The sequence below is a fragment of the Acanthochromis polyacanthus genome, chromosome 15, assembly GCF_021347895.1.
Source record: "Acanthochromis polyacanthus isolate Apoly-LR-REF ecotype Palm Island chromosome 15, KAUST_Apoly_ChrSc, whole genome shotgun sequence".
NCBI lineage: Eukaryota > Metazoa > Chordata > Actinopteri > Pomacentridae > Acanthochromis > Acanthochromis polyacanthus.
This window is the reverse complement of record NC_067127.1, coordinates 35545565-35609335: the sequence shown is the minus strand read 5'-3', so window position 1 is coordinate 35609335 and position 63771 is coordinate 35545565. Positions and strand designations below refer to the sequence as shown.

The following is a 63771-nucleotide window of genomic DNA, read 5'->3' as shown; positions in this document are numbered from 1 at the left end:
ATTATAGCATCATTTTAGCATTGTATTATTTTATATGATGGGGACAAAAAAAATGAAGTTCCTAAAACATAAGTTCTTACATTTTAGCATGCAGACTTAATGTTGAGCACATAATACTAAATAGCCACTTTAACCTTTAAAAGATATTTAATGTTTATTTTTAATACCGTGTACATACACAAACAGAGAAAAAATATGTTCATTACAACCTCACTAAAAACAACAGACCTGATTGTGGAATTAGATGTTTGCTACAGAATAGAAAATAAAATAAACTAATAAAGTAAAATCACCGAAGAGAAGACACTACAGCACAGTGCAGTATGTCAAAAAAAACTGATCCAGAAAGTCTTCTTTAATTCTGAAACATTTCGGGTAGAATGAGGTTTAAGTTGTGTAAAGGTTTAGTTCAGGTCAGGAAACTGAAGGATTCATCACGTCACGACGAGGAAACGTATAAATATGTGTTACTGTAAAACTAAACCACCGGCTGCAACTCCTCACAGATCAGCTGTTACTGATCATGTGACTCCGTTACTGGAAGTCCTCAGATCAACGTCAGATCTGTTCTTCATCGTGTGCCGTTTACAGAGTTTCCTCAGAGATCAGTTGTTTTTCATCATGTGACTTCTACACCTGTTTACCTTCATTCATGCTGCATGTGGTTCATCTTTCAGTTTTTATATCTCAGACAGACGCGTGATCATCACTCTGTTTGGACGTCACTGTGAATCATAAACACCACACGAGTGACATTAAATGAGTTCTTTAATTATATTACTTATTATACTACTAAAATTAACTATTAAAAACTTTCTGCTAATAAATATTGATAAACTATTTTATCAATTAATCTTGTATTAATATTAATTAATAATGTATTTTGTTTTATTTATTAATATTTATTACCAATAATAATTTTGTTAATGAATATTAATAAAATTAGTAAAATATTTTATTCATTAATATTAATCAGATATTTTTTTAAATGAGTATGAATTAAATGTTAATTAATAAAATAAAACTTTTTATTAATTTATATTGTATTAATTAAAATTAAATGAAATAATATAGTCTAAAAAATTGAATTTTAATGGAATTTTGGATTTAAATTTTCCATTTTTTCTGTGTTTTTATATACAGGAAAATATCGATAGGATTACAAAAAAGAGAGAGAGTAGAAGATGCCATTAAAAATGTCAGATTTCCCTATTTTTTTAAGAAAATTGCATTTTTTGACACAAAAAGACTATTAAATTATGATGGCAAATTTATTGTAATTTTATAAATATTTCATTTTTATGTAACAGACAAAACTTACTGATTTATTCTAAATATGTTTCTAAAACTAAACAAAATTAATGACAATAAATTCCTTTTCATTTTACTTTTTCTGCATTTAAAAAAAAATCAGTGAAATTATGAAATAGACTAAATGTACATGCCTAATGTAAAATAATAAATATAGATTATATAACTATATTTTATTGGAAATTTATTTGATTTTACTTATGTTAATTTTCTCACTGAAACATTAAAAATCTTTTACAAAATGCACATGATGTCATGTTAAATTAAGGTTAGCAAACTAATTTTTAATTAAGGAAAATTAATATATAGATGTATTATTAAACGAGAGACATCTTACCACAGTAACAAAGTTAAATTAATTTGTTTTCATCAGTGTATAATATTCACAATTATATATTTTTTCATTATTTTATTTTTTTATGGCTTTGGTGCCTGATGTGTGTCTAAACTTCATTAAAGGTAAATTTTGCAAATGCAGTCATAAAAATGCACAATTTATTCTCTCAACATAAAGCCTTAATTCACATTAAACTTGGCTGTCATTTTTTTCAGTCAGTTGTCCCTGGAACACAAAATGTGTCATCACAGACCTTTTATTATGAAATTCATACTTTGACCAGTAGGGGTCAGTAAATCTACAAACTTCTCCACTTTCAGAACAAACAGTCTGTCTTCGTCTTCTCAATGTCACCTTTCATTGGATCTTTGAAACACGTGAATCTTTGTCACAAGAAACAAACCTGAAGTTTGTTTCTTTATTAGATTTATTCCAGAGGATGATACTGCCTCCTCCATGCTTGATGGTAGGTTTGGTGTTCTTGGGGTTAAAGGCCTCACCTTCAGTTTTTCTTCCATCTGAACACAGAACTTTCCTCCAGAAGGTCTTTTCTTTGTCCATGTGATCAGCAGCAGACTTGAGTGGAGCTTTAAAGTTCTGCTTCTAGAGGAAGAACTTCCTTCTTCATGGATCCTCTCGAACCCTGTGGACACTGACAGCTGTGTTCCAGCAGCTTCTCATTCATCCAGACCTGCTTTCTGATGGTTCTTGGTTGACTATTGACCATCCTGACCAATGGTCTCTCAGCAGCAGGTGATAGTTTGTGTTTTCTTCCTGATGGTGGCAGTAACACAACTGGACCATGAACTTTATTCTGACAAACAGATGATTTAGGATCTGAAGCTGCTTTGAAATGGCTCCACGTGACTTTCTGACTTGTATTTCACATCTTTGCTGTGCTCCTGAAGACTTTGCCGCTGTAGTGTTTGAGTCTAATGAGTGGATCTAATGGGTTCTATTTAAACTGGATCAGAGGAGTCAGCAGCTGTAGTCGACTGGAATCACTCAGGAGAAGTTAAGAAGCCTATTTCAGATCCATTTTAAACATTTAATTATGCTCTTCAAAAACAAGATTGCATTTTAAATGTGCCGTGAGCTTTTAAATTGTGATAAAAGACAAGAAAAAACATAAATTTACACTTTCAAGAAGCGAGAAGCATGAAATTTTTGACATTTTGCTTGAAAATTTGCTTGATTATCTAAATATTTGTTAATTTGCAGCAAAATTTGCAAGTATCTCAATAAGCAGTTTATGAGTTTTGGCATTTTTAAAAGAAAAAAATCTGAATAATCTGATTGCAGTTTTGTAAATGTGAATATTTGCCTTGCTGAGCTCCTCAGACTTTCCCACTGCAGTGTTTTAACCTAATGAGAGGATCTAATGGTTCTATTTAAACTGGATCAGAGTCAGCAGCTGTAGTCGACTGGATTCACTCAGGAGAAGTTAAGAGGCCATGAAACTAAGAAAATTACATTAACACAACTTTCTACATCAGTAAAACTGATCATTCAAGTTGCTGTTTGTATGTTTTTGACCCAGCAGAATTGGTCATATTTCCAGAAGACCTTAAGTTTAATGGTTTTTTTTGTGATAAAGATTCGTGCGTTTTAATTATTTCATCACAGTCACAACTTTTGTTCATGACTGTATCCGCCCATAAATATAGAATAAAGTTAAAGACTGCTTTCAAATGGATTTAAACTCTATCAGTCTGAATGAAACTAAGACGGAGATCTTTATGTTTGGTTGACTGGACCTTTAGAACTGTACATGACTGTTTATTTTTTATTATTTTATTGTCCTTTTGTTTCAGGCTTGTCTTCAGCTCATCGTGTTTCATGGCAGTCGAGCAGCTCTTTGCTTTATAAATAAATCTGACTTTGACTCCTGACTCCTCTGTTTTTTGTTTCTAAGAGCCCTGTAACAGTAAATTTCTCCTTTGTGAGATCAATAAAGTCTATCTTATCTTATCTTATCTTATCTTATCTTATCTTATCTTATCTTAATAAACCAGTTTTTATTTGTTGCTGCGGTTTCGAGAGTCGTCTGTCTTTTATTACGAGTGTGACTGCTACAAAACGTCTTTTTGTTGTGTGGCGTCCAGTTTCACCATGAGGTTTCACTAAATCTTCTTAAATCCATCTTCCTATACTTGTTTTATGTTACCAAGAAGTTCAGACAGCAGAGAAAACCAATCGACAAAGACTAAAAACTCTGCATATCAGCTGCCAATACAACCAGCAGCTGTTGGTTTTAATTAAAGTCTCCATAAAGTGAACATAATTTCCTGAGTTTACAGCCTGCAGCTGCTCGGAGGGTTCGTTTCCCGGCAGCGTCTCTGCTGTAACTGAGCTTTGAACCGAGCTGAACGTCCTTCTTAGAAAGTCTGCAGCAGGATTACATAACGAGGACGGAGCAGGTTCAAGTCCAGTCGAGACGTGGTGAAATCTGCTCCACTGCGTTGACGCAAGACAGAAAACATCCGTTTGCAGGTTGGAGTCCAGATTTAATCAGCCTGATCAGGATAAAGGCTCCTGGTTTGTCTGAACATGCTGAACGAACAGGAAGGTCAAGTTCAGACCTGACAGAGGACAGCGAAGGACAAACTGTCTCACCGTGGAGAAAATCCGACAGTTTAGGTCCTCAAATCTGTTTCAACAGAGATGCAGAGGATAAATTCAGGGTTTTAAAAGTGAAAATATAAGATTTACAGGGAGAAAAATGCTGATTTCTGTCAAATAAGGTACACTATAGGATAAACTATATACTCGCAGTATTTTATCATAATGTAAAATAGCTCTCATAAAATAGTAATTTTCTGTAATTAACATTTATTTTCTAGCCTGTATTTCATATCAGATTTTTTGGACTTTTCAATGTGAAATGGATGTGTATGTGCAAAAACAATGAAATTACCTCTGATATATGAAACTGTAGATATGATAAATTATACACATTTTGAAGTGTACAATAACAGTAGTTTGACAGATTCTTTTCACAGATAAAAACACACTTTAAAAAATATATATAATTATTCCAGATGGCTCTCATTTAAAAAACTTTTTCTGTTCGCTGTCACTAATTGTAGCTCATTTTAAATTTACAGAAATAAACCATTGAATCTATTAAATTAAAAAAAAAAAAGTGAAATCAGGATATATTTTTTAGTTTTTAATTTTATCATATAAATAAAAAAATAATATATGTAAATATAAAAAGCAAATGTATATTTTTATCAAAAAATATTTTTTAAAATTAACTGAAAAATATAAACATGTATATTTATATTTTAATTATTTATGTGTAAGTAATATTTTAAAAATACATTTTTAATTACAAATAAATACAAACATACATATTTACTTATTTATATATTAACTTTATAAACATAGATATAAAATGTAATATATATTCATTTAAAACATTTTAATGTTACGGCTATTTAGTTTCGGGTTTTAGGGTTTGTTTGTTTTTTTCACTAGACTTGCAAATTCTGCCCATTTCGGCAATGCAGATTTATTTTTTGATGCATTTCTAAAATAATAACCAAATAAATAAAAAGTAAAAAATACATAAATGGACATTTTGTTTTTGCCTTGCAAATTAATTTTCTCAATTTTGAGCCAGAAAACCTCATAAGAATTAATATTTACCATTAAATTACAGGGACCAACTTATATTTTAACATTTGTTACAAGAATAAACAAATATTTTAACGGCTGCAGAGATAACATCTGGCTCGAGTTAAAAAAGGAAGTATTTGTATTTTGAACATCTTGTGCAAAAGAAACCACCGAGTCATTTTTTTTTTTTTAACATTTCTGGACGTTTTCTTTTATTGATCCTTCAACCATCCTGTCCTCAGCCACACAAACAGCTACCACATTATATACAGCCCCACACACAGATTACAGTTAAATAAGTTAAACTCTTTCAGGCCTGTGAAACCAGGTAAATAACAGCGTTTTCTCTCCAGATGTTACCCTACATGATACAGTAGCTCCACTACAGTGTTCAGGTTTTGCGGCTGATTTCACACCGAGTCTCAGAATGGCGGATTTAAAAGGCATCGGCAGAGACTGAACCAACGACGCTCAGCCGTGAGGCGGCGGATAACAGCGTGTGACCGTTACCGGGATATTTAAAAACTTGTAACAAGTCTGATGACAGGCAGGAAGTAAAAACAGGAACTCAGAGGGGCTGCTTCAGGAGCTCGCAACGCTAAACTATGTCCAGGTTCAGTCTGGAAAATCTAACCAGCTTTAAAATCAGCACCAGTTAACCACCAAAAACCCAAAGATATTCCTCACAGGATCATCTCATGTAGCTGACAGCAGTTTTTTGTACTTTTCTGACGTTAAAAATGAGGTTGATCGCGATAGCTCTGCTAGCAGACAGTACCGGACGTGTGTCGTCATGGAGAACAGAACGACAGCGAATCATCACTCGCGTTTTTAAATAATGTGATTAGTATTTGCTAGTACAGATTCACAAAAAAAAAAAAAAAAAGAGAAATAAAGGTCATCAGTTTTATGTTTGGTCACTTGATCGAACTTCAGCATCATAATTTAACTTTCAGTGCAAATGACTAAACATAAAACCACAGATTTAAAATGTAGCGGCCGAAACAAGGACAACAAAATGACATTAAACATTCAGCTTTTAGTGACTTGTTCATGACGTCGCTGACTTTAGGTACGCCACCAGGTCCTGGCGCTCGCCCTTCTTCTTGATGCCGGCGAAGATCATTTTGGTTCCAGGAATGTACTTCTTGGGGTTCTCCAGGTATTCCATCAGGGTGTCCTCACCCCACACGATACCTGCAGAGAAGAAAGAAAGAAGGAAGGAAGAGGTGAGTTCAGCTGTTAAAGGAACCAGGAAGGATCTGAGCCACCACCATGTTTGATGTTTGGCTTTGTGTTCTTGAGGTTAAAAACACCAAAGACACTCCTAAAAAGGTCTAAAACCAGGACCAAAATCAAGCCTAAACCAGTCCAAAGAAAATCAGAAAACAGTATGAACTCAGTCATAAAAAGGTCAAAAATCAAGACCAAAACCAAATCTATACTCCAAGACTCACCGAAGACAGTCTAAAACCAGGACCAAAATCAAGCCTAAACCAGTCCAAAGAAAATCAGAAAACAGGATGAACTCAGTCATAAAAAGGTTAAAAATCAAGACCAAAACCAAATCTATACTCCAAGACTCACCGAAGACAGTCTAAAACCAGGACCAAAATCAAACCTAAACCAGTCCAAAAAAATGCTCAGACCCAGTCAGAATGCATCCTGAAACCAGAGTAAAGACATCCTAAACCAACTATAAACCAGAACCAAAACCAGGAGAACCAAGACTGGAACCAAACAGAAACCAGTCCCAAGAAAGTCCAGAACCAGTCCAACATGCAGTCTGAAACCAGACCAGAAGCTCTTCAAGAAAGCTCCAGACCATGATACTACCACCTCCATGCTTGGTGGAAGGTTTGGTGTTCTTGGGGTTGAAGGCCTCACCTTCCTCCAGAAGACCTTATTAAAGGAACCAGGAAGGCTCTGAACTTTTAACTGGAGGAACAAGAGGCCGGACATCACAGGTTTAAGATCCACTGAAGCAGCTTTAAGTCCTAGCAGCAGGTTTAAAGGCTTGTTTCATCTTTTTAAATCAGCCACAAACTGCAACTGGAGTCGTTGGATTTTCAACTTTTCTGTTTCTTGAACTACACATCTGTGACATACCGCTCTATTTAAAAATATAAACCAAATCTAAGCTCAAAATTAATTAATCACATTTTTATCATTATTTAAAAAGACGCCACCGTTTGCACTGACTAGAGTCCATAAAAGAGAAAAACTTTCTGAGCTCCTTGATGCAGACAAGAAGCCTTTTCAGCAGAACTGATCTGTTTTTACAGAAAACAGAGGAGAGAACAACGCAAACAAATAAAAACGTAAGCAGGAGTATAGAGCCGCCATTTTTTCCCCCAGTGTTGGCAGTCTTGGAACACGTTGATTCCAGGTTTTTGTAATATTATCAACAACGTTTTAAAAAAAATCTATAATTTCTGTCATTGTTCTTCTTCCTGGTTCTGGTTCTTCCTGTTCAGATTTCACAGAGCTGTTGGACTTTTGATTGCAGAGAAAAATGAACCACAGTGAGGAAAATTAAAGCAAAAATGTCCAGAAACTGACCTGTGAACTGAATTCTTTCAAATTGTGCTTTAATATCAGATAATCGATCGGCCCTGCAGCACACAATGATGGCTTCTCATAGAAATGCTTTAATCATGTGTGTTAAGCTATTTTAACTTTGCTTCTACTTCAGATGTTGACAGAAGTAGAACAGCACATTTTATTTCTACTGCCCCTTAAAAACTGTACAAAATGCTGTAAACATTCACAGTAAATTAGAGATGATGACCAATACTGAAATGTGGGGTAAACAGAATATATTTGGAGCTGTTAATTAATGATCAGATTTGAACTAAACATAAATAAATTGTAGCGTTTATCCTAAAAGCTAAACTAAATCAGTAAAGTCACAGACTCGTGTGTCATTCAGAGATATATACGCGACATACTGTAAGTAATCTTCTCTTACTAGTTTTATGCTGTCTGGATGTGTTGCACATTGAATTTTGATGCCACATGTCTGGCTTCATGTGCACCTCTGGTTTTAACTAGTTCAACAGAGCTGCAGAGATAAACTCAGGGTTATAAAAGCAAATAAATCACAAGATTTGCAGGTAAAAAAGCAGTATTTTGGAAAGATTTGGTTTGTAGATGAAAACACATTTATGTAAAGAAAAAAAAATATTCCAATCAGCACTCATTTAACAAACAAATTTCAATTGATTTTTTTAAAAAAAATAAAAACCTCAAGATGTATAAGTTTCCAGTGGCTTTTGGTCATTTTAATTGTCCTAATATGTCACATTTCTCATGCTTTAGTGGTTTATTTTGTTTTAAAACTCTTCTTTTTCTAATTTTATGCTGTCTGGATGTGTTGCACATATAATTTTGATGCTGTATGCCTCACATCACATGCAGCTCTGGTTGTTTAACATGTGTGTTATAAATAAATGTAATTAAAGCAGCAGCAGACAGACCTTTACTCTTGTTGGCGTCTGTGTAGGAGTAACCATCCGCCTGGCCGGTCTTCCGTCCAAACAAACCCCACAGGTTGGGTCCCACCTTGTGTTTGCCGCCCTCCTCCACCGTGTGGCACTGGGCACACTTCTGGACGAAAGCCTTCTTGCCTTTATTGACGTCTCCCATAATCAGCTGCACACAGAAACCAGACAGAATCACAGCTGTTAGATTACAGGCAGAATCAGTGGCTGTAAACTGAGCTGCTGTCCATCTTCTATTCATAGAAGCTCTGGCAGGAAGCTAAATCTGACCGACGCCATCTTGTGAAGGTCGTTTAAGGTGACTGCTGGTTTTATTTACCGACTTTAGACACGTTAAACCGGCAGCGCACACCGCCGTTAGCCCCGTTAGCTTAGCTCCCGTTAGCCGGTAGAGCTGCCAGGTTGGACGGGGTTGATTTAAGAGAATAAATCCGTGAAGGCAGCATTAACGTACTTATCTGAAGCAGTAGTAGTTAAACGTGACCTGTTCGTGTTATTTAATCACTAACGCACCTCCAGCCTGCTGCTTTCTCATCTTCTGAACAGTAAATAAAGTAGTTCCTTGTTTAGGGAGAAAAGGGGGAAACATTTAACAGCGACACCGATAATCCACCTGACCCAGTGTGACCTCCGCTAGCCGCATCTAAAACCTTCAACAGCGGTTAAATATGAGGCAGAAATTAAAGGAGAAACGATCTACAACGCTGTGACTGGTGGTATTTTATAATGAAGATGCTAACTGAAGCTAACGTCGCTCAAGACAGCAGCAGGTTGATCATCTAACGGAATTATCGCAGATACAACGGAAGTTAGCTTCTCATTGGTAGCTCAAGGACTCAACTGGCAGCACTGAAGGAAATATTCTGGATTTTTCCACATTTTTATACACAAACCATGTTACATGTTCTAAACACTTAATACTTTCTGAAAGCCACTATTACACGTGTAAAAGTACAAAAGTCACAATTTCACTGCTTGTTTTTCTGCATTTGGACCACATTAAAGCATGTCTTGATCTACCGTGTATAATCTGTTTTTTTTCTGCCATTTTAATATCCATCCATCCATCATCTATACACCGCTTAGTCCTCAAAAGGGTCGCGGGGCGGCATTTTAATACACAGAATAAAAGTTCCACAAATTAGAAACTGATTTAGAGACATTCTGTTCCACATAGAGCGTTTTTTTTTTTTTTTTTTTTTTAAAATCTGGACTTGATTATTTTAAAAAAAGCAGTGAAATCTTATTTTTGTACGTAGAGTAAAGGTTTCACATATTTAACAAGAATCTTTAGCCTCGCTGGCTTCATGTTGTCTGAATTTTACAATTTTAAGTGTAGGGTTTTCATCTGGACCTCGTTAATGTGGTCCAGTTATGAAATCAAGGATATTTATGCCAATGCATTTCTGCAATGAAACTTAGTTGGCACTTCCAAAGACATCTCCCTCCTTTTTACATTTTTACAATTAGAATAAAAGGTTTCAAAATTAATATGCTAAGTTTTTAGCATCTCTGACATAATCTAGTTTAGGTTTGATCAGCCTCTGCATAGAGTTTTTACATTTGGATCTTATCTAATGTGGTTTATGTGGAAAAAAATAGCAGTAAAATTCTCCATTTTCTGAAATTTTCACTAATATAAATCTGTGACTTGAAAGACTTTTGTCTGTAGGACAATAAAAATCCAGATTTTAATCATCTATGCATAACGGTGTGTGATGGTTAAACGTGGCCTACATGCAGAAATAGCTCTAAAATCATTTTTATTTTCACCTTTTTCACAAACAGAAATTGTGTCTTTAGCCTTTCTAGTATGATCCAGTAAAGATTTGACCACTTTGATGTCGTGATTTTTATCTAAACCTGCTCTAATGTCATCTACATACATAAAAAAAGCAGTGGGATTAAAATTTCTTGCTCTTTCAACAGTAAAATAAAGGCTTCATAAATACAAAAAATGTATTTAAAAAAACTCTACAGCCTCTTTCAGACAATACAATCCAGATTTAAATCCATCAATGCATGACGGTGTCACGTCTGGACCTTGTTAAATGTGGAAATCTGTCTCTTTTCGCCTTTTTCCACATACATTAATTGCATTTTTAGCCTCTTGTAGTATAATCCAGTCCAGGTTTGATTGGTATATATAGTGTGAAATCAAAGCTGCACCTGCTATAATGTGATCTACAGGCAAAAAAGTACGGAAATTAATTTATTTTGCGTTTTCACCAGTAGAATAAAGGATTCACAAATAAGAAACTGTCCTTTAAAGACTCAGAAGGTGTGATCCAGATTTGATCCATCTATGCATGATGGCTCTAAGTCATGACCTTGTGAAATATGTATCTCTCTCTTATTTTGCCTCTTTGCACATACATTAATTGCATTTTAGCCTCTTCTAGTATAATCAAGTCCAGGTTTATATGTCGTGGAATCAAAGCTGCACTTGCTATAATGTGATCTACTGCCAGAAAAAGCAGTAAAATTTCCTTTTTTTGCAGTTTCACAAAGAGAATAAAGGTTAAATCAATGTAAAAGCAGGTTATTTAAAGCGCTGACTGTTTACCTAAGATGTCTAATGCAGTTTTAATTCATTAAAAAGTATTAAATTAGCAGAAAAATCGCTTTAAGTTTCCCCTAACTGCTGACTCAGGAGCGTCCAATCAGAAGCTAACTTCCCGCGGCGGAGCTCTATCATGGCGGGCAGCCGGGAGACTCTCATCCTTCCCGGCAGCATCAAGGACACACACACACACCCCGGCCCCCTCTGACCTAAACAACCGCTATCATACCGGCAGCTACCGGGACACCTCGGGCCGTATTTACCGTTTATCACAGCACAGCTCACTGACTTGAAGCTCCTTTCAGCCACACCGGCCTGCTCAGTCTCCCCCGTCAAGGATGCTTCAATGTCGGTGCCAGAACACCGCTGTCCGCCCCCGGTGTACCGGCTGCACCCATTACCGAGACCCGGACACGTTAATAAGAGAAACACACATGTAAAATCGAATTCAAACTGATGTTAAAAAGCCGCTTTGCTCTTGAATAACCGGTCCTGTGACTTAACGCAAACGGAGCAGCAGAGCTATTCACCAACAGCTAACGTTAGCCGCTCAGCATCTCCGCTCCTCTTCAGCATCGCTCGGAACAATGAAACAGAGAGGCTCCGGTTCTGTCAGAGCCAGTGAAGAAGCAGGATAGAGGGAAGGAAAGGGTTTACCTGTCAGGTTAAAATCAGCCCGGTTAAAATCTCTCCGTTGCGGGTTGGAGCTGCTCCTGTCGGCCGACGAGCGTTAAGTAACGGTCGCAAAGAAGGTCACCGGACTATAGAGGCACCGGTGTTTGACGTCATCACGTACGGGCCGAGAGATTTCCTACGATGCTGACGTACGCTTTACATCGGGCTGAATCTCCATTCGACACCGAGTTGCCGCCTCATATGAGGTCTTTTCTTACATTTTAGTCAGAATTGATTACAGTTTTTCACAATAAAGCGCTCAAATATAAACTCAGGATTAAAAAGCCGTTCGAACTATTGCTCAGTGTTGCCATTTTGTTGTTATTTTAATATTAAAGGAGACGAGGATTTACTGGAGGAAGCCCACAGTGAGATTTGGTACCAGCCCCAGCCTCTTGCCGCATTCTCCAGCCTCCATTGTGGAGATTCAGACACCTGCTGGAGGAGCCTTATAAGGAGAGAAAACATCAGGATAACTGCTCCTTATTCTGATCACAGATGTTCTGAGGATTTTCAGACATTAACAAGGTTTTATCAAGTCCAGAAAACTTTATATATGAACCTGTTATCCAAATAATCTAAGAATATAATGAGTGTAAAGCGTGTGACACTGGGGGCAGACAAAGGTCATTCACTCATGTTGGGCCTTATATCACAGGAATGCAGGGGAGATACATCAAACTGTGACCCCTGGAATTAGTGTCATTTATGTAATTTATTTAACTAACATTCATATGTGAAGATGTGCCAAGAAAATTAATGTTTAATACACTGAAAAATTGTTTATTTTACAATATTAAATGATGCAAACATACAAAAAATGCTGAATAATACACATAAAACGTCCTTATGCTTTTAATCTGTAGGGTTTAGATTCTTGTAAGGTCACAGCTTTAGTTCTAAATTAGGCCGGTTAACCTCCAAAATTAATAATACTGCAGCTTCTTTATATTTATTACTGTCAGATACAATAAAATTATACTCTCTGCCATTTTTGTAGGTTTCTAATCTTTAAAATCTAAATTATTCTCACCTTTAGCATCAATATTTAAACTTTATACTTGATTCATAACACTAATCTCATTTACTGCTGTTTCTTGGCATGAAAACTGTTGATTTATATGAGCTATATAAATAACAGTGACTTTATTTGATTTATTTATTGGTATTTTGACAATTTAGATAGTCCTGGATCAACTATATAAAAAATAAAAGTGAATTAAAATAAATAGATCTCGGGCTTCAGACACCTAAAAGTCAGTATCTGTCAATTATTTTTCAAGATGAAATATATACAACCTCTAAATATCAGTATATTTTTAAATATAAAATAGTTTGCATATAAATATTTGTGCAGTTTCTAAGAAATGAATTCTAGATGGCGGTATAAATTAAAGCCTTCATTTTACATCTTAAATAGCTCCACCTGCTATTAACTTCTCAAAAAGCCCCGTAATTTAGTAATTAATGCAACAATAAATTAATTTTTTATACATCAGGCATCTGTGTAGAAAGCAGACATGAAATATCAACAAGTTTTAAGCGTAATAAATAGAATTTAATAAAGAAAAATCAGTGTGAGCTGCTGCTGATCTTGAAGGTGACCTCAGGTGACCTTCAGTGTACGACGACAAAATTAAACTTGTATGGTAGAAAACACAACAAATTACGCATTTATGTTCATGTTTATTATGTTTATTATATGTACAAGAGATTTACTGACAATAAAGAGAAGTAATATCTGTGTCACAACCTCATATGATCTGATCTGATCTGAAGGTTTGTCCTCAGACGGGTCGGGCAGCAGCTTTTTAAAAATAACACACACACACACACACACACACACACACACACACACACGTCTGGTTCTTATATCCCCGTGGGGACTTACCATTGACTCCCATTCATATCTAACCCCTAACCCTTACCCTAAAAGTGAATTAAAATAAATAGATCTAGGGTGGAATTATCAGTGGAATTATCTTCCACTAATAATTCATTTAACTGAGTAACCACTTTGAATGGTTTAATTAATTTACCCAGACCAAACCCAGACCAAAACAATGGCTAACCCTAAAGAAACTTTTTTGCACTTTTACGTTTTTCAGTAACAACAACATGGCCGAAAAAAACAGTTTCAACACGCACACACAAACACACACACACACACACACACACACACACACAGACACACAGACACACACACACACTTGTTGTCTATTAAATAACTTAACGCAAACTTCAATAGACTGAAGTCAAACTAATACTTAACGATTTAATTTATGGGTTTCTGTTTTTACAAAAACAGACGTTCTTAAATAGCTGAAGGTTCTCAGCAGGAACCAAAGATTGTGTTTTGTCTCCTCCTGTGATCCACGATGACAGATCAGCTCAGGTCAGGGTTAAAAAATATACAAGTCTACAAAGCTGCTGTACGTCTGCCTTATGTGAACTTTAATATGAATTATGTGACCATTCCTGTATCAACATTAGCTCCACCTGTTCTATTATCCTAAGAAACAACAATTTAATGAGTCTATATCTCACAACATCACATCTATTCTCACTTAAAGCCTTATCGTTTAGCAGCAGTACTACAACACATAGAAAAAAAATATACATTAAAAATCTGTCTAGACTCAAGACATGAACTATTAACAAGTTAGAAGAGAAATAAATAGAACTTACTAACAAAAAAGAAGGTCTGAGCTGTTTTAAAATATGACCTCAGTGCCCTTTGACTGTATAAAATTTATATGGTAATAAAAAAAGGAGTCAAAATTCAAAATTCACAAAATTCACACTTCCAAAAATGGGAGCAAAAATGACAGTGTTACGTTTATGTTTTTGTTGAGTGTAGTTCTTGCACAAAATTTGTTTTAACATCGCAAACGCTGTATGTCGGAATGATGGAACAAGACTTTCTTAATAAATTCATGGAAGACGGCCATAACCATAAAACGTTGTAGGTCGAGGACGTCGTAAACTGAGGACCTGGTGTAATGATACAGGAAGTTCCACCTTGTAAGCCGACAGGATTGGTTCTTTAGGTTTGTGACATAGAAAACCCTGCTAGTCTGAATCTGTGTTTCTGAGGCTGCAGCTTCACTGATTATTCCCTTCATCATGTGTCTTCCACCATTAAAAAACAATGCATTGTCATTGGATTTGATCTTTAAGTATTCTGTCAGTGATATAATCTTGTAGAACCATTAATTCTAGACATGTACTCAACCAATTAGTATTTATTTACTGTTGGTATGTGAAGATCTGAGTATAAGAATCAATCTGTGCCCCATTTTTCATTTATTTTAAGTGCTTTATCAGTGGCTTTCTATGGTTTTATTCTCTTTAAAAGATTTAATTTATTCTGTATTTATCAGAGAGAATCCTCAGAACTGATGCTGGCGTTGCTTGCATGAACTGCTGCTCTGTTGGTATCACTTCTCCTGATGTCAGTAAATATCAGGAGAAGTTCTAGAAAGGATGAACTTCCTGTTAAATGTTATGTGTTGTAGTTCGACATTAGTTTCTAACTTGTTTTCAACCTCCAATTACACAAAATCTAAAAAAAAAAGTCTTCAAATGAGGTTGTAGATGGGAATACATCAAATAAATGTGCTGCTGGCTAACAGAAAATACAATAATGAGGCAACTTAGAAAATTAGTAGTTTAAAATCAAACAAATATCTGATATGAGCTGCAGTTCTCTGGGATTTACAGTAAATTAGAGTTCTCAGCAGGTTTTTCTAAGCAGCCCATAGAACCCAACACATTGTTTTCTGTCTCGTGATGTTGTCCAACACAAGCTTAGCGATGCTGAGGTCAGAAGTCTGTTATAAAACTCTCATGCAGCATCATTTTGTAACATTCACGGGTTCAATTAAACCTCCCGAGCAGCAGATGTCAGTAAACACAACACGCTATCACTATCAGCTGCACTGATGCCTTCAGGACTATAGGAAATGTTAAGATTAACTCACCAGCTGCCTCATTGTTTCACCAAGCAACACATTTAAAGATTGAATCATACAAATGATTAGAAGATTCCCTTTACTGCACCTATATCTTCCACAAAATAAAGACACAAACAGCTGCTACACACTTCAAAATGTCAAAACTGTATTTACCTAAAATATTTTAATAAATACTATAAAATCTTAAGCATGTATTAAGATATTAGATGAAATAATTGAGGTCCAAGCTCACATATATCAAGATTTAAACCTGATAACTGCACTGTTTTCAATTGATTGACTAAAAATAATTAGGGTTAGTCCCTTGTACACATTACTATTACTGGGTTTACAATGAAATAGAATATACACTTACTTTTTTATTATAAAAATGCAAGAAAAAAAGATAAATGTGTGGACTTTTTTCAACCCTGCTATCTTAGACTACCTTCTTTCTTCACCCATTTAGTGTTAATAAAGACGTTTAATTATTATGATTAACATGGCTTTTTGTATTTGCATATCAGAGGATATTAAAACAAAACAAACAAACAAAAAAGACATTCCTCGACTCCCACGGCTTAACTGATGAACAACGGCCGTTATTTCCTGTTTTTGAAGTTCCGAGCAGCTCCTGAACGCAGCAGCAGCAGACGACAGTTCGGTACCAGAGCAGCAACATGGAGGAGTATCCGTCCAAACAAGCCACCGAGAACCTTGACGACCCGCCCAACAGCCGCCTGTTCGTGGTCACCAGCCGGTCCATCACCGAGGATGAGCTCCGGGAGAGTTTCAACGGATTCGGGGACATCCAGGGGGTCTGGGTGGTCAAAGATAAGCAGACGAAGGAGTCCAAAGGGATCTCGTACGTCAAGTTCGCAAAGTCGTCTCAGGCCTGCCTGGCCATGGAGGAGATGCACGGGAAGGTTCTGGTGGAGGGGACGAAGCCCATCAAGGTACCGGAAAACCGGCACAGAATCGGGTTAACGCACCGCAGTTTAGATTTTAGCTAGTTTTAGTTTAAACGGAGCCAGGAGACGGTCGGTTAGCTTCATAGTTAGCATTAGCATTATAGCTAACGTTAGCAGTACAACAAAGCGGAGCTAACGTTTCATACAAACTACAAAATCCACAAAAAGCTGATATATGGGAGAAATTATCGTCACACCTTTGTTATCTTGAAACGACAACAAGATGTTTATTTTATTTTTATCGTTCTACTTGCTCTGTTTCAGCCTACTCGGGTGTTTTTATCTGTCAAAAGAACCAGTTCAGCTAATTTAATCCAGTTTTCAACCTGTCAGCAGTGAATTCAGCTCCTTTATTGTGGCTAAAATGTTAGTAGTGAATCAAAATGACCACGAATATTGTATTTTAAAGCATATAAGCCATCAGATAACGACAAAACAGATTATTTCTGTATTTTAAAATGTCAGTAAAATTCAGTTATCAGTTTCATTCAGGCTGCTTCCTGCTTGAAAACAAGAAGAAATGTGAATTATCTTGATGAACAAGTGTTGCTGAATTCCATTTATCTCGTATTATATCACCAAGTCTCAGAAACAAGCTTCTTAAAACGCATTAAACAGACAGTGCTTTTCTGCATGAGTTAATATGACTCATGTAAGTTGTGATGTAATGGCATCATGCAGATAAAACGTAGAATTCATGTGATGTTAAACTAGAGCTGCAGTGATAAATCAATTCACCATTGATGACTGGAGCCCAGCTGCAGAACTTTACATGTTGGAGAGTCTGCGTAGTCTTTTAATTGAAGTTATATTTTAAAAACTTCATTACGCTGTGGTTTAATTCAGATTTTTTTCGTTTTCAGGTGTTTATTGCTCAGTCACGGTCGTCTACGAGGCACCGAGACGTCGAGGACGAAGAACTGACCCGAATCTTCGTCATGATCCCCAAAACCTTCTCAGAGGAGGACCTGAAAAACACATTCAAAGTAAATACGCCTGCTCTGTATCTTAGACTTTTCCATGCCTTCTCTCACTGTTTTGTTTTTTATTTCCTGTTTTTATGTAATAAAAACAAACCTAGAAATGCCATAAAATGTACAAACGGAAAAATGAGAATGAAATTTGCATTTAACTCAGAAATCATGTTGTCATCATGTATTCTTGTGGTTTATGCTGGTTTGCTCGAACTCCTGGACTTTTCGATTTCATTTTAGGCTCTAATTATTCTATATTGACCACAATATCGGTTTTCACTTTATTAAAGGTATTAAATTATGTATAATCCCCCAAAAACACATTTCAGCATTTTGCAGAATCACTTTGAGCACATTTAGATTAATTTTGGACATGTTTTGAATCATTTTGGACAATTTTTCAGGAAATTTTGGTCAGTGATGAGTGCATGAAGACTCTTGTGTTCACTCTTACAGCACATTTGGTGAACTTTGCCCTTGAGTCAGACATTTTAGAGCTTTCAAGTCAAGTTATAAATTTTTTTATTAGTTTCAGATGAGTTTTTGAGTCATTTTGGACAATTTTTTAGACCGTTTTCATCAATTTTGAGTGCTTGAAGACTTGTGCTCAATCTTGCAACCGAATGCAGAACTTTTTACTCGTGACTCAGACTTTTTTGAGATTTCAAGTAATTTAGGACAAATTTTAAGTCATTTTGAAGATATTTTTACAAGTTTTGGATGCGTTTTGAGTCATTCTGGACACACTTTAATCAGTTTTGGACATGTTTTGAGTAATTTTGGACAAATTTTCAAGTAGTGTTGAACAAGATTAAATGTGTGAAGACTGTTGTGTTCTCTCTTACAGCCAGCAGCAGAACATTTGGGGAGTTTTGCTCGTGGTTCAGACATTTTACAGCTTTGAAGTCACTTTAGACTAATTTTGAGTCACTTTGAGCACATTTTCAGAAATTTTGGACACATTTGGAGCCATTTTTGACTATTTTTGAGTCAGTTTGGGGAATCATTTTGGCCGTCTGAACTTTAAGGCTCTCTAGTTGTTCTTTTTTGACAGTTTTCACTTTAATGAAGGTATTGAATTAAGTATAAACCCCAAAAAACTTTCCACATTGATGGTAAACCTCTTAATCCCTGCCTGTGTTCTTGTCTTTTTTAGGAATATGGAGATATCGAGTATTGTGTGATCATCAAAAATAAGTTCACAGGAGAAAGTAAAGGACTGGGCTATGTGAGATACTACAAACCCTCCCAGGCTGCAAACGCCATAGAAAACTGTGACAAAAGTAAGTTTCAGACTCTTACTGGTTAAATTAAATTAAAATGGCGTTTGTTTTGTGATGATAATCATAATGTTTGTGTTTCTTTTTTTAGCCTACAGGGCGATTCTGGCTGAACCTCGAACCAAAGCTACAGTCACAGAAGATTACAGTGGAGGAGGAGGAGGAGGAAGAGGAGGAGGAGGAGGAGGAGGAGGAGATTATTCTGTCGGAGGAGACAACATGAACCAGTACTCCTTCCCCATGGGTGAGTCTTAGCCATGCATCCTAATTCAGATGCAAACTTCCATATTATGGCCAGTTTTAGTTAAATTTTCACCACAAAGACGGTTAATTCCTCCATGAATCTCCTGGTTTTAGTTCTAAAGAGGCTGTTGAGCTGCTAGCCAGGAAGAAGACTCTCTCTGTTTCTGTGAAAAGCAGTGTTACACCAGGACTTTCTATCCTCTAACTCTCTCTTTGAGGATCATTTTACATTAAATGTCTGTGAATTCTCAGCTTAGTTGTTTTAATCTCCTGTGTTTGGTGAGTTTGTCAGATGTCACTATTAGCTGTACAACATGCTAACACATTAGCATCAATAATAATCCACCAGGTGTTCAATTCCTCGGATGCTGCCAGTGCATGAAGACTCTTGTGTTCACTCTTACAGCCAACAGAAAAAAAACTGTAGAGTGACTTTGAGCACATTTTGGATGCGTTCCGAGTCATTTTAGACAATTTTTCAGGCCGTTTTCAACTCATTTGAACGCATGAAGACTGTTGTGTTCATTCTTGCAGCAAATTCTAACTTCTTTTGAACATATTTTTATGGTAGTGTCTACGGATACGGGTCCGTATCCGTAGCCTGGGGTCCGTACCTCTAGCAACAACCTATTTTTTTACATTATGGATGAATTTTTAGTCATTTTGGAGAAACTTTTGAGTCATTTTGATGAGTTTTAGACTGGTATCGAGTCTTTTTGGATAATTTTTCAGGCCATTTCCATCAAGTTTGAGTGCATGAAGACTTGTGTTCACTCTTGTAGCTGACAGAACATTTGATCAGTTTTGTTTGTGGTTCAGATATGTAAGAGTTTTCAGTCACTGTGGTCAAATTTTGAGTCGTTTTGAACAGTTTTTCTGCCCATTTTTGACAAGTTTTAGTGCATAAAGACTCTTGTGTTCACTCTTGCAGCTGACAGATTTTCTTGTGGTTTAGATGTTTGAGTTGAGCAGCTGTAGAAAGTAAATAAATCTGGAGGACTGTGAGGCAGCTGCTCATTCTGATAGAAATCTGTGTTCATATTCTCACTGCTTTTACTTTAGACCTCCAAGTTTTATGCACCAACAAAACACAATAAAATGTGTTTTTTTTTTTTTTTATTGTATGAGACCTGTAATTTAAGATAAAAGTGTTAGGCGCTACAAAAGGATTTTTTCTTTATGGGAAGTGACCATAAAACAGCTTTCTGGATAAATTCATTCAGGGTTTTCCTCTGTTGTTTTACTAACCTGATATTTTTCCTCTTTTTTCCAGGCGACCCCGGTAACTACCCGGTGATGGACTACCGCTCCGGTGACTTCACTCGATGCCTGATGATTTCCACCCGGGCGGCTCTGACTCAGGAGCAGATCTTCGCCCTGTTCGACCTGATTCCTGGGATGGAGTACTGCGAGCTGCAGAGAGACGCCTACGGCATGAGCAAAGGTTGGCATCAAACACAAACTCTAAAAGCTCTGAAACACTCTGCATTTCAATCAGATGTGTTTTTACCAAAGAATACTGTAAAATCCAGTTTGATGTTCCAGAAAAGGCTCCTGCAGGAACTACAAGTGTAGAATATTTTATCACAGATGTTTCATTTTAGATGGAAACAGCAGATGATGTGGTTTCTGACGCTGTAAAGCAGAGTTGCAGTTAATTTCTCTCTCTATTTTTTAATTTTACTTCCAGCAGATTTTGCAGGGTGTTTTATTTTGAAAACTGGCTAGCTCGTCTTCCCATCACTTCCATCTGTGTTCATTTCCTGCACTTGACTTTTGACTTTTCATGCCCGGCCATAAAATGAAGACGTCAGTTTAACCCCAAAATGAATCAAAACGTCTCTGGAGAGCTTTTTTGACTGACAGAAGAAAAAATAACCACATAATTAACAATAAAAAGCAGCTTCCTTCTTTTAGGACACTTTTTTCTATTAAAAACAAAAGATTATTTGTTTTGTCCATAGAAACTCGTGTGTGGTGTGAAAAAGTCTGGAGATGCTGATTTAATGAACAGGAAACTGTAGGAGGAAGCAGGATTTGGGTTTAAAGAGCTGCCATCAGGTTAAAGCCTTCAAACTAAAAGCTGTTACTGGGTGTTTTTCCCTTCATGTTGCATTTTTACTCACTGTGACTTAAAATAAAAACATCCTACATCTCTATGGAAGCAGCGAGAACTCAGAAACGGTAAAACACAGTTATAGCACCGTAAATGATAGAAAAACACGGAGTTTTGTCGATTATTTATTTTACAAAATGTAAAAAACCTCTGCAACATGTGAGGTTTAGTATCTCATCGATAGATTCATGAATCAAACATCTAACAGCAGTTTCTCCTCTTTGTTTGATGCCATTAGACCAAGTTTTTTAAAAAAAATAGTCTTTTTTTGTGTATTAAGTTCACATAAGTAAATCAGAATTTACAGTTGGCTTAAATCAAGTGCTTCCTCCGCTAACCAGAAGTAGGCAGAAAGGTACATTTCTTTGACTATTTATTTTACAAAAAAAAGGAATCAACTTGTACAACATTTTTTTAAGTGTCCACCGGTGTTACTAATACTAGAAAAATACTGAAACACTTCCTGCAGTTCAGCCGAAAACTTGCTCAGTTTTTGTCTCGTGACCGTCGGTCACAGCTGAGTCACTGATGGCTTCACAGTTGTGCCGAGAGTCACAGAATTTTTAGTTTTTTAAAGAATCTGGTTAGAAATAACTGCTAATTTTTAGAGAATTTCTCAATTAGACCCGCAGAACAACGTGATTTGATTTATGATGCATTCAAGGACTGTCGGAAAGCACAAAATCTGTCCATTCTTCTTGTTTTCAGTTTCTGGCTCTGAAAAATGTCATTTTAGTGATTTCTTTAGAGATTTGAGGATTAAACACACAAAACCTTTTTCTATAAAGGATTATTACTAAAAAAAAATCTTTCTTTTAATGCTCTGTGTAGTTTTGGAATTAATCATTTCTTTCCATCTGTTTTTTTGTCTGTCAGCGCTAGATTTTGATTTGATTGATTTAGAGCTGCTTATGCTCAATTAGGTAATAATAAATTAGCAGTTTCTAAATGTAATCTTTTAATTATTTTGTTGGTTTGACAAACAACCAAAGATCTTTGATTTGTGACGATGTGAAACAAATAAAAGAAACAAATTATGTTGTTTACTTGACAGGTGCCTGAATCATTTGACATTTATTGGTGTTATTAATGAGTTTAGGACATAAAGCTGCACTGATTTACTGTTAATATTAATGAACCTAAACTTTGCTGCGTGTTGCCTTCAGGTCACGCTCTCATTCGCTACAGTAATCTGGGATCAGCGGTTTACGCCAAGGAGAAGCTGAACGGCTTCGAGTATCCACCTGGAAACAGGCTGGCCGTAAATTTTGTGGACGACGGAGAAGATCGCAGCAGGTAACGGCCGACGAACGCTCTGTGGGGTCAGAGATTAATGGAGTCTCAGAGAGGAAGTGCCCTTTAAAGTTAATAATCCACTAATTAAAGCTGAGGGACCAAAATGCCAGCCGTCGTTAAACGTGACCTTGTCCTCACGTCCTCTCAGCGCCTTCTATTTGTTGTTAAATATTCATGGGTGGATGTCGGCGCCTGCAGGCTTAAAGAAACTAGTTTCTAGATAGTTTCTGTACAGTGAAGAACTTCTCACTCAAATCTGGTTTTTAGCTTCTGGGTCGTTCTAGAATTAGAGGACATTTGGGCTTCAGAACATTTGAAAAATAAACCAGTTTTCTGCTTCATATTGATCAATAATAGGTAACAAACTATCAAAGCTTCCACGTCAATGGTAGCATTTTTATTCCATGTTTTCTGTGTTGCTGCTAACCCTACTCTAATCCATGCTAATGTGATCTTTTTCTCAGCAGTAGAAGCTAGATATTTAGCTAGCTGTTACTGCTGACCAAGAGGACAAACTGACCAAAGAATGAGTCTGATCCTGATAATATGAGGTAGAGAGAGACATTCAATCAAGACTGACAATGGATGAAAAGATGGAAAATAGAAGAGAGGACACAGCTTTGATCTACACATTCTTTTAGAACACTAATTAATTAAACGACAAAAACAAGACATAAAACAACAAAAATAAGACAGAAAATGACAGAAGACACAAAAGACAAAAATGTCAGCAACAGAGTAGTTGTGGGACACGTTCCATGTGTAGTAATTATTATTTAAAACATTTTGTTGATAAAAAAAATGTTCCCACAATTACAAGAAACATCACTGAAGAAATAGAACCAAAAAAGGAGGTTTACATTTCATTTGAACAGTTTCATTAGAGACTCAGTTTGGTCATCAGGGGACAAGAGAGAAATGTCGTTTTAGGGGAAACTCCAGACTGATTTGGTGTTTAAAATATTTAAAACATTTTCAAACGTTCTTTTCTCCTAGTTTTATTTTAGATTTGGTCTCAGGATAAGAACATTTACACAACTACTGCATGTTTTAGTGTTTTGTACATGGAATGTTTGAAATTTGATGTGTGGGACGTACAATTTTTGTGGTTTTTTTATTTGTTGGTTTGTTCAACAGAGACAGTTTAAATGAATAAATTCTGCTGTAAATGCAGCCAAGAGGCTGTTTGTCCTCTGTCATCTTGAACAGATGTTAAAGAGTCGCACTAAAATCAGACGACTGGACTCACTTTAATATGTTGGTTGAATTAATTAATACACAACAGTAATAAAAACCATGAATCATTAAAAAGAACATCATTCAGAACTCCCCTTAAAACAGTCATAATATGAAACAGGACAAAAATAAATAAATAAATATAATAACGTTGACTCTGAACCATAAATCCAGCAGCGTTTATGAAAGAAATCTGAAAGAGCTGATGTTTTTTCACATTTCCAAAGGTCCTTGAACTCATCTTATAACGTGTAGATCTTGTGGAAAATGAACCAAATCTAAATATGTTGAAAATCCCGATATTCCATCAAAATAATCCAAATCTATCCAGAAATAAAGCAGACTCTGTACCATACTAAACTGTTTTGTTTATACAGTCTGGAAATGATCTAGATGCTAATAATGTATTTAGTTAAATAATACAAATAAAGTCAACATTTTCCACTCTTAGTAACACCTGAAGGCACTTTAAATATGTTAAATCCATGTTTTTAAAAGTAAAATACCAAAGAAATTCAACTTGTTTATAAATTTATGGGAGGAAAAATGTATAGAAAGTGTTTGTAGTCCAGAGAATTACTGGATTTATGGATTAAATATGAACATAAGTAGACACTAAGTAAACCTCACAAGGCACAGATGTAGACATAGAAGCATTCCTGGTGTAGAAAATGTGTAAACTTTTGTGGAACATAAAAACAAAACCACAGTAAGACATTCTGGAGAGGACCAGACAGTAAAAGGATGCATCTTATTTCTGATATACATGTTAAAAAGGGTCCTGCACAGTGGAGTAGTGGTTAGCGCTTTCGTCTTCAGCAAGAAGATCCCCGGTTCAAATCCCGGCCTGGGATCTTTCACATGGAGTTTGCATGTTCTCCCTGTGCATACGTGGGTTTTCTCCGGGTACTCCGGCTTCCTCCCACAGTCCAAAAACATGCTGAGGTTAATTGATTACTCTAAATTGTCCGTAGGTGTGAATGTGAGTGTGATTGTGTGTCTGTATATGTAGCCCTGTGACAGACTGGTGACCTGTCCAGGGTGTCCCCTGCCTTCACCTGAGTCAGCTGGGATAGACTCCAGCACCCCCCATGACCCTAGTGAGGATAAAGTGGTGTATAGAGGATGGATGGATGGATGGATTATGAAAATGACACTTAAAATAAATTCAGGGACACAAAATAAGACGGCAAATATTAAAGTCACTTTCTAACATGTTTTTTCTTTCACAAACAAATATCACATTTATTCACCACAACACTCCATGTGATACTCTAAAGTGTGTCTGACTCCTTTTCTTCACGTCTTTATTCGTTTGTGTTTCAGTCCTGTAGGTCGGATGGCGATGCAGTTTGTTGCAGCTCAGATGATGTCTTCAGTGTGGAACGGACCTTCAACCAGCCAAGTGATGAAACCTCCTGTGAGTTCCTGAAGCCGACGCCTCATTTCTAACGTCGTCGCATCGATCTGCTGCTCTTTGGTGCCGATTTCTGATGTTTCAGACAGAAAACCTGCAGCCAAAAATCTGTCAAATTTAAGCCACCGAACCCAGGAATGATGCTGACGAGGGTATCCAGTGTTTACCCGTGTGTTTTATATAAATGTTCTAAAATCCTCTGTGTTTGTGTCTCCAGAACTTCCCGGCCGTCTCTCAGATGTCTCGGATTCAGACCGACGTCAGTCTGCCGCCGCTGAAGAAGCTGGCTCCTCCCGACAGCAAGTCCAAGGAGCGTCTGTTCGTGGTGTTCAGTCCGTCGCCGCTGCCGCCCGACGTGCTGGAAGACGTGTTCTGGTAAACATCACTTTACTCTCTCATTACTCTGTCAGAAAGCGCTGACGAGTTAAACGCTCTGTCAGAATGACGCTCCATTAGCCAGGAGGTCAGAGGTTCCATCGATTCAGACGTAAAGATAAGTGCTGGAACGCTGCTATTAAAGTGAATAAACGTTATTTCTGCCTCCGTCTGTCTCTGCAGCCGCTTTGGGTCCCTCATCGAGGTCCATCTGGTTCCAGGAAGGAAAGTGGGATACATGAAGTACGCAGACAAACAGGTGATAAACTCCTGAATGATGAAAGAAGGTAGAATCACAGATAGGAGAGCTGATCGGAAAGTTTAGAGCAGGAGAGTCAAACTCAGCTCAGTTCAGGCTCCACATTCAGCCCAGTTTGATCTCCAGTGACCAGTAAAACCACAGAGTAAATAACCACAACCTCATGTTTCTTTTTACTGCTAAAATGTTCACATTTAAGGAATTATCTTTTTATAAAACATTATGAACAACCTGAAATTTATTCTGAAAAACCAATTCAGGTTCAGCAGCATTCAGCCTCAGTTTCATTTCCACATTACAACTTATAGATCAGTTTATCTACAAAGGAACACAACATTTAGTCATCTGGAGCCGAATGATGTAGGATTTTACTGTATGAGGCAAACAAAACGACAAAAAGGCGACAAGAACTTACATGAATGATACAGATGAGACAAAAAATGAGAAACATGGGACAAGCTAAAGTCAGACAGAAAAAGATTTTAAAAAAGAGACAAAATATTACAAAAATGAGACAAAACAAAAAAGAGATAAAAATTAGACAAAAAGTTACAAAGCGACAAAATAATGGACAACAGACAAAAACAAGAAAAAACTGCTAATAAAGCAAAAACACAAAATAACAAATGAGACAAAAAGGAAACACAAAATAACAAAAGCATGAGACAAATGTCAAAATAGGACAAAAAACAACAAAAACGGGACAAAATATTCCAAAAAATGAGACACAAAATGACAAAAAAATGAGACAAACGACACAAAACAGACGACAGTTACAAAAGTGGCGAAAAATGGACAAATGACAAAAACAAGACAAAAAAACAACAAATAAAGCAAAATACAAAACAAAGACAAAAACCACAAGTGAGAAAAAGAAGAAACAAAACAACAGAACATGTGACAAAACAACAAAACAAGACAAGATACTCCAAAAATGAGACACAAAATGACAAAAGAACAATCTAGTATTTTACTTTATGATCAAAAAAACTTGTCATGGTCTAGAAATGAGTTTAAATTTATAGTTGTACTAATTTACAATCTGCAGTTAATGTCTTCTCTGGAGTTTTTAAACTTGGAGGGCCGGATTGGACCCTCTGGAGGACCACTTTGGCCCACGGGCCTCATGTTGGACAGCCCTGGTTTAGAGCTGCACCTGATCCAAACTTGAAGTCGTGTCTTCGCTCTGCTCTCAGTGCTGCTGCAGCACTTTGAGTGAAGAGCTGAACTGTTGTTTGTTCTCCTGATGGTCGCTGCAGACCCTCTGGTCGCCATGACGATCCTCCACATGAAGTTTACATCTTCCAGCTGCTGGATCTGATGTTTCATTATCTAAGGAAGTTTGAGCTTCACCCGTTTATACCCACAAAAGCATTTAACACAGATGCTCAAACTCTCCTTGATCAGCTCTCGTACTCGTTTTTTGTGCTTTTTAGCTGCATTTCAAACTAAAATCCAGTCCTTCCCTCTTTTCTTCATGTTGTTGTGTTTCTCAGTGTGCAGATGAAGCCATGGCGACGCTCCACGGTCACGTTGTTAACGGAGTGAAGATGAAGGTGATGCTGGCCGATCCTCCTAGAGAGGAGTCGCACAAACGTCCTCGGACCTACTAGGACCGACCGGCGGTGAGTATCACGTGTAGCAGAGGACACCAGTACGGGACCAGTTAGTATTATTATTATTATTATTATTATTATTATTATTATTATGGTTATATGATGATTTATAGACACTGTAAACGTCTGTCTGAGGCCTGAGTCATGGTTGGTGCAACATAAGCACAGTAAAGAAACACATTTTCACCTCCTTTTTTATGAATGTACAGACATGTTTCTGTAGCCTCTGAACCCAGAAACCACCAGCAGATTTAAAAAAGGATTTTATCTATTATGAAAAGTCAAAATGTCAACATTTATCAGCAAAAAACTCAGCTTTTTAACGTTCCAGTGGTCCTAATCATCTGTGATGTGCTGTTGGAGGGAAAATGAACCAAATCTGAAAACTTTATTTTGTCGTTTTATCAAGAAGAGACTCCTCTAAGCTCATTCTGTAAAAACACAAAATTCTGTGCAGTAGTGAATCCTAATTCAGCCTTTTTTTTTTTTTTTGGCTGAACTGCAGGCAGTGCTTAAACAGAGCAGCAAGTACACAAATATAGGGCTGCAGCTAACGAAGCCTCGAGTAATCGTCAAAGCATTAAACGGCATGAAAAGCGGAAGTGAGCGCGCAATGCAACAGAAATCACCATCCGACCGGAGCGCGGAACACGGACGGACATTGGCGCTGCATCATGCATGTATTATGTATGCACAATGCAGCGCGGACATCCGCGATCTATCGTAAACACGGATGTCAGCGTTTACTATACAGCTGTATCTAAACGCGGACATCCGCGCTGCATCGTGCATACATAATACATGCACCGACCTTCTGCTTTTGATGCCGTTTAATGCTTTGACGATTACTGGAGGCTTCGTTAGCTGCAGCCCTACACGAATACACTCTACCATTCAAAAGTTTGGGGTCACCCAGACAATTCCATGTTGTCCATAAAACTCACACTTTTATTCATGTGCTAACATAATTGGACAAGGGTTTTCTAATCATCAATGAGCCTTTCAGCTAACCTGGCAATAGCCAGATTAATAATCGTGTAGTACTTGATAGTACTCCACAATATCAATCTGGGACCGCTCCATGTAAATCCGTTCGGAGGAAAGAGGCACGGATTGGACAATGCAACAGTATGTCCCGCCTCTGACAGGTTTGTTTTTAGCCAATCGCGGGATCTTCACAACGAGCGGAGCCAATTGGTAGATTAAACTCTTACCAAAACCCGTAGGTAAAAAAGCAAACATCTTTACCATCCAGAAATGCACAAAGCGCCTCTCGTTGTTCTTCCTTCAAAGAAGCGATAGGAGATTCAGCTAAAACTGACTTAATAGCTGCATCTACACGATCGTTGTCCTCCGTTGCCATGTTTGTTTTGATCTACTGGCGCTTGGTGTCGTCTTCACACCCGGATATCCCGCCCCACACACGAATACTGCTGCGTGATTGGCCCGAACCAACTTGGCTCTGTACGAACAGTGAATGCGGGAGCGGAGCAAGATGGTTTCTTGAGAGATTTGTGAACTCACAAATATCGCGAGAAATCAACTTGCTGGCAAGGTTACCTTTCAACAGCATTAGCTAACACAATGTAGCATTAGAACACAGGAGTGATGGTTGCTGGAAATGTTCCTCTGTACCCCTATGGAGATATTCCATTAAAAATCAGCCGTTTACAGCTAGAATAGTCATTTACCACATTAACAATGTCTAGACTGGATTTATCATTCATTTAATGTGATCTCTTCATTGAAAAATATAATGCTTTTCTTTCAGAAATAAAGACATTTCTAAGTGACCCCAAACTTTTGAGCAGTACTGTATATCGGGTATGTTGAGTTTTTTTGGTGTTGGGAAAAAGAAATTGAACAGATTAAATATACGGGGGTCCTCCAATTACATCAAAGTTCGTTCCTACAGATTGATGAGTCGATTTTTGCCGTAAGTTGGAACTCTGGCAAAAACATAAACAAAGCATGCATCACAATATTGATCAGTTCTTCGGGAAAGTCATGTTCCCGGCATTTTATTCTATCTAATTTCACTTCCATGGAGGCAGCTTTTCTTCTCCTCGAAGCATCAGAAGAGTCCATAATGAAGGTATAAAGTTAGTGAACGTAGCACAATCCAAGGTGGAGTACAACCGGAGAAAGGGGGAAAAACCCGTCTGTTTGCACCGTGTCACGACCTATTCATCCGCTCCGCTCGTCAGCTCGCTGCACGTAAACAGTTCCAATGTTACAATGAAATGCTGTAAGTCGAGGACGTTGTAAACTGAGGACCTCATGTGTTTGCTTTTTTAATGCAGCACAGAAGATGTTTGAGTTGTATCTATTTGGGGTTTAATATTGAAAATAAATGGTCACTCCACGTACTGTAGAGGTATTTGTCATTTGATTTTCGTAAACACTGCCTGCAGTTCATCCTAAACATCTCACTATTTTCCTCACATGACTGAATTAATCCTGGGTTTATAGCTGCACCAAGGAGCTCACACTTTTTTGGGTTTTACAGAATCTGATTAGTGCAAACTGTTACTTTTTGGTGACTTTTTAAATGAGACATGAAGAACAAAGTGAGTTTAAAGCATAAAGTTTAAGCTTGAAGTTGGTTTTTAAGGCAGAACTGGACGTCACAGATGAGCAGCTGTTTGTTTTTCCATCCTCCTGCTTTTCTGAGATAAAATGAGGGTTTTTGGGGTTCAGAGGTTTCCAGACTTCAGACTGACAGTTAAAGTTTCTGCTGCCAGTTTTCTCTCTTCCTGTCAATAACGCTGCAGCTTCTTGTTCCCCAGGCGACTGTTGTCATGACACAATGACACCTGACCTGACAGACCGACCGACATCAAGACCTCCACGACCTCTGACACGACCTTTGACACCTGTCTGACACCTGTCTGACCCGACTGCTGGTCAGTGACTATAGAACCACAGCTACCGGAGCCTAAATCAGCCTTCTGTGTTTATGTAATCTGCTCTCTGTCCTGCTTCTAAGTGCTTAGTTTCAACGCTGACTGTTCGAGGAAGACTTCATTTAAAGTTTGAGAGTCTCCAGAGTCACTTTGTGGTTCAGGTGGAGGGCAGCGTTTTATTTTCTGAACCTGTAGGCAGGAAGTTTCTTATTTCTTCTGTTCTCTGTAAACTCACGTAGAGCTCCGTTTTAAAAGGTGTTTACTGGACTGTGAAGCTCAATAAAATGAATGGTTCAACATCCAGCCTCTCGCCTCGTCTTTTACCGGTCTTTGTTTTAATAAAATCCAAGCTAGCGTTAAGGTTTTCTGTTAGCAGCTGATGTATTAAATCATGAGGACGTTTTCTAATGTTTAAAATCCTCCTTCCCGGTGAAAATCTGTTATTGTGTTTTATTGTGTCTTAAAATGTTGCAGGTGTGAAATAAAATCTGTGAGAATATGAAGACGTTTACTACAGCATTCCTCAACACTTTTACGTAGAAACTGAAGAACCAATAGGCATCCAGCTCTGTGTAGCTCCGCCCCCTCTCTGCTTCCAATCAGAATGAGCAGCTGCTTCTCAGTCCACCAGGTTTGTTTACTTTCTACAGCTGCCGGACTCTAAAATGTCTGAACCACAAACAAAACTCCCCAAATATTTTGCTGTTGGCTGTTAGTCTTCATACACTAATAGATAACAAAATGACTTGATAATTGTCCAAAAGGACTCAATACTAGTCCAAAATTGTTTAAAATATGTTCAAAATAGCAAAAAATGTGTCCACAGTGACTCAAAACTTCTCCAAAAATAATTGCAACCAGTCAAATGACTCAAAATTTGTCCAAACTAAAAAAAAAAGGCGTGTCTAAGTTGCCCAAAATGAGTTGGAGAATAGCCTAAAATGACTTTAAAACTGGCTGCTGATACTTCAGTGCACCAAAACTTGACAAAAATTACTTAAAAACGTGTCCAAAGATTGTCCAGATTGACTTGAAAACTCTAAAATATCTGAAACATGAACAAAACTCACCAAATGTTTTGCTGTTGGCTATGCGTGAACACAAGAGTCTTCAGGCACTCAAACCTGTCAAATTAGCTGAAAATACATTAAAAAATAATTAAAATGGGTTCAAAATGATTCAAATTTTGTCCAAAAGGACTTGAAATTTGTGCAAATTGACTTAAACCACAAACCAAATTCACCAAATGTTCTGCTGTAAGAGTGAACACAACAGTTTTTGAGCATTCAAACCTTTCCAAAATTATCAAAAAATTATCCTGAATGACTTAAAACTTACCGGTGTGTTTGAAATAACTCACAATTTGTAGGTAATGGCTCAAAAGTTGACTAAAACAATCAAAATATGTTGAAAATAACTTACAATTTGTCCAAAATGACTCAAAACTCATGAAAATATTTACATTTTGTTCAAAATTTGTCCAAAATATTAAGAGTGTCCAAAATTCCTTAAAAAATGCACAAGATGACCAAAATTACTGGAAAAATTGTCCATAACTAACCCAGACGACACGTTAACCAGCAGTGGCTTTGTTTACAGAGGCTAAATTAGCTATAATAATTTTTTTTAACATCTGACACACTCACCAAACACAGGAGATAAAACAACAACTGAGCTGAGAATTCAGAGATATTTAATGTAAAATGGTCCTCAGAAAGGAAGCGAGACGATAGAAAGTACTGGTTTAACACTGTTTTAAACAGAGTTTTCTTCCTGAAGGGGGCGGGGCCAGCAGCAGATCATTGGTTTTTAGAGCGAAACAGCTACCGCAATTTAGAACTACAAATTATGCAGTCATGGAGGAATGAACCATCTTTGAGGTGATTTGAGCTGAAATATGAAAAAAGAGGCAAAATATGGGACCTTTAATATCCACTTATGATAAATTTTCCTGTAAGAAGTTCATCTTATTTCATCCATATATTCACATTAAACCAGAATAATGACATTTTGTTTGCTATATTAATGGAGAAACAAGCTGAGAAAATGTGGTTTTGAATTGTCAGCAAAATTAATCTTGGATTTTAATGATCCTTTATGTTAAATTTCAAGCCGAGAGTAGAATTTTTGTTCAAAAAACAAACAAAATCAGTGCCGAGGAGTTCCTGTAAAGCAGTAAGAAGCTGGATTTGTGTCTTTATCCAACCAAGAAGAGACAGGAAGCAGATGTGGATGATTTTATTCTGACAGGAGGCAACATTTTATTTACAACACCGGCCTTGGATGGGCAGATCTGGGTCCAGCTACAGGAAAACAATCCAGCAGATCATCTTCAAACTTGAAATTTGGTGTGAGAGCAGAATTGTCTCGTCTTATTTCTGATCCCGTCTCTGTCTCGCCGTGATTTTAACACTTGAGTCTGATTTATCAGAGGAGGTTGAAGCAGGTTTGTTAAAGCAACAGAAAAGTGAAACAACAGCAGCCGAACTCTCTGAGTGGAAACATTCATTTTAAACCGGCCTCGCAGAGGAAATTTAAAGTACAGAACAATGAGGGGCGACACAGAACAGAAACAGGAAGTGATGTAATCAGGCTTTATTACTGGAGTCTCTTAAAATCATTCAGACGTCTGGTCTTTGTAGTTTTTAGCTCCATGCATCGTCCCTTTGTCTGTAAGTCCGTCCAACCTCCTCCTCTCAGTCCTCCAGCGTCAGTGTGTTCAGCTCCTCGTCCAGCTCCTCCAGATCTTCTCCTGTAAACAGGTTCTCATCCACCGGTACTTCCTCCCCTTCCTCCTCCTCATCCTCCCCTCCACCGTCCTCACCGCTGCCCTCAGCTCCTGGAAGTCCGTTAGCCTCGGCGCCGCCACAAGCTCCGTTCAGCTGCTCGTCTGCAGCAGAACAACCAGAAAATTAATCACAGAAGATGTTTTATGGTCTCCTGAAGGTCATTTTATGTTCTAGTTTTAGGTCTTTATGTTCTAGTTTTAGGTCTTTATGTTCTAGTTCTGTCTTTTGTGTTCTAGTTCTATGTCTTCATGTTCTAGTTCTATGTCTTCATGTTCTAGTTCTGTCGTTATGTTCTAGTTCTATGTCTTCATGTTCTAGTTCTATGTCGTTATGTTCTAGTTCTACATCTATATTCTAGTTCTATGTTTTCATGTTCTAGTTTTGTCTGTTCTGTTTTAACCCTGTGAGCTCCAAAATCCACCAGAAAAAGGTAAAATTGCAAAGAACAAACTGTTTTTGCATCAGATTCATGATTTTATAGCAGAAATATTTCAACTAATTCACCACATTTGTGTTACTACAGAAATATTGTTGAATTTCATTTTTCCCACGGTCCTTAAACTACTCATCCATGATTAAAAATATCTCCAAGAATAAAAATGTTTTCTCCAGATTCGTGCTATAAAAGCAGCAGTTTATCAACTAATTAAGGAGTTTTTAACTTTTTCATTTGAACATCAGAGGAAAAACTGAACTAATTGTTCTGAAACGTTTTCAGAGCTTTAATACAAACTTTAAAAATTAAAAGTGGAGCCAGGAGGAAAGAAAACATTGCCCAAATTACACCAAAAAGCTGTAAAGATTTTCAGGTTCCTGATGGTCCTTTAACCACTGATCTGTGACCAACTGCTGCCAGAAAACCAAAACCACGTCTGATCTCACTTCACTGGACGGATCTCATTCATTAAAACGTCAAACTGAACTATTTCTTCTCCTTCATTGTGTTTCCACTGAGCTGCAGTGAATCTGCGGTTTCAAACTGAACCAGGACCTAAATAAACACTCTGAGGTTTAAATCTGGTCGTTTCTTCGTCTCACCGTTGTCTGCTTCCGTCGTGTCCGTCGTCCTGGAGGAGAACCGGTCCATCGACGCTACGGTGATTCCTGTGTTGTCCACCTCCTGTGGAACGAAGCGGGATAAGTCTATGTCCTGGACCGCCGTCGTGTCGATCTGGAAAAGCAGGGAAAGGTTGGTTAAAAATTCTGTTTTGAAAGGTTTGATAAAAGCAAAAATAAAGAAAGAATATTTAGATGTTTTAAATCAATGTAAACAAAAGGGACGGATTCATGTTTTTGATCTCAGAAAAGAAACGAACAATAACACGTTTAATTAAAACTGTTCTGAGAGCTCTGATAGAAGTAAAAAAGAATATTTTGAAGTTTTAGATCAATTACAACAACAAATGCTTTCTTTCTTTTTACTTTCAACTTGAAGTGTTTCGTGGGTAAAAATAATCTATAAAACTGTTTCCGTGGTGATTTACTGGGATGTTCTTCTATTAATGTGTCTGACAGTTTTATTCTTTCAGCTTCCTGGTTTTGGGAGCAAATAAAGAACAAAAACAGAATTTGAAGTTGGGAGGCTTTAGTGTTTCATCAGACTGTTTTAGGACTAGGGATGTGCGCGACTAGTCGTTTAATCGTTTAACCGCCTACTCATTTATTAAACATTTAGTATTTTACTAGTCGGTTAAACGCTGCATTAACCATCATGCACCTTGTTCTTCACGCCTCTGCTTCTTTGTAAACAGGCTGAGCAGTCAGGGAGAGAATTGCTCCTCCTCCCCTCCCCTCACATGTAGCAGGGGGGCGGGGCCACACAGTTTGGGGAAGAAAGTTTGGAAAGGTAAAGTGGGAAGATGGCGACGCTCTCACGTAAGAAAATCAGCGCCGTTTGGCAGTATTTTGACGCAGCAGATGACAAGGTCGCCTGTCGGCTGTGTAAGCAGAAACTCGCTTATAACCCCTCTACTGGAGCGATGAGAAACCACATCCATAGTAGACACCTCGATGTAGACCTGCAGAGTGAAGATGGCGAGGCCGGGCCCGGCGGGCATGGCGGTGGGGCAAGGCAGACGAGCATGAGAGCTTTTGTTCCAGCCAGACGCTGTGATGCTCACCGCACAGCAAAGATTACACAACTGATTTGTGAAATGACTGCCCGCGATATGCTGCCGCTGTCTTTTGTTGAAGGCAAAGGCTTCGAAAAGTTAATGCAGTATATCCAGCCTGAATACACGGTGCCGACTCGCAAAACAATTGCATTTTAAACTTTTAATTTAATATGTGTATTAAATTGCAAGTTTTCTGGCTTTATAGACTAGTCCACTAGTCATAAATAAAATTTGAGACTAGTCGGTGAGGAAATTAGTCGAAATTCCCATCCCTATTTAGGAAGATACTGATCAACTATTAACACCTATAAACTGATTATATGGTTTTCAAACTGCAGCTTCAGAAACTGTTTTCCTCCACGGATACACAAATATTTTCATCACAAGAAGAAAGAACTAAAATCTTTTTGCAAAACAAAGAAATTAAAACTATAATAGAGGAAAAAAGGAACAGAAAGGAGCTTCTGTAAACAAAACCAGGAAGGAAAACTGCAGAAACTGTGATTTAACGTCTCGTAGATTCAGATTCCAGACTGTAGAATGAAATGACAGATGTAGTTTATTTATGCTGCTCACAAAAACGACTAAATCAATTAATAAAAGCGTTTCTGTGGTGATTTATGGGATATTCTTCTAGTGCGTCTGACAGTTATATTCTCTCAGCTTTCTGGTTTTGGAAGCAAATAAATAAGAAAAATAAAAACATGATTTGAAGTTTGAGGCTTTAGTCTTTCATCAGACTGTTTTAGGACGATATTGATCAACTATAAAAACCTAGAAACTGATTGAATGGTTGAGAAACTGCCCTTTAGAAACCGTTTTCCTCCTGAGAAATGCCCTGCAGGATCTTTTATGAACGCTGATGTTGAACTGATGGATCAGATGGAGGTATTTTCCTACGTATTGATCTCTTATCTGATCAGATGTTCAGTATAAACTCCTGAAGATGGACTTAAACCTGCAGTAATAACTCAGATCTTCCACCGTTACAACACGCTGTATTTATTTATATTTCCTCCCAACAATGCAAACTATATGAGACCAAACAGAGCCTTATTGTTCTGGGACGTCTCACTTCTGGACTCAATATGAGGACAAACTGCAGGTTTTTCATCTAAAGTGTTTCATAAATACCTCCTCCTCGTCGCTCTCGTCTTCCTCTTTGGCGTATCGAGTGTCGTCGGCCTCGTCGTCGTCGTCGTCCACCAGCTCCGGGCGGAACTCGAACACCTCACGGCCGCTCACCTGCAGGAACACGTTAAGTTTAATTAAGTCACTCTGAGCTAATGAGGTTTAATTAAGTCACTCTGAGCTAATGAGGTTTAATTAGATCCCTCTGAGCTAACGAGGCGACTGAAGAACAGACAGAAGAGCTGGACTCACCACTAGTGACTTCCCAGCCTTGAAGTCGGCCTTCTTCTTCTCCATCTCCTCCCTGGCTTTGTCCACCTGTTGACCAGCAGCAGATTAAATTAAAACCACAGCCAAAACATTAGGACGTGTTTAGTGTGAAAATCCAAAACATTCTACGGATGTTAGTGAAGTGAGTTCCAACCTTTTCCTGCCGTTTCCTCTTCTTCCAGGCCAGGAAAGTCTCCAGAGTGATCCGAGTCACGTTTGGACCCAATGCTGATCTCTGGAGACGAAAACAGATGTTAGAACGGGACGAGGAAAGACGAAAACGGACGTTAGAACGGGACGAGGAAAGACGAAAACGGACGTTAGAACGGGACGAGGAAAGACGAAAACGGACGTTAGAACGGGACGAGGAAAGACGAAAACGGACGTTAGAACGGGACGAGGAAAGACGAAAACGGACGTTAGAACGGGACGAGGAAAGACGAAAACGGACGTTAGAACGGGACGAGGAAAGACGAAAACGGACGTTAGAACGGGACGAGGAAAGACGAAAACGGACGTTAGAACGGGACGAGGAAAGACGAATACGGACGTTAGAACGGGACGAGGAAAGACGAAAACGGACGTTAGAACGGGACGAGGAAAGACGAAAACGGACGTTAGAACGGGACGAGGAAAGACGAAAACGGACGTTAGAACGGGACGAGGAAAGACGAAAACGGACGTTAGAACGGGACGAGGAAAGACGAAAACGGACGTTAGAACGGGACGAGGAAAGACGAAAACGGACGTTAGAACGGGACGAGGAAAGACGAAAACGGACGTTAGAACGGGACGAGGAAAGACGAAAACGGACGTTAGAACGGGACGAGGAAAGACGAAAACGGACGTTAGAACGGGACGAGGAAAGACGAAAACGGACGTTAGAACGGGACGAGGAAAGACGAATATGGACGTTAGAACGGGACGAGGAAAGACGAATACGGACGTTAGAACGGGACGAGGAAAGACGAATACGGACGTTAGAACGGGACGAGGAAAGACGAATACAGACGTTAGAACGGGACGAGGAAAGACGAATACAGACGTTAGAACGGGACGAGGAAAGACAGAATAAAAATGTTAGAATATGAATAGAAAGGATGAAAACAGACGTTAAAATGTGACCAGAAAAGACAGAAACAGACGCTACAATGTGTTGAGGAAAGACAGAAAACCTAAAAAAAATCTGTTTCAGGTGACGAGATACAATGAACATTTATTTCTATTCATATATGTTTTTGCTGACTAGTGATTGGACAGGAGGTTTAAATATTAATATTGATTTATTGGAAGTCAATGTGAACTTTTAACAGCGCTTACTGTACTGTTTATATGTTGAAGTACAGTTTTGTAAAGTGTTTAAAATGACTCAAAGATTGCCTAAAATGTCATGAAATGCATCCACTCTCTAAAGACTTTCCAAAAGAACCCAAACTACTTTAAATTTGCTCAAATTGTCTTGCGACTTGGACTAAATGACTCTAAACTCATCTAAAATGACCAAAAGCAAAGCTGACTCCACAGGGATGTTCACAGGGATGGCAACAGGAAATTCTGATTTCAGCTGAAAATTATTGACATAATACTAGACTTAAATAATTCAGCAAATTTAATGAAAAGTTAACTTACATGTTTTTCAATCTTTTCTCACTATCTTCAGTACAAAATATTTCACAAATCTATAAGAGTTCTATACTACTATTAGGGTTGTCAAGATTAACCGGTTTCACGATTACCGCGATTATAAATGGACACGGTGTGATAGTCGTAGCTATATTTAGAAGCCACGATAACCGCAGAAATGTCTCGCGAGAGGCGCAAAGCGAGAGACGTAAGTTTCGGGGAGGCAGACACAGTGGCGCCACGCCAGAGCACATGCTGCAGTCAGAGCGGTCAGAGCACAGAGCGGGCTTGCTTTCACTCACCGGTGAGAATGGCAGAAGGAGGAACTCCCCGGCCGGAGTTGCATCCACCAAAAAAACGTTTGAAATCAGCTGTGTGGGATCACTTTGGGTATCCAAAAGATGATAAAGGTGAAGTAATTGCAGATGGACACCCGACGTGCAAAGCTTGTCGTCGGAAAGTTGCAGCAAAAGGCGCAAATACATCAAACATGATCCAACATCTTCGAGATTATCATCCTTCTCTCTTTGTTCAATTCAAGGTAAACGCACAGTTCCCCAAAAAGCATGTAAAAAGTTACAGCGCATAGGCGAAACAAACACACACGGGTCCTGGAAGCGCTGTGGAGCGGGGGAGAGGAGAGGTGCGGGAGGAGGAGGAGGGGGTCGGGGGCTTACGCGCAGCATCTCCCTTTCAGCACGAGTGTTGATTCCACATATAGTGTATAATATATTGATAGCAGACAAGTAAAATAATGAATAGCCTCTAAGAAGTAAGAAATACTAATGTTATTTGTTTATATTTGATATTACTATATTAAATAGTTCAGTACATATTTTATTCTCTTATTCAAAATTTAATATAAACGTATTCATTAATTTATTTTAAAGATTTATATTTATTTATTTCTTCCAGCAAAAAACTCCAGGTGCCCTTCCTGCTGCTACTGCCCAGCCAACAGTTGAAGAGTCATTTTCCAAATGCATTAAATATGCACCTTCGTCCAAACAAGCCAAAGAGCTCAATCATGCAGTTGCATATTACATAGCCAAGGACATGTTACCGTTTCATAGTGTGGAAAAACCTGGATTTCAGTATTTGATGAGAAAAGCCGTTCCACAATACAAAGTGCCATCACGAACCCACTTTTCCACAAATGAAATACCCAAATTGTACATGGAGGTGAGAGCAAGCATCGAGGAACAAATAATAGGAGTGGAATGGTTTGGGGCAACAACAGATGTGTGGACAAGTAGTGGAGGTGGAGGAGAACCTTACATCAGCTTCACTGTTCATTATGTGAACGCTGATTGGGAACTCAAGGCTCATTGCCTTGAAGCCTTATACTTTCCTGAAGATCACACTGCAGATCATATAACAGAAATGGTTGAAAACATGCTTCAGGACTGGGGCCTCTCTACAGAAAACCTAACTGGCATCACCACTGACAATGCAACAAATATGAAAAAGGCTTTCACAAATTTTCCTTGTGTATGGTTTTCATGTTTTGGGCACAATCTGAACCTGGCGATAAGTAAAGTTCTCAAAATCCCAAGAGTGGAGAAAGCTGTAAGAGCATGCCGCCATCTTGTGCAAGCTTTCTCACGCAGCTGGAAGAAGAAAAGAGAACTAAAGAAGAAACAAGGAGAGCTTGATATCCCTGCACATGCCCTAATTAATGATGTGGTCACCAGGTGGGGATCCACATTTGCGATGATCTCCAGATTCCTGGAGCAGCAGCAAGCAGTATGTGCTGTTTTGGCTGCAGACAGAAGTTCATGGCATCTAATGCCATCTGATTCAGACATCACTGTCTTGGAGACAGTGCACGAGCTTCTGAAACCACTGAACGAGTTCACAGATGTAATGGCTTCAGAGAAACAAGTCACACTCTCCTCCTTGAAACCAGTGCTCGAACACATACAAGGTCAAATCCTAACCCAAAACCAAGAAGACAGCAAACTTACTGAAGAAATGAAGAGTGCTGTTCGAAATGACCTGCTACTTCAGCTGAGGTACACAGAAGAAATGAAAAAGGTCATTGATATTGCTTGTTTTATTGATCCCAGGTTTAAAGGCAACTTCACAGAAAGCCTAGAGGACACTGTGAAATCCTGTGCAGCAGAAGCTGTTGCACTTTCTCCAACTACTGAAATGGCACAAGAACAACCTCATTCAAGCGCCACTGCTGGGGATGATGACAGTGCAGACGAAGGCACCAGCGCTGCATGTTCTAGAAAGAAAAGCACAACGTTGTCAGGACTCCTTCGAAGAATCACAAAAGCTCACACACCAGCTGCGGTACCCAAGACATCTCAGGAAAAAGTAGACTCAGAGTTGAAACTGTACCTATCACTGCCAGTGATTAGTGCAGATGAAGATCCATTGTCTTGGTGGAAGACACGAAAAGAAGAAATGCCTCTTCTTTCAAAACTGGCCAAAAAGTTTATGTGCATTCCAGCAACAAGTGTGCCCTCTGAGAGAATATTCAGCACAAGTGGCCACATTGCATGCCCTCAACGGTCCAGGCTCAGCACTGAGAATGTGAACATGCTTACATTCTTGCATCATAACTTGCAATGACTGAATAAGTTCTGAAAAAAACTCTTGTTCAACAATCTATATTACCTCTGTTATCATGTTATTTATTTGGTTAAATTGACATATTTGTTTTGTAAATTATGTCTACATTGTATTTTTATTCCAGTAAAGGCAGCAAAAGTAGCTTAAAATCTTGTGCCTACAGTTCCTAAAGTTAATTTATGTTCATGTTCTATTCTATCCTTTATTATATAGTGTGTAGTTTTGTACCTTAAAACACTGGATGTTTTAAAATTTCACCAATAAAAATGTTTAAAGTAAAAAACATAATATTTCAGTTGTTTTCTTTCAAAACGCCGATAATCGCGAATAATCGCGAAATCGTGATTATTTCTCTGACAATAATCGTGACTGAAAAAATTGACATCGTGACATCCCTAACTACTATATACACTATATACAAGTCAGTTTACTGCAACACTCCTATTTTGCAAATTTTCTTCTCTTTGCAGCAAGATGTGTAAGTCTCTGGACAGCCTTCCTTTTCAACTCCTGCTGGTGGGCTTTTCTTGCAGCTATTTCCTTCTCTTTCAGTGTATCTTTCTCCTTGGCACTTGAAGTAGCTGTTGATGCTGCTAGTGTAACTAGACCCTCCAGAAAAACGCGATTATGCGATCGCATGAATTCCCACATTAATCACCAAAATGCCGCTGATTATGCGGGGGTCAATTATTTCCCAAAAGGCCGCATAATCCCCGCAAAACAGCGCATAATTCCCGCAATCATCTCACATTTACACGAAAAAAAAGAGAAATATGCAGGTCCCGCTTGATTTCACAATTTCCGCATAAAATGAGAAAACTATAACCGATATAAATGGAGTTGTGAGTTTTTATGTGACGCCCGGTCTGACGTCATCAGTTCGCGCATTCTCACACACACCAGAAGCACGAGCTGATGTGGAGTGCGGCGCCAGTGTTGCCAACTTAGCGACTTTCTCGCTAAATCTAGCGACTTTCCAAAGCATCCTAGTGACTTTTTTTTGTCAAAAGCGACTAGCCACAAATCTAGCGACTTTTTCTGCCGTTTTGGAGACTGACAGGAAAACTGGGATCATTCTGCAGTTACTGTTTTCAACAAGCAGCAGGTGCTGCTGTGAGCTTCTCCCCCTCCCAGAGCACAGGCTGTCAGTCCAGTAACCCCACAGCAGTCCCAGTGTCTGATTAGAGGACTCATCCCTCTGCGTCCAGACGGCAGGTGAATCGCGCATATTTTTGCATATTTCACAACTATTCCCTTGAGTTTCGTTAACATCGGCGACAATAAAGTACCTAACCCCCCCCTAAAATTTTCTCAACGGATTTAGACAAATCACAGATATATTCAAACTTGAAATTAAATCGGCGTAAATCCGTGGATCCGCAGAAAATTGCCATCATTGTGTTCAAAGTTATTCTTGATCTCTGCAGTAACTGATGGAGACTAGAAGCTTCTCTGAGTACAGACGACTAGCAGCTTCTACTGGAGCTGCATGGGAGGCATTCAGGGAACATATGGAAATTGTAGCATCTATCCATCAGTCAGTGATGAGTTTTGTAAAACTACAAGCAAATCTAACACTTCAAAGCAAAATGGCTCAAAGCTTGTCTGAAATGACTACAGCTGAACAAAAGGTTTTGTAATGCGTTTAAAATGGCTCAAAGATTGTCTAAAATGTCTTGAAATGCATCCACTGTTGCTCAAAGATTGTCCAAAAGAACAAAAACTTGCCTAAAAACTACTTTAAATGTGCCAAAATTGTCTCGCAACTTGGACTAAATGACTCAGAATTGGTTTCATATGACAATTAAAGTCAAATGAGGCAAATCTGACTCCTTCTTTGACTCTGTTCAAAGTTATTCTTGACCTCTGCAGTAACTGGTGGAGACTAGAAGCTTCTACTGGAGCTGCATGGGAGGTGTTCAGGGAACCTCCGGAAATTGTCGCATCTATCAAGGAGTTTTATGAACATTTTAGTCACACATTTATCCTCCGGAAGCGGCTCTGAATTTCGCTGAATTTTACTCTGAGTAGCAGGAATTTAGCAGAACATGGAGGTAAAGAATCGACTTCACGTCGACATCGTTTTACCTCGTTCTCTATCAGCTCCTCCAGCGAGATCTCCTCCTCCTTCTCCTCCTTCTTTTTGTCTTTTTTCAGGACGAAGCCGGGTGGCAGAGCGTGTCGGTACATGCAGGTGTCGCCCCCTGCTGGACAGACCCAGAACCAGCCGTACTTGTTGTTTTCTATGGCCTCCAGGAAGTACTTGCACACCTGAACACGAATAATACGGCAGAAAAGACAGAAAATCAGAAGACATCCTGGATTTTTAAGGGATTAATTTGAGTTGTATACATTTTAAGGATGCCGCCACACCTCCTGAACTCTTTGCACTTCATTTTTTCATCAACATAGTAATTATTTAGTCTGTTAAAGTCTTTCATTTTCACAGATGGCTGAATAAAAACAGTTTTCATGCACACATCTGCTTATTATTCATCCTGAAATACACTTACAATTTGTGTTTTGGCTTTCTTCTTCTCAGCCTCTCCGTGTTTCTTGTTGACCACCTCTTCCAGCTTCTTCTCGTCCCAGTTCTCCATGGTGTCTGAACAGAACCCAGAGACGTTAGGAGGAAACAAAGAGCAAAACCCAGTAAAAAGACTAAATGTTTCTTGCAAGGTACCAATATATAAACTTATACCAATACTTTTGTGTCTTGTAATGCCAATATGGGTTTAACTTCTTCTATAAGCCATAAAAAAATTGATTTACAACATTTTAATTCCTGGAATCAACATGTACAAAGTAATTCCAAGTCAAAAAATGCCAGCAAGACAAACTACAGATATTTTACTATTTTCATTTTAATTGATTTCAATAACTATAAAGAAATAACAAAACCACTTGAGAATATGCTTAAGATCAATGTAATTGTTAGTTAACCTGATAAACCTTTATCATATGGTCTACTTTCTTATTTATATGATCCTGCAGTCTACAGACTGCCTGCCCAAAAAAAAGTCAACACCTGGATTTGACTGAGCAACCAGGTAAGATCCTTCCATTTGATAATTACTGCAGTGATGAAACGTTTCAGCTTCAAAAACTTATTTAAAACACATCCTGTGGTCATGGAAAGGATGTTAATCTGTCTCAGAAGGGTCAAATTATTGGCCTGCATCCAGAAAAACAAGACGACACGGTCATCAATATCCCCCGCCACATGTGATGTCTATGAGTCTATATCCAAAATAGTGATCAAGGGCCATAACTCTGTTAAATATTGTCGCACAGGTGTCATTTTCGAACTTGATCAAGGTGTCCATGGTGTGAAGCTACACACTAAATTTCGTAATCCTAGCTGTAATAGTTTCCGAGAAAAGCTGTCCCCTTCATCTCGGACGGACGCACGGACGCATGGACGCACGGACGCACGCCAAACCTATATCCCCCTTTTCCACTTCGTGGAGGCGGGGGATAAAAAAAGGAGATGAAACGACTAAAATCAGGTTAAGAACTGTCCAATGCATCACTAAAACCGGAAGGATAATGGAGAACCATCATCTTCAGGAAACCAACAGTAGAACTCATGGCTGTTTAATAGTGAAAGTAAGAACAGGGAACTCAAAGGATTGGGACTAAACAGCTGTAGCTCTAAGAAAATCACTGATCAGTGAGGATGATCAGAAAATAAGGCTTCAGTTTGCTGTGGAGCATAAAGATTGGACTCTGGATCAGTGGAAGAAGGTCATGTGGTCTGATGGGTCCAGATTTACCGTGTTCCAGAGTGATGGGAGCAGTAGTTTAGGTTTGATTTTAGTCCTGATTTTGTGCTGGTTTCAGACTTTTTTTAGGACTGGTTTCAGAATGTATCCTGACTGGTTCTGAACATGTTTTTGGACTGGTTTAGGTTTGATTTTGGTCCTGGTTTTAGACATTTTGAGGACTGGTTTCAGATTGTCTTAGGCAGGTCTTAGACTTTTTTTTTTAAACCTCAAGAACACCAAACCTACCATCAAGCATGGAGGTGGCAGTATCATGCTCTGTGGAACTGGAGCTTTACACAAAGTAAATGGAATAATGAAGGAGGAGGATTACCTCCACGTTCTTCAGGAAAACCTAAAACCATCAGCAGAAGGTTGATCTTGGATAGTTCTATGTTTTAACCAGACAATGAGTCCAAACACACATCAGATGTGGTAAAGAAATGGTTCCATCAGGTTAGAATGAAGGTCCTAGACTGGTGTCTCCAAAGTCCTGACTTAAACCTATCAAGAACCTGAAGAACCAAATGTAGTGGAACTGTATCAATTCTGGTGCCGCTCCACTCAGTTTGTGGTCTTTCTGTCTCAGATTTGAGTCAGTTATATTGATAGTATAATGATACTGCCACCTCCGTCCCTGATAGTAGGTATAGTGTTCAGAGGAGTCAAAGATGAACCAGAAGATGGGTGCATCAGGGTAAGAAGAGATGCAGATGAAGTGATGCCCTTATCATGTTTAGTTCCTACCAGCCTGTGGGGGTTAGAGTTATGATCTGGGGTTGGTCAGGTTCAGCAACGTTATGTTCCCAAAGAATGAGGTCAGCTGATACCTGAAGATACTGAATGACCAGGTCTTTATATCAGTGGAGGTTTTCATGTTCCAAGATGATGATGTCAGGACTCATGGGGTCACATTGAGAATGAGTGGATCAGGGAGCATGAGATGGATTGTCCTCCACAGAGTCCAGACCTCAGAACCACTGAGAGTCTTTGGGATGTTCTGGAGAAGACTTTGACTCTATCATCATCAATATAAGATCTTGGCAGAAAATTTATCCAACTCTGGACAGAAATAAATGTTGTGACATTGCTGAAGCTTACTGAAACAATGCCACAGCGAATGAGAGGCAGACTCAGAGTTAAAGGCAGTTCAATGAAATATTAGTGTGTGCGACTATGTTTGGACAGGTAGTGTTTATAAAGAGGTTATCTGCGCTGTAACTAACCTTTCTCCAGCTCTTCGTCTCTTTCGTCCACGTAGACGCTTCTCTTCTCACATTTCCTCTCCATTGATAAATCATGGCTGAACTTACACTTGTCTCCTTTAGTGCACTGGCCTTGTTTGAAGAACGCACACAGCACCGACTTTGGATCAACACCTGCAGGAAACGACAACGATTAACAACCTGTTGTTGTATCCGGGGCAAATTTTAAAAACTGAAAAACCAGCTCCTGTTCCTTTTGTTACCTTTGCTGACTTTCTGGGCAGCGACTACTGGCTTAAAAAGCTCGTTGAGTTCGTCCAGCTCCTTCTTCTTGTCAGACTTCTTACTGGTCTTCTCTGCCTCGGCCTGAGCAACCTGATCAAACAAACACAGAAATCAAAGATGTTTTGAAAGAGAAATCAGATCCAGTCAGGTTCAGCTCCCACGTGTTTAAACTAGGGGGTAAGTCCAGACAGAAACAAAGGCTTGTGGACAATTTAGAGATTCAAAAGAACAGAGACTCACCTGTCTGGCGCTTTGTTGTCCATATTTGACTTGCTGAGTGACGTTCTTGATGAACTTCTGCTGTTTGGCTCCCTTCTTGTTCTTCAAGCCAAATGTCTTGTCCTAGAAGATGGAACAATGTCAATGAACAGTCAAATTCATCATCGACTCCCAATAACTGCCCATAAAGGAAGTTCAACTGAACTACATTTAGTTTCTGCTCTTAGTTTCACTGACATAAATACAGCAGATAAGAGGAAATCCACCCGAGGAAGCACAGAACAAGGAGGTTCCTACATCAACTCAGTAATTTTCATAAGAATCCTGCTGACAGTTGGGATGGGAATTTCGACTAATTTCCCCACCGACTAGTCGCAAATAAAATTTGCGACTAGTCTATAAAGCAGAAAACCTGCAATTTAGTGGCTGGGGGTGGCAGGGGGTGGCGAACCTGGCGAACCTGGCGAACCTGGCGACGGGCTCCGTGGTCGGGCAACTGGGGCAGACGGGGCGTCTCGGTCTCGCCGCTGAGAGCTACAGGGGCAGGACAGCAGAGCGTAATCAGCACCGTTTGGCAGTATTTTTACGCAGCAGATGACAACAAGGTCGCCTGTCGGCTGTGTAAACTCGCTGACCCCCAATTTCCACTTAACCCCTAATTTCAGAAATTAGACCTGAAGCGAATCTCCAGTGCCGTGGCGCGTGCCGGCGCTTCAGGGACATGGCGCTGGCGCTCCACAGCGCGTGCAGTGGAAATTGTCTGATAGAAGAGAATGGGTTCTAAGTGCTGCGCAGTACGATTCAAGAGCGCGGCGCTGCGTGGCACTTTCGCGTTACGTGGAAATTCGGGGTTACGTGGGAGCGTCGCCAGCTTTCCACTTTACCTTTCCAAACTTTCTTCCCCAAACTGTGTGGCCCCGCCCCCTGCTACGTGTGAGGGGAGGAGGAGCAATTCTCTCCCTGACTGCTCAGCCTGTTTACAAAGAAGTCGATGCAGAGGCGCGAAGAACAAGGTGCATGATGCTTAATGCAGCGTTTAACCGACTAGTAAAATACTAAACGTTTAATAAATGAGTAGGCGGTTAAACGATTAAACGACTAGTCGCGCACATCCCTAGCTGACAGTAGAGAAATCTTTGGCTGTGAATTCAAAATAATGGTTCTTTATTACGTCAAAACTCTGATGGCATCAAAATCCAAACAATGAAACAAACCAGCCATGAAATGACGCCGTAAATAAGTTAGTATTTGCTCCCAATCTGTCTTCAAATACCAAGTATCTGCAGAGTTTTGGAGCCTTGAATTCAGCACCAAGCTGTTTTTCAGTGACATAACACCAAGGACAAGGATAAAACTAAACATAAATCTAATGAGGCAACTGTTCTCTAACTGGATTTGTCTGATGATTACATAAACATTTTGCTTCTTAATCTAGCTCAGCACATATTGACAGAACCTTATTAAAAATCTGTCATGACGACACAATAAAACTGGTTCACTTAAGTCTCTCAGTTATTTGTGGCTTCACTACCTTCACTATAGACTCATCCTAGCCTCCTCATTCCTCTTATATATATATATATATATATATATATATATATATATATACTGGGCTTTGCAAAAGTTCTGTTACACTCTGTTTCATGATCTTTAGAGACGTTTACATGTCGGAGTGAAAAATTCCATTAAACAAACTGAAAGTTCTACCTTATAGGCAGGTGTCCTTAATACAAATTTTTTTCTCCGGTGAAGTTGTATGAAGATGGAAGTCAAAAGAGTTGAGATATCTGCTCTCCTTCGTGCTGAACATCAGCCGGATGACCGTCCACAGAGTTGCAGAGAGGCTAAAGAATGGTGAAGATCTTTCAGGTCTTCACCATTCTTGAAAGATCACTGAAAGATCTTCACCATTCTTGAGCCTCTCCGCGACTCTGTGGACGGTCATCCGGCTGATGTTCAGCTGCTTGGCTCTGTCAGACTTGTTGTGGCCAGCATGAAGGATTCATTGTTTGTTTTTATTTAAAAACAGGTTTTTAGTCTTGGGTAGGGTAGTTTTCTGAACAAATGATATTTAACACTCGTATTATCTTCAAATTTACCAACATCTTCAATGCTTGAGGTCAATTTGAACCTCCAGAAAATTATTAAAACAAAACAGTTTCCCATGTTCATGGGTCAGATAGTTTAATGTCTGTTTGTTGACTATCTAAATAGCCCTTTAAATAAAACAACCCTCCACCCACTCCCCTCATACATCCAGGATACCTGGCACGTGATTAAGTAGGGTCACTCCGTGTGGTTTCACCAGATGGTGGTTGCCACACCTTCTTCAAATTAGTCCTAAATTTGTATGTCACTAGACAGTCACAAAAGTACTTTCTATGCAAAATTGTAGGCCTGTAGTTCAAATAGTTTCTGAGTTGTGGGGGTCTGAAATTTTCAGAATTTGGGCTATAAAAAGCCTCGCCAGGGTTTTTTGCATCTTTAAGTGGTTATTTCTCAGCCTGTAGACACACCAGAGAGCTGTGAGTTGGTAAACAAGGCCTCTGCATGTAGCTAGTGCCCCACAAACATCCCTAGGTGTTTCCCTACACTCTGCAGGCCATGGGGGCTTGCTAAAAATGCTAAAAAAAATAAGAAAAACCTACTCGCATGTGTGGTTTGGGACCTTAAAAGTACTAGAAATACTGCACAGAAGTGTTCTAACACCCCTGGGTTCCATTCTACACAAACTTGTGCAATAACTTAGAAAACTGGAGCTTTCTAGGTACCTCAGTTTGGAAAATATGACAGTCAATTTTTTTTTACAGGAATTGTTGTGCATATTTCTTATTACTTACAAATAAAAATAGTCCAGATGCAAATTGTGTGTGAGTAACTTTTTTAATTAAAATGTTGAAATAAACTGAAGCAATATTGAACATAATTTTTGGCCAAAAAACACAGTAGAATACAGGACAAGAACTACATTTTTTTCAAAATTTCGGGCGCCGCATTACAGATACTGAAAAAGTGTGGCTAAACAAAATTCTAGCACTTTAGCCACAGTGGCTAGAGACAAATTTTCCCTAGTGCAAGCACAGCTGCAGCTCTATTATTCCATGTTGTAAAATCAAACATGTGATGAACATTTTTACAACTCTGTTACGGAGGGCAGAGTTCTGTCTTCTTTACCATGGAGGTAACTTCCAGTACAGTCTGTCCTCTTACAGGCCGGTGTTGTAGAAGTCAGTTACCACTAACCTTAACCTGCTAGTTATCTCTACCAAGACTAACCAGAACCAGAAACAGACCTAACTCTTAACCTATAAACCTCGAAACGTCACCAGCTGGACAGTCTCGTTGACGGAAGGATGCTGTTAATATTTTATGGCTAGCAGATTAAACAGCTGCTTACAGGAAGCGACACTGCTCTTAACCGTACTCTGACATTATGAATTACACAAAATAAGTCTAATAAACAACACTAACTTCCCTCCTGTTTAGCTGTTTATCACTTAAAAAGGCTCTGATGTGTTTATCGTCGGTCCTAATCGACCGGTCAGAACAGGCCTCCGCACCATCTTTATGTGTTATGGGTAGAAAACGACCAACTTAATGATCTAAAACAGTATATTATGCTATGTTAAGATTTCTAATACTAGTTTCTGACTTTAGGGACGTTTTAAAGTTAACTAGGATGAGTATGAAGATCAGATGTGGCGGTGCGGCCCTGCTAGCATCTCTGCTAGCAGCTTGGCCGCTTCATTTATCAGGATTAGTTTGCTGACAGCTGGTTAGCGCTCTTAAAACTGAATTACAGGTAATAAAAAATAACTTAATTAATCACAAAAAGCTTTGAACAGTTACCGAAGACTTTCCACGGACCGGTATAACTTTGTCGTTCACTTGTCGGCACTTGTGCTAGCCTCGGTTAACGGTTCATTAGCTGGTCGGCTAACGCTAAACGCCGACATGCTAACTCGTGTGACTTTTACCTCGATAATCTTCTCCTTTTTCTTCTCTTGAGTTTTTTTATTTCCCGTGGCCGGTGCGGGTTTCTTCGGAGGCATGTCGGCTCAGCTGTAGCTGTGTACAGAACCCGTGCAGCGGTGTAATGTGTGTTTTAACGTGGACTTTCAGCTGGGATGTCTGCCCAGTTGTTGCTAACACGGCACAGCAACGGCGCCTTCTAGGCCACATGTGAGTTGTTGATGTTCTGTTGCGTCATCACGCACACTGAGAGGCATGACGGGTACTGTAGTCTACACAGGGAAGAAGTTAGCTAACTAAAACTTGTAGCAGTAGGAGTAGTAATAACACTACTACATAGTAGTAGTAGTAGGAGATGTACACTAGTCGTAAAAGCAACACCAGGTGTAGGTCTGGTTGCTCCATCATGGACATAGTAGTTAGAGGACCAGTAACTAGTAGTCGTAAGAGGGGTAGGTAGTAGAACTAGGAGAAGTAGTTGCACTCGGGGTGGTAGGCTAGCAGTAGTAGCGCTAATAGGTAGTTACAGTAGAGGGGGTATGCTAGTAGTGGTAGCATTAGTAGCGAGTGTAGTAGTAGTGCTAGGAGGACGAGTAGGCTATAAGTAGTAGTAGTAGGAGGAGTCTAACAGTAGTAGCACTACTGGTAGTATTAAGAGGAGTAATAGACAGTCATTAATAGCATTAATCACTTGTAATAGTACAGGGGGCAGGCTAGCGCTAGTAGCTAGTAGTAGTAGTAATTAATTGTAGTTGTAGCATTTGTAGTAGGCATAGCACCAGTAACTTAAGTAGGTGGTAAAGGCTTATAGTTGTAGCACTGGTAGCTAGTAATCGTAGTAGGAGGAGGAGTAGGCTAACAGTTGTAATAGAACTAGTAGAAATAGTAGTGCTAGGAGTGGTAGGCTAGCAGTAGCAGCACTAACAGGTAGTTATATTAGAGGGGTACGCTAGTAGTACACTAGTAGCTAGCGTAGTAGTAGTGCTAGGAGGAGGAGTAGGCTATAAGTAGGAGTAGTATTTGTAGTAGTAATGGACTAGACTAATAGTAATGGTTGCACTTGTAGTAGTAGCACTAGTATCTAGTAGCAGTAGTGAGGAGAAAGTTAACAGTAGTAGCACTAGTGGTAGTATTAAGAGAAGGAGTAGACAGACATTAATAGCATTAATCACAAGTTATAGTAGAGGGGGCAGGCTAGTGCTAGTAGCTAGTAGTAGTAGTTGTAATTAATTGTAGTTGTAGCATTCATAGTAGTCATCGCACCAGTAGCTTATATAAGTAGGAGGTATAGGCTTATAATAGTGGCACTGGTAGCTAGTATTGGTAGTAGTAGTAAGAGGAGTAGGCTAGTAGTAGTGCTAGTAGTAGGAACACTAGTAGTAGCTAGTAGTGTTAGCCACTAGTAGTAGTACTAGGATGGGTGAGTAGACTAGAAGTGGTAGGAGTAGTAGGTGGAGTAGACTGACAGTAGTAGTAGCACTACTAATAGTTCTTGAATTTCCCCCCGGATTAATAATCTATCTATCTATCTATCTATCTATCTATCTATCTATCTATCTATCTATCTATCTATCTATCTATCTATCTATCTGGTAGTGGATTACCCTGATAACTAATAGTGGGAGGTGTAGGCTATTCATAATAGTACTAGTAACACAGTAGAACTTGTAGTAGTAGTAGCTGTAGTAGTTGGAGTAACCTGGTATTAGTGGTAGTATTAGTAGTAAATTACCTTTATTACAGCTGACCAAACAAAAGCAATTTGAATACTTTTTCTTTTGCTTCAAAGAATATTCATGAACATTTTTCACTATTTTCTGATATTTTATTGACGAAGCAATCAATCAAGGAAAATAACGTTGAAGCATATTTTGTTAAAAAAATGTTGCAGTACTTATGATGGAGGTTTAATGAGTATTTCTACTGAAACAGCTCAGATCTGAAAACCAGATTTTGACAAACACTGTAAGACAACAGCACAAAATGGATTTTCAGTGGGAGAAAATTGCAGTTTATCAAGACACATTATTATTATTATTATTGCTAGAAAACTTTACCAAGAAAATCAGTCTCAATTGATATCATTGGCATAATTCAAAGATCACTGATGTACCACTACTTTATCATTAGAAAATGACCATTTAGTCATTTTTCTCATCACATTTTTGTTAGTGATGTGAGTTCAGTCATGTAGTTGCAATTCTACTCTTCAACCATTAGGTGTCAGTGTTGCAGTTTGTTCCAGCAGCACATCAGCGAGGCTCTGACTGGTCAAGTATAATCGAAATTCCAGCAAACATCCTTAGAGAGCAAAGAACCGATAGCAGGACGAGAACATAAACACTGGAGCGATATATTGGACAAGTCTAATTGCATTTAGATGAAACAGATTTGCAATAAGCAGTTATGAGTCGGTGATTATTAAAGAAGTACGTGCAAAAATCTTTAAAACACCGTCCTCAGAGGTTAGCTGGGAATGTTGGGCTGCCGTTTCTGTCAAGCTTAATTAAGATCTCGCCTTTATTTACAGTTTATTTTGCCAGATTGTTGTCGGAGGAGGACAAGTGAGTAAAAAAATCAGAAAGTTGGAGATGATTTAGGAGCAGTTGAGTGTTTATGTGTGAGGTGGTGCATAAAGAGAGCTGTTGGAGAGACACCATCTGGCCAGCCAACATGCGACTGTTTTATTAGCATTTTTCTCTTTTAATAGTTTGATTAGAGCACGAGTCAATTAAGACGCCCCCGGTAGGACGTCTATTGACCGCATATTGGATGAAATGTTGGATATGCTAATCCTGGACGTGGGGGTCGTTTGAACTCGTACGAAGAAGAAAAAGCCCCCTTTGCGACCACGACGGCGTCACTGCTGCAGGGCGAGGAGCCAACCAGCAGGAGTTTTACCGCTTCGGCTGCCGAATCAACCTAATTTAATTAGATTTCACTTAAATGCGATTTCATTTGGAGCGTCTGACATTCACGGCCTTTCCTAAAAACTACGAATGGAAATGGGTCACACACGTCTGCTTCTTTAGGGCTCTCGTTTGCTCTCTTAATGAGTTGGTTTTTTGAGGGTTCGGGACAACGTTTACTCTTTTCCCACATAATGGCAGCGCGAGTAGTGAGCCTTAATGAGTCCCAGAGTGAGACAATGGATTTACTCTGGTAGCAGCATCCTCGGCTGCAAAATGTGTTATCAGGTCATGTGTTAGTGACTTTTCTCCACCTCACGCGATGTGCAGATATTTATTTATAATGTGTTTGTGATGAGGGCTGCACAGTAGATCGGTGGTTAGCACTTTTGCCTTACAGCTAGAAGATCCCTGATTTGTGTCCCCGCCTTCCCGGGATCTTTCTGCATGCAGTCTGCATGTTCTCCCTGTGCATGTGTGGGTTTTTTCTGGGTACTCCGGCTTCCTCCCACCGTCCAAAAACATCCATCCATCCATCATCTATACACCGCTTAATCCTCATTAGGGTCCATCACAGGGCTACATATAGAGACACATAGAGACAAACAATCACATTCAATCTACGGAAAATTTAGAATTGCCAGTTACCTGCATTAACCATGCGAGAAGATCTCAGGAAGGCGAGGACGCAAACTGGGGATCTTCTAGCTGCAAGGCAAAAGTGTTAACCACCAAACCACCGTCCAAAAACATGCTGAGGTTAATTGTCTATAGGTGTGAATGTGACCGTGCCTGTTTGTCTCTATGTGAAGCCCTGTGATAGACTGTTACCTGTCCAGGTGTCCTCTGCCTTCACCCTAAAGCTTGTTTTATGCTTTCCAAGTCCGCGAGGTCCATGCAGCTCTATGTGGATGAATTACGTCATTTTAGCAGCCACGCCTCTTCACACTTCTCTTCTCAATCGGAAAATTTACATGTCGTGCCTCCCCAGATTTTTCTAACTGCACGGATGGAGACACACAGGAGCTCCTAGCAGCAGAAGTTCAGAGGTCCAGACATTTATACGATCCATCACCCAGAGATCACAGTGGTAACCGGGTTATGAACAGTTCGTGGTGTGAAATTAAATCTTACTGCTGAAATGCAACTATTTGGTAAAATGACGTGTTGTAAGTAATATGGCCTACACAGTGTCATTTTTATCAAATACAACAGCTGCCGTCACCATGTGAACGAGTAGCCGGAGTTTTCTGTGAGAAAACTGACATCACGCTCCACTTTGTGCATTGCACTTTCATTCTAGTTGTCATTTGCAAACCGGACGACAACAAAACAAGGAAAGTACTCAGAGAGCACAGTGCACAGGTGTGTGTTCTGCATGTGTACATTATGTACGGATATCGAATCACGTGACTTAAATATGTAGCGGGCGGCGGGAATTAATGGGACTCAGAAACACCCCCACAATTTAATCAGTTGTTCCTTGGATCATTTCTGACGGATAAGTCCTGATAAGTCCTCAGAAGTGGATTTGTAGTAGGATCACAATCATGTGATCATGTAGTGTTCACTTGTTGTCATGGTTACAGTGACGCCATGCCGCTATCTGACAATGATACAGAAATCTTTAACAAATCCATGGATCCAGACTATAAGCTGCATCACTGCCAAAATCTAATCACTTGGTCCTTGTGTCATTTCTGACCTTCCCTGGAAATTTCATCCAGATCTGTTAGTCTGTTTTAAAGTAATGTTGCTGACAGACAGACAGACAGACAAACCAACGCCAATCGTCACATAACTCCGCCACGTTCCTTGGTGGAGTAACAATGGTGGACTCATGTGTTGGGCTTGTGCTGCTGTGTCTACTGAATTTATTGAATCTCCTTCAGCATTTGTTTTGCCATAACTGCAATCAGCAAAGACGTATTTGATAAATACACCAGATAATCAGCCCACCTCTATGTCTGTACTTCTTCTGGTCTGTGGAGGAACGGTAGTGGTCAGGTGGGGTGTTCCTAAATCAGCTGGGATGGACTCCAGCCCCCGTCACCCTAATGAGGATTAAACAGTGGGTAGATAATGTATGGATGCGTGTGATGCACTCTGCAGCTGGTGAATATATATTCGTGTGTTTAATAACCTTTATTGACACGACCACCAGAGCGTGGCTGAAGGAGGGATTCTCAGGTGGATCATGTTCCCTCCAGCAAACATGATCTCAGTTTCTGTCTCTGTGAACATCTTTGTGAGTCTGTAATAAATCACCGTGTCTGCTGCAGAAACATTCCTCCCCCTGTAAGCGGCTTCTTCATATTCATACAAACATCGATCTCTTTCTGCAGAGGGCATCCATGTCACACACTAGCTCCACCTCCATGCAGACGGAGAGAAAACATCTCCCGCCTAATTAGCAAAGCACCGCAGTCGATCTTCTTCCCCAGAAAAACTTGACATCGGCGCAACCTATCCCAGTCCGATTTTTCTGAGGCAATAATCGACAGCGTCCCGGCACTCAGGCTTCCCTCGGCCTCCTCCTGCTTCCAAGGACAAACCACAGCGCCTGGTGTTCACCGCCGACTGCTGGGCAGGTCATCGGCTGTCAGCTGCACCGGGGGACAAAGGAGAAAAAAACAAGGGGGTAGGAAAGATTACCTCCAACCAGGCTGCACCAACAAGAAGAAATAAAACTTCACTGTAGATCAGGGGTGGGAAACATGCGGCTCGTGGGCCAAAACGGGTTCTCCAGAGGGTCCAATCCAGCCTGACTTTGTAAATGTAAAAATTGCAGAGAAGACATTAGCTGCAGATTGTGAAACTGTAAAATTGTAAATTTAAAATAATTTCTAGACCATGATAAGTTTTTTTGATCATAAAGTGAAATATCGTATTGCTCATTGTGTTTTTTCTATTTTGTGTCTTGTGTGTTTTTTTGTCTGACTTGTCTGACATTTTTGTAATTTTGTGTTTCCTTTTTGTTTCACTTGTGGGTTTTTTTAATCATATTTTGTCATTTTGTTCTACTTTACTCATTGATGTCTGTATCCTTTGTCTCATTTTGTGTGTTTTTTTGTCTCACTTTTGTGTTTTCTGTAATTTTTTGTCTTGTTTTTGTCATTTGTCCAATTTTGGTCACTTTGTAACTTTTTTGTAAATTTTTTGTGTCATTTTTGTTTTTGCGTCATTTGTCTCATTTCTTGTCATTTTGTGTCTAGTTTTTGTCATTTTGTGTCTCAGTTTTGTAATATTTTGTCTTTTTTTGTTGTTATTTTTTGTCTTTTTCTATCTGACTTGTCGTTTGTCTCCTGTTTTTGACATTTTGTTTGTTTCTTTTGTCATTCTTTGTCTTTTGTCTATTTTTTGTCTCTTTCTTGTTTTGTTTCATGCTGTCTAATTTTTTGTCATTTTTTTCTCATTTTGTGTCTTATTTTTCTCGTTTTGTTCCTTGTTTTTGTTATTCTTTGTCTTATTTGAAACTCTTTTGTCTAGTTTTTTGTTTTGTTGCGTGTCATTTGTCTCATTTTTTGTCATTTTGTGTCTCGTTTTTGTCATTTTGTGTCTCATTTTTGTAATGCACTTTGTCTTGTTTTTGTTGTTTTTTGTCTTTTTTGTCAGACTTTTGTTGTTTGTCTCATGTTTTGTCTTTTCGTTTCTCTTTTTTGTCTTTTTTTGGCCTGATTTTTGCTATTTGTCTTCATAGACACTGTGATCTGTAAGTTGTAATGTGGAAAAGAGGCTGAATGTTGCTGAAATTGAATTGATCTTTCTTAACAAATTTCAGGTTGTTCATGATGTTTTGTAAACAGATAATTCCTTAAATGTGAGTATTTTCAGAATGTACTTTTTTGCACTAAAACAAAAGAACCATTATGAGTTGTGATTATTTCTAGGTTATTATGCTGTGATTTTAGTAGTCATTCGAGATCAAATTTGGCTGAATGTGGAACCTGAACTATGAAGAGTTTGACATCTCTGCTGTAGATGGAAAAAGAGCACGGTGCTGCATAAAGACTCAGACCAACCATCACCTCGGTGGCCTTTCCTCGGCACATCGCTGAGATCCCATCAGCCGCCGATGCTCCTCTCAATCCAACACTTATTTAGGCTCCTTTTTTCTCCCTTTAACCCGCCTTGTCTGGATCCACTTCATGATTTCTCAGGTGTGCGCTACTTAGCTTTGTGTTTTACGTTCAGGTAATGAGCAATAGCAGCAGCAGAGTGATCGTGACAGCGGGAAAACAGGCTTTTTTCATTCGGGGAAAGGGGGAGAATCGTATCCTTTTACTGATAACACGACTCGTCTGCTGGATGCATTGTACTCTGGTCCCTGGAGGCGACTGTCGGAGGAGAGATTGTTGTGAATTCCTCCTCTCTTGGTGGATTTCTTTCTCCCTGTGTGACGGTTGAAAGTCTGTGCAGAATGAAGAGTGTAGAAAGGAAGCGCTTTGCTCGATAATCCCGAGGGAGCGACACCAAAACCGGGATGTTTAGCCGTCTGTTGATGTTTCAGATAACTGATTTCTTTTTTTTTTCTTTGCTGCCACATTTTTTTGGGGTTGCTTTTAACTTCTGATATCTTTGCTGCAGTGGAAATATCTCCTAATATCTGGAGTTATTCGTAGGGAAACAGAACACCAAGCGAGGAGACGGGACAAAAATATAAATAATAAAATTTGAGATATTTATCAGCAGCTAAAACTGTTTCCAGGAGGACTTTTGCTTTAACTAGCTGCCCCATTATTCACCCACTGTGGGGGAAAAAACAGCTAAACTCCCTCCAACAGGTGAATAAAGTTGTTGGTAAACCTTATTACTGTCACTCATAAATGCTCCCACCGATTCATTCCAGTTGCACCACTGATAAGAGCTTTTTTATATATATATTGCAATATTTCAGCTTTTGACTCCCTGCAGGGTTTTATCATCTCTGTCTGAGTGCCATAAAACTCTTGGATGGTTTTAGCGATTTTTTTTCTCTCATGTTCCCGAGTTTTATTGCATTCCTACTACGCCTCTTTATAGTGCATTTCTATTTCATTATTTTATTGTTAACTCCATCTGCAAACCGTATTCATCTTCGGGGGATAATAAATATCGAACTGAACTGCGAGGAGTCACTCAGGGAAGGATTGAAGGTGGAGTTTTTACTGGCTGATGACTGGAAACACGAATGAATGAGTGGGAACATTAATGAGGACGACCAAAGCATTAGATGGCTGTACGCCTGAGGTTTTAGTGGCAAAAGACTGTAAAATGTTGTGTTCGACATGTTAATGGGGAATATCTATGTTTGTGAAGCCTTTTAACTTCATATAACAGGTCCAGAATTATTCATACATCTTGAAATTGCTGCCCGTTTTTGAGAAACAAGCCTCAGAAACTCAGATTCAGACTTTCAGGGTTTGATAAGAAACAAATCTAAAGAATGAACCCTGTCAACCAGCAGGGTGTGACTTCCTGTAACATTATTCTCCTCCAGAATTCTGAACTCGGAGATGAGTTTTAAAGGTCTTAATAGGAACTTCAAGAACTTTGAACCTTAACTTTTGAGCCAATATCGGCAAGAAGTCTGTGGAATGTCAAAAGTAATTGGATATTTAGTTTCTACCGGCACCAATCTAGTACCATTTTTCTAGATAATACAAACTTCAAGTACATTAAAGTTAATAAAATCAATCCAGTGTTGTAAATCTTTACTGTCTGGAATGTAGTATTAGAGGGTAAATGTAGTGTTAGAAGGTAAATGTAGTGTTGTAGGTTAAATGTAGTATTAGAGGATAAATGTAGTATTAGAGGGTAAATGTAGCATTAGAGAGTAAATGTAGCATTAGAGGGTAAATGTAGTATTAGAGGGTAAATGCAGCATTAGAGGGTAAATGTAGCATTAGAGAGTAAATGTAGCATTAGAGGGTAAATGTAGTATTAGAGGGTAAATGTAGTATTAGAGGGTAAATGTACCATTGGAGGGTAAATGTAGTATCAGAGGGTAAATGTAGTACTAGAGGGTAAATGTAGTGTTAGAGGGTAAATGTAGTACTATGGGGTAAATGTAGTATTAGAGGGTAAACGTAGCATTGGAGGGTAAATGTAGTGTTAGAAGGTAAATGTAGTGTTAGAGGGTAAATGTAGTATTAGAGGGTAAATGTAGTATTAGAGGGTAAATGTAGCATTAGAGGGTAAATGTAGTACTACGGGGTAAATGTAGTATTAGAGGGTAAATGTAGCATTAGAAGGTAAATGTAGTATTAGAGGGTAAATGTAGTACTACGGGGTAAATGTAGTGTTAGAGGGTAAATGTAGTACTACGGGGTAAATGTAGTATTAGAGGGTAAATGTAGTGTTAGAGGGTAAATGTAGTATTAGAGGGTAAATGTAGTACTAGAGGGTAAATGTAGTGTTAGAAGGTAAATGTAGTGTTAGAAGATAAATGTAGTATTAGAGGGTAAATGTAGTATTAGAGGGTAAATGTAGTATTAGAAGGTAAATGTAGTATTAGAGGGTAAATGTAGCATTAGAAGGTAAATGTAGTATTAGAGGGTAAATGTAGCATTAGAGGGTAAATGTAGCATTAGAGGGTAAATGTAGTGTTAGAGGGTAAATGTAGTGTTAGAAGGTAAATGTAGTGTTAGAAGGTAAATGTAGTATTAGAGGGTAAATGTAGCATTACAGGGTAAATGTAGCGTTAGAGGGTAAATGCAGCATTAGAGGGTAAATGTAGTGTTAGAGGGTAAATGTAGTATTAGAGGGTAAATGTAGCATTCGAGGGTAAATGTAGTATTAGAAGGTAAATGTAGTGTTAGAAGGTAAATGTAGTGTTAGAGGGTAAATGTAGTGTTAGAAGGTAAATGTAGTGTTAGAGGGTAAATGTAGTATTAGAGGGTAAATGTAGCATTAGAGGGTAAATGTAGCATTAGAGGGTAAATGCAGCATTAGAGGGTAAATGTAGTGTTAGAGGGTAAATGTAGCATTAGAGGGTAAATGCAGCATTAGAGGGTAAATGTAGTGTTAGAGGGTAAATGTAGCATTAGAGGGTAACTGTAGTGTTAGAGGGTAAATGTAGTGTTCGAGGGTGAATGTAGTGTTAGAGGGTAAATGTAGTATTAGAAGGTAAATGTAGTGTTAGAAGGTAAATGTAGTGTTAGAGGGTAAATGTAGTGTTAGAAGGTAAATGTAGTATTAGAGGGTAAATGTAGCATTAGAGGGTAAATGTAGCATTAGAGGGTAAATGCAGCATTAGAGGGTAAATGTAGTGTTAGAGGGTAAATGTAGCATTAGAGGGTAACTGTAGTGTTAGAGGGTAAATGTAGTGTTAGAGGGTAAATGTAGTGTTAGAGGATAAATGTAGCATTAGAGGGTAAATGTAGTATTGGATGGGAGGATGGTCTGAGGCTCCAACAGATGTATAAAACCTGTTTTCTCTCCATGATGTCAGTAAATGTAGATCAGCTGTAGTTCCTGATTGTTCCACCAGGTGGAGCCTCTTCCTGTTCAATACTGAAGAGACCAGAGGAGGCGTCACTCAGACTGCAGTTCATGTTAAAGCAGAGAACATTTTGGGAGTTTCGCTAGCAATGGGCAACATGGCAAAGACTAATGCAGTGATTAATGATGTCCAACAAGAGCTCATGATGATTCATGAGAGCAGTATTCTCATATTTCAGTAGGTTTATTTGAGAAAACTGCCTTTATTGTCCAAATCAAGGCTGCACTGATTAGTACAGTGTTACTGGAAAGTATAACATCATAAATACTGAACAAAACTGTATAATGGAAGAGTAAAAGATGTTGCACACAAGTGAATGATTAATATTTGAAGAGTTTCTGTGAGTCACGCATCACCTCATCTTAGCAACACTTAAGACTAAATAAACATCTTCTCGATTAGTTCGTCTTTGACAGCTAACTCAACACTGAATGTTAAAACACTGAACAATGATGCAGCTGTATTTAATTAAGTTTCAGAATTAAGTTCTATCCATATCTATTTGTTGCAACATCTCTACAGACGTCATGAAACAACTGAGTGTATTAGAAATATCATGTGCAGATGGAGACTGGAGTCCTGGACCAGAAATACAAGTAAAGAGTCAAAAGTCTGAGATGATGACGCTGTCGATGCTGTTTGGTGAACGTTGTCCGACCCTTCCTGAAGGATTCGGTGAAGTTGACAGACATTTTGTTGGATACTGTTGTTCATCTCGAGCCTCCACTGATGTTGATGGTGTCTGTAGAGTCTGAAATTTGAGGAAGGACTGAACATTTTCAGCTGGTAGAAGAACATTAAAAATCCTGGAGACAAAAGGACGAGTCATTCTGTTGTTGAAACATCAAAAGTTAAATGATTTTACAAGGATTTCATCTTCTTGTTGTTGGACATTGAGATTTCCATCAGAGAAATGCAGACCTGTTATTTGTATGTACCCTCAGTCCTCTCTATTAGAGGTTAACATTTGCACCTTGGTCCCTCCTAAGATGCTGTAGGTCTTTACTTGCTCTGTGCAGCTGAAAGTCAGATCCGTCAATACAAAGGATTGTCCTCCATTTGTCCTCCGTCTCCCTGGTATCCAGTGAACATGACCGGTTGCCCTCTGGAGATTACGACAGCGTTCTGATGTCAGATCGAGGCTTCGGAGTGGAGATCACAGAGCAGCTTTTCTCAGGAGATTCATCACAGTTGGAGCAGATATTTTCCGGTTGTTCACACAGAAAACTCTTTAGTTCAGCCAGTTTCACAATGAATTCAAACAGGAGGATTCTAGATTTGGATGGGGCTTAGACTGATTTAAGGCTTGTTTTGGACTTGTTTTGTGCTGGTTTCAGACTAGTTTGGTCTGTTTTTGGCTAGTTTCAGGCTGGTTTTGGACTAGTTTAAGGCTGGTGTTAGGGTGGTTTAAGGCTTGTTTTGGACTGGCTTTGGATTGGTTTTGGACTAGTTTAAGGCAAATTTTTTGGCTGGTTTTAGGTTGTTTTTGGACTGGTGTTAGGCTGGTTTAAGGCTAGTTTTGGACTAGTTTAGGACTGTTTAAGGCTTGTTTTGGACTGGCTTTGGATTGGTTTTGGACTAGTTTAGGACTGTTTAAGGCTTGTTTTGGACTGGCTTTGGATTGGTTTTGGACTAGTTTAGGACTGTTTAAGGCTGGTTTTGCCCTGGGTTTGGACTGGTTTAAGGTTTGTTTAAGACTGGTTTTGAACTAGTTTTGGACTAGTTTTGGGCTGGCTTTGGACTGTTTTAGGCAATTTTTGGGCTGGTTTTGGACTAGTTTTGAAGTAGTGTAAGGCTGGTTGTGGGCAGATTTTGGGATGATTTTAGGCTGGTGTTAGGGTGGTTTAAGGCTTGTGTTGGGCTGGCTTTGGACTGTTTTGGACTAGTTTAAGGCTAATTTTTGGCTTGTTTTAAACTGGTTTAGGGCTGGTTTTGGACCAGTTTAAGATTGGTTTTAGGCTGGTTTTGGACTGGTTTTGGCCTGGTTTTAGGGTGTTTTTTTTAGCTGGTTTTAGGTTGGTTTTGAACTGGTTTTGGGCTGATTTTTTTGCTGGCTCAAGGCTGGCTTTGGACTAATTTTGAGCTGATTATGGACTCGTTTTGGGCTGGTTAAAGGCTAGTTTAAAGCTGTTTTTGGGCTGGTTTAATCCTTGTTTAAGGCTGATTTAAGGATGCTTTTGGGCTGGTTTATGACTGGTTTATCAGCTGGTTTTAGACTGGTTTTGGGCTGATTTATGACTGATCTAAGGCTGGTTTTGGACTGTTTTAGACTGGTTTTGGACTGGTGGTGCTGACACTTGTCTTGTGATTAGGTGGCAGGTTGTCTGCCCTGCTGTGGACTTTTAAGTGTTTGGCTTCAGCTCTAACTGACTTGCAGCATCCGGCCTCGTCATCTGTGGCATCAAGTCATTTGAATAAAGCTGCATTTTGAGAAGGTCTCTAATAGTCTGATTACACTTTAAATTCACACCTGATCAGGCTGTGGATCAACTCAGTTGCTGAGAATTTGTCACAGTTCAACAGCCTTTTCTGAACAATTTGCTAAACTGAACCTTTTTTCTGACCACATAAAAAGAAATGAGACGTTTAACTTTATCTCTAACTCAGAAAAGAAGAACATTAGCATGCTGGCTTTTTATTTTTGTTCTGCAGGTAAATTGATAGCAGCCTTTCTTCAATATTCATAAAAAACACCTGAAACTGCAAAAGGAGGGCCACTGCCATCACCGTATGAGTCTCTACAAGAAACTCGTGTTTTTGTTTGAC

General features: G+C 38.9%; 3 protein-coding genes across 5 annotated transcripts; 1 reads left to right on the top strand and 2 right to left on the bottom strand.

Annotated features, from left to right (window-relative positions):
• Positions 1-5557: 5557 nt before the first annotated feature.
• Positions 5558-12139, bottom strand: LOC110962194 (cytochrome c). 2 transcript variants are annotated; one of them, XM_022210093.2, is made up of 3 exons: positions 11996-12139; positions 8752-8926; positions 5558-6469 (listed from the first exon to the last, which is right to left on the bottom strand). In XM_022210093.2, the coding sequence occupies exons 2-3, from the start codon at positions 8918-8920 to the stop codon at positions 6324-6326; spliced, it is 315 nt and encodes a 104-aa protein (XP_022065785.1). In that variant the 5' UTR covers positions 8921-8926; positions 11996-12139; the 3' UTR covers positions 5558-6323. The 2 variants fall into 2 exon arrangements, with proteins under 2 accessions (XP_022065785.1, XP_022065786.1); XM_022210094.2 differs by lacking the exon at positions 11996-12139 and adding an exon at positions 11602-11779.
• A 4457-nt stretch (positions 12140-16596) lies between these two features.
• rbm45 (RNA binding motif protein 45) lies at positions 16597-30957 on the top strand. 2 transcript variants are annotated; one of them, XM_022210095.2, is made up of 11 exons: positions 16597-16925; positions 17804-17926; positions 19071-19197; positions 19286-19438; positions 20711-20881; positions 22720-22849; positions 25412-25505; positions 25720-25877; positions 26061-26136; positions 27633-27761; positions 30542-30957. In XM_022210095.2, exons 1-10 carry the CDS (start codon positions 16650-16652, stop codon positions 27747-27749), a joined length of 1425 nt encoding a protein of 474 aa, XP_022065787.1. In that variant the 5' UTR covers positions 16597-16649; the 3' UTR covers positions 27750-27761; positions 30542-30957. The 2 variants fall into 2 exon arrangements, with proteins under 2 accessions (XP_022065787.1, XP_051815659.1); XM_051959699.1 differs by having other exon boundaries at positions 27633-30957.
• Positions 30958-32880: 1923 nt separating this feature from the next.
• On the bottom strand, positions 32881-50831 carry zc3h15 (zinc finger CCCH-type containing 15). The gene is made up of 11 exons (XM_051959701.1): positions 50619-50831; positions 46663-46764; positions 46401-46512; positions 46159-46311; positions 43682-43773; positions 43257-43439; positions 37117-37197; positions 36945-37010; positions 36696-36806; positions 34486-34618; positions 32881-33548 (listed from the first exon to the last, which is right to left on the bottom strand). The coding sequence occupies exons 1-11, from the start codon at positions 50691-50693 to the stop codon at positions 33355-33357; spliced, it is 1302 nt and encodes a 433-aa protein (XP_051815661.1). The 5' UTR covers positions 50694-50831; the 3' UTR covers positions 32881-33354.
• Positions 50832-63771: the final 12940 nt, after the last annotated feature.

Bases quoted from the DNA above. Each gene is read 5' to 3' on its own strand.
- LOC110962194 (XM_022210093.2), bottom strand. From the start codon at position 8,920: ATGGGAGACGTCAATAAAGGCAAGAAGGCTTTCGTCCAGAAGTGTGCC. The intron at 6,470-8,751 runs GTCTGTCTGCTG...TCTTCTCTGCAG, and splicing joins AGACGCCAACAAGAGTAAAG to GTATCGTGTGGGGTGAGGAC.
- rbm45 (XM_022210095.2), top strand. From the start codon at position 16,650: ATGGAGGAGTATCCGTCCAAACAAGCCACCGAGAACCTTGACGACCCG. The intron at 19,198-19,285 runs GTAAGTTTCAGA...TTCTTTTTTTAG, and splicing joins CATAGAAAACTGTGACAAAA to CCTACAGGGCGATTCTGGCT. The intron at 20,882-22,719 runs GTTGGCATCAAA...TGTTGCCTTCAG, and splicing joins CGCCTACGGCATGAGCAAAG to GTCACGCTCTCATTCGCTAC.
- zc3h15 (XM_051959701.1), bottom strand. From the start codon at position 50,693: ATGCCTCCGAAGAAACCCGCACCGGCCACGGGAAATAAAAAAACTCAA. The intron at 43,774-46,158 runs GTTAGTTACAGC...GGTTCTGTTCAG, and splicing joins AGACGAAGAGCTGGAGAAAG to ACACCATGGAGAACTGGGAC. The intron at 37,198-43,256 runs GTAAAACGATGT...TTTCGTCTCCAG, and splicing joins AGGAGCTGATAGAGAACGAG to AGATCAGCATTGGGTCCAAA.